This window comes from Pantherophis guttatus, chromosome 4 (assembly GCF_059756535.1).
Source record: "Pantherophis guttatus breed Tessera chromosome 4, ASM5975653v1, whole genome shotgun sequence".
In the NCBI taxonomy this organism is placed as follows: Eukaryota; Metazoa; Chordata; class Lepidosauria; order Squamata; family Colubridae; genus Pantherophis; species Pantherophis guttatus.
In genome coordinates, this window is record NC_142066.1 from 108,675,040 (window position 1) to 108,747,128 (window position 72,089).

Below are 72,089 nucleotides of genomic sequence, written 5' to 3' on the forward strand. Positions count from 1 at the left end.
TATTGAGTATTTAACATAGTCTGGAACTGCTATGAGTTGCTTGATGATCAGCCTTACAAATTCAAAAAATTATTTTTTAAAAAAATTATTACTAAATTATTAATAGTTATTAAATTTAAATTATTAAAATATAAGATTAAATTTAAATAACATTATTAAATGTGACTGGGAAGTAATTATACTTTCTATATTTATATTAAGCAGAACAATAAATATAAAATCAAATTTAGTTTTTCTCCTGGTCTTACCCACTATATTCTGAAGTGTGTGATCACCTGAAAAGTGTGCAAGCCTCAGACCAGGGAAATTTGTGATCTCTTAGTTTATGAGTTATGTTTAAAGCAGGACAGTATGGCTTACTCCGCTATAAATTGGGTCAACACAATCTGTTTACCTAGCCATTTACCCTTTCACACATGGGCAAACAATTTCAAAAGCTGTGGTTTGAAGAAAACACATGCCATGAATAATCCTGCCAATCCTGTTTTATTGCAAGGGAAACATTCCTTCAGCGTACACCTCACATAGTCCTGTATTTTCTATGTATCATCTGTATTCTCTTTCTGCTGACTCAGATTCACAAAGATGGAAAATTGCTGGTATATTATAGTCTGATAGTTGCTTCCATGCATAATAGAAAATACTTCAATGGAAGTCTGATTTTATTATGGTGGACAACATTCTTGTAGTGATGGTCTCTCTTAGATCTTTTTCTTCTTCAAATAATAAGGTAGTGAGGTTGGTTTAAGAAAAAAAAAGATAGGTTACAGGATTCTTTGGCAATTTGAAGGCCACGTTTGATCTTTTAGGCAGGCAGAACATTAATGTTTCTCTCAGGCTGGTTTTTTTTTTTCTTTTCCCTTCTTTTTTTGTTTGTAGATTTAAACCCACCTTAAAGAAGGGAAAGGATTAGCTTTCTAGCGGGTTTTGCTGTAGGTAGGTCGCCTGTTGTATTTCCTTGGCATGACTTGCCTCAGGGCACTTTGCACATCTGAAGAAATGATGGAAGGACGCCGATCTTTTCTTCTCAGGCGTTCAGCTTCCCCAGAGACTTTTCTGTAGATGCCATCCACATAAGAATGCAGCATGCCCCAAGCATCTCTGGTCATTCGGATCTTTCTGGGTTTTAATCTCTTTGGCAATTTGGAAGTCATTCTAGTTGAGCGGATGTTCCTTCGGAACCTTTTCTTATTCCTCATCCTTCTCTTTCGGACAATATGTCTTCTCCGTCTGGCTTTTACTCTGTATCGTGGTCTTCTACGCATTGTTCTCCTTGAAGCCATTGTTTCATATACCAAGATTGCTTGCTTGCTTGCTTACCTGTCTGCCTGTCTGCCTGCAAATGCCTGTGACTTCATCCTAGTTGTACTCTTTTATAAGGGTAAGAATTCAAATGAGTACTTGCTTCTCTGACCAGTGATTGGCTGCTTAGAACAAAGGCCCAGTTCCGTATGTCATACTGCTATACTATGATGTAGCTTGAAATGAAGCTCATAAAAGCTCTTCGCCATATACAAAAATGAGTAGGTCATGAAAGGCATATTTTCCCAGTATATCCTTTAGTTTTTGAAGCCAAATTATATCCTTGTAAAATAATTTTTATTTTAACTGAATATGTTCTGTGTATTTTAATACAACAAACAATTTTCCCCTACACAATTATGTACCAATTTTGGTGGGGAGGGAATATGAGAGTGAAAATTTATTGAAATGGCTTTGAATCAGAAGAGAATAGGAGGTAGTGAAATATGAGTGGTGTTAATTATCTAAATGACTAACCATAATGAAAATAAAATAAAATCATGGTTCAAATATTCATTTAGCCATTGGAGATCATTGTGTAACCTTGCCCATTCACTATTTTATCTAACTTATTTTACAAAGTTACACTGACAATAGGGATTTATATAATTTTTCCATTAATCAACCTCTTGTTTCACCATACTGACTGACCCATATGTGGCTAGATCTTCTCATTGCTTTCCCCACCCCACTTTTTTTTTACTCTGCTTGCTAGTCCCCTTGCTTTGCCTAGTTTCTTTCCCTAGTGTTTGGGTGAATGGATTCCTTCACACCTTTCCCAAATTCTCTCTTCTGACATAAATGCAGACCTTTTTTTCTTCCTTACTATACATTTGTTGCTCTCAACAGTAATTAAAGCAATTAAAGTATACAGGTCTTTCTTTTATTCTTATATTCCAGATTTTCTAGCCAATCAGAGCTGGAGCTGTTACTAAAATGAAAAAGGACTTGAAAATGCTGGCAAACAGTAGTTTTGAAACAGGTAGAGAGAGTGCTTTACAATTGACCAGAGTGAACATTGTCACTTGTTTCTACATTTAAGCAATCAGTTGCCCATAGAAGTACTAGAGCAAGCAGAAAGTGCAAATTTATTTTGAATTTTAGTTATTTATTCAACAACTTGTGTTTAATATCTGCCTCACTTTTCCAGAAAGTAGGGATCAGTAGCTAGCTTGATTGTACAGATAGAAAAAGAAATGAATGAATGATAAAAAACATGTACATATTTAATAGGGAATTGGAAAGAAGGGAGGAATACAGATGTATGGTTAACTTGTTATATCTAGTTTTAGCTATCCAATCCTGAGTCAGGGTTCCAGCTGGAGGCTTTACTTTCAGCTAATATTGTGATATGGGATTTGCCTAAATATTATGTGTGACAGAATGGTTCAAGCTTTTCCTTTGTTATCTCGCTGCAGTCCCCTCAGTCCCAATTCTCTCTCAACAACCGTTCAGAAAAATGTCCTTAGAATGTATTTGTCATATTCTTTACAGCTGCTTCAGTTCCCCCTGGCAGCTCCAAAGATCTAAACATTTCTATAAGGAGAGATTTCACTGAGGGACAATGCTGTACAAAGTTTTATATACAAGGAGAGGGCAATTTTAACTTGTGAAAATAATGAAAATAATGAAATATATAATTAACAGGCTCCAAAGAATTACAACTAGGATTCAGCATTTAATAAACTAAAAATCAATTTCTTTTCTGTAATTCAACAGATGGTGTATTTTTGTTGTATTTTGCTATGTCTGTATATCTAATATTTTAGTAGGGGTGTCAAACTGGCAGCCTACAAGCCGGATGTGTCACATGCAGGCCACACCCACCCCAGTTCCATGAATGGGAAAAACAACACGAAACGTCAAGTGATGGCAATGTGATGTGGTGAGTTTGACACCTGTGCTTTAAAGATTTGAAAGCCATAGCAAAACTTGGTCTTGTAGCATGGTATATAAATATTTAATATATGTAAAAGTGATTATATCTAAGAATTGCTTCACACACCAGGTACCTGAGCTCAAGGTATTTTTTATGTTCCATTTTACTCTGGAAATTGTGACTCAATAGGAAAGACTGGGAAGAATCCCAGGAACAAAAGGGATTTGGATTGCATTAGTTATAAGTATCCATGAATCCTAAATTAAGTTAAGATGCATAGCTCCATTGATTAGATACACAATGTAGAATGTGTATTGCCTAACTAAGTACTATTCCACTTGCCACCAAAAACAATGAAAACTGAACTTTTCAATTGGCTAAATTAAATTCAATTGCTGGGAGGAAGCAATCCCATTATGAATTGTATACCTCTGCCCAAATCACAACAGTTCATGACATCATAAAAGCTAGTATGCAGCACAAGGATGAGAGGCTTACAAGCCTTCAGATGTTGCTGAACCACAACTCTAGCCAACTCTTATTACTGATGATGTTTGCTAGGATTGTTGACTCTGTAGTTCAGCTCTTCCAGAGGTTGCCCACTCTTGTGGATCTCTTTCTTCTTTCTATTTTCCTGTCCTCAGACAAGTGTGCAATCAAACAAGTTATTAAGAATTTCTACTCAACGGCCAAAATTTATATTTGCTGTTTTTTGTTCACCCAATGAACAAAACATTTAGTCCTTTCAATGTCACTGTTTGGAATTCAGTAACTATACTACACTTGAGTCCAGGCATTTGTCCACTTTTGGTCAAACTTGCTGTGTTTATATTGTATTTTCCAGAGAAATTCCAAGACTTCATTTTGAATTTCGTGATTCTTATCTAGCATTGTATCCCATGTTTTTCTTGTCCCTATCTAGATTTCCCAGATAAAAATATTTTTGTGGATTTTTACTTGCCTCACTACCCTAATCCCCCCCCCAATAGCTCTTTCTTTCTGAACAAACAGCTGCTTCATCCACATGGTTACATGCTTGGCACTGTTAACATGTTCTTGACTGTTTAAAGAGGAATTTGATCTGTGATGGCCAATTAATTATAATTATTGGTCATTGACAAATTTGTTTTTAACTCTGATACTTGGATTATATAGAATTTGACTATGTTCAGAAATCTATAATATCGCATATATACAAAAATGTCTTCCAAATGTTCATAAATAGTCTTGAATGCTTTTTGTGTGTCTGGCGTGGTGTTCTAAAACAGATATCTATATCTGTTTTAGATATCTTGACAAACTGCTTCTCTTGACAAACTGTTTCTCTTTAAACTATTTTCTCCTTCAACCTCTCTTTTTCATAGCAATGGAGCTTCCCCTGCTCAATTTTGTATCCTACTTTCCTTACTTCTATGCTGCTACTTTTCTTGCCATATTTGGCAAATGCTGCTTTCTTTCATTAATTCAGATGTTTCAAATTACACCTGCTGAAGTTGAACAAAGTTGGTTTTTTTTCTGTAAGTGCTTGCATATGCTGTCATGTTTGTTGTGTTAACAAACACAACAATAATACTTATTTAAGCAGGAAATAGGAAAAAACAGGGCTTATTGTGTGCATGCCATACTTCAGATGAAGTTTCTCTAGAAAGGCTTCAGATGTTAAGTTTCCTTATACATTTGCTTGTGCAGGGGGATCAAGGACCTTCAGTCATTCCACCCAAGTTCATCTCCCAAATCTTCCCTCTACTCTCTGTCAACTCTTCAGAGAAGATTAGAAGGTATGCAGCAGATACAGAGGAAAATAAGCAGCTTTGTATAAAGATCTCATAATTCTGCTTTTGGAAACTTGTGAATTCTCACTGTACGCTTGAGATTTTTCAAAATCTGTTTCTTGATTTCTTTTTCAGATGGCATGAATCACTTGTTAACTCATTAAGGCAATGTTTCTTCCTCTTACATGTTCCACTTCCCTCTCTTAGTAATTGTGTATGCTGTGACATCTAATACAAGAAAATGACAATTACCAGAAAACAATAATTTGCTGCCAACAGTGAATTGAAAATCAAGCTTTAAAATAGGCTTCCAATTCTGACTTAGAAACAATTTGTGATAGGTAATTTGCTTGATTTTCTTGATTTGATTTGATTTGACCTATAGTCCAAATTATAATTATTGCAAAGCAAGGAAGAGAATTAGATACTAAGGACAAGTTCATAGACCTGATAGATGGGCTATGGATCAGCTGAAATACTAGAATCACATCACTCTTAATTAATCAGGAACTAAATTTACGCAGCCCAGAAGAGAATACAAATAAATAACATGCTAAAATCACTATATGTCAGATGTTGATTCTAAAATGATTGTGGACTGTAAATTGGTTGCAATTATACTCTATTAAAGTAATGCTATCAAATTCTTTTCTAGTTAGCCAGACTTTGTCATTTAACTTGTTGATGATTATGAACAACAGTACTATAATAAGCACAGCCAAGTTTGTATATGTGTTCTTACTTTTTTGGTTTATATTGGATCACATAATCCTATTTATCTATTACAACTTTAAATTTACTTCAGGGTAATAAAAAGTAATTTACAATAAAATACAATAATAAACAATAGTGTTCATTCATAGTTTACTACATCTGTTAATGAATGCAATAGTATAGTGTTTGAAAAAATAGGGGAGGGGTAATTAAAAACCAGGTGCACACCATAGTTACATAGCATGACATATAATTCTACAACTGCTTTTCCCAAATTAATACTGTATGCAATGACGACTCTTATCAGGCTCGGTCGAACTTAACCGCAGAACATCAAGCATCCATTTGAGCGAGGCTGAGCTAGTGATTACTTGAGTTAAGACTTCGTTGAATTAAAAGTAATCAAATAAATAAATAACCAAGAATATATGAACATGAAATAGCTAAGTTAAAATATATTGATTTAAAATAAACTATCAAGCCTATTTGCATTTTAAACTGAAAAGCCAGATTTGTGCAATTAACTTATAATCAAGAAACTGATTTTTGGTTAGTTTGGTAAAAGATTACTGCCAAGCACACCCATCATTTCCAATTATGTCTTTTTAAAACAGCCTCATAGTGGTAACCTTGATGTTGTCATTGCCAAAGTAAATTGAAGAAGAGAAAGCGAAGATTAAGACTATTTGTAGTTTTTTTTTTACATTAAGAAAAAGAAAATGGCCTTAATCCAGTTTTTAAATAATCTTTTGCAAATCATCTTTATGGATAATTGGTATTGGAGCTAAAGCCTATCACCAGTCAAATCTATTTTTCTTGTGCATCCTCTTTATTGCACAAACATGTAAATCTTTTCCAGGATCTTAATCTGTATTCAGATAAGATCCAAAAGACTGATTGAAGTGCGATGAATCAATTCCCATGATAAAAGAGGCATAAGCTTGTGGATGCTGAATTTCACCACTGCCTGGAAATATAACATCAGATTATGGCGTAACATTTAGATATGAACATATACATATTTACAGCAAATAATTTCAGTCCACTATAATGATATTCCTAATAATCTTTTCTGTTACGAAACATTTATTTTTCTTTCTTTCTGTCTGTCTGCCCATTTATCTATCCACATACCTTCTTTTCTTAAATTACCTACCATAATTGTACATCGAAATATAAAAGATGAAAACTAATTTTTTGCTTAGCAAAATATAATAACTGCCTTTGTGAATTGCTTTTATTACTGAAGTTTGACTTTTGTTAAAAAAATGTTTTGCCATGTATGTCTGAGCCTTGCCAGCATTTGTCCTCTGTTCCATTCTTGCCAGTTGATCCAATTTATACAACCAAGGAATTCTGCAAGGTCAGAGAGCTTCTCAGGCATTTAAGAACATAGGAAGAGTCATGGTGGATCAGATAAAACCCACCTAATTCAGTGTCCTCTGTCTCATTGTGGACAAATATGGGCAAGAAAACAGTATGTTTCTTTTCCTTTTTAAATTTTTAAAAATCCATCCTTATTATTTTTATAAATAACTCAAAGCTGTGAACATACCTAATACTTTCTCCTCCTCTTATTTTCCCAACAACCTTACTTATTTTTTTACTTCTTTAGCTGTTGCTTTCCATCAGCTGGCACTTAAGGTTGTTGCATTTGATTTAGACAATATACAAATATCAATACTAATAACTATTGATATTAGTGACTAGTACTCCAAGAATTTGTGGACCCATTTCCATTTCAATGGAGTCCATCCACCTTGTTGCTGGATGTCTTCATCTCTTTCCTTCCACCTTTCTCAGCATTATGGACTTTTCAGAGGACTATAGTCTTTGTCTAATATGTCCAACATATGCTAATTTGAGCCTGGTTATTTGTGCCTCAAGGGGGCATCCTGGATTGATTTGTTTTATGATCCATTTGTTTGCTTTCTGGGCTTTCCATGGTATTCTCAAAGAGTCTTCTTGATCACTAAAATGTAAAAACCTTAAAAAAAATCTGTTCTACTTGTTCAGAAGCCAACTTTAGCTTTTCATGTCACAGGAAAAACTATTGCCTGCATGGGTTCTGATGATGGTTGATATAGACACATCACAATATCTGATTATCTTTTCCAAAGCTTTCATTGGTGCTCATCTGTGCTAGTCTGTTATATAGTTTTTGACTGCTGATTTCTTTACTGGTGGTAGCCAATTCTGAAACACAGAAGCTAGACCCCACTTTGATGATTTATTGGATTGGTTGCTGAACCTGTTGTCATTAGCTTGACTTTCTTTATGTCAGTATCATTTTTACTTGACTTTTATTACTGGAGCTTCCAGATAATTTGCATTTTCAGCTTCCAGATAATTTGCATTTTCCATTTTAAGTAGTATCATCAGGATAGTGCCAATTATTTTTTTATTCCTCCAGTTTTAAATTGCACTCTTCATCTTCCAATGCAACCTCCCTCAGATATTCAGTTTATAGGTTGAATAAATGAAAAAGGTACAGCTTGTTTCCTCTCTTTTGCCAACCTGGAATTTCTGTATGTTCTGTTCAGAGCATGGCTTCCTGCACCATGAATAGATTTTGTGTTTGGACAATGAGATGTTCTGGGATTCCCCTCTCCTCCCCCAGAACCTTCCACAGGTCAACATGGTCAACACAATCAAAAGTCATTTTTTTTATCAATAAGGTACAAAATGAATTATTTTCGGTATTGCTCATGCAAGATTTTTCAGTACTATGTTTCCTGTTCCTTAACATTTCCTAAAATGCTAAGGAACATCTAGAATTTTACTTTCCATATAGGGCTTTATGTTGGATGTTTTTAAAAGTTATTTGGCTAACATGCAAAACTGATATTTTTCATTAGTTTGCACATTCTGTTGGCATTGATATATTAATGTTTCTATCTGTTAGACACTGTGATTCTCCAGATTTGCTCTGGAGCATCTCAGCGCTGACATAGAAGAGGGAGATAAGCCTAAACTTTTGCCTGCTAAATCCCTTTGAAGCTCGGTCTCCTTGGAAATGAAGCGGGGGGGAAACATTCCTGTGAACTGACGAGGGAAGAAGTCAGGAGAGTGACTTGGAAGATAGCCAATGAGAAGCAGAGAATTGGTGATCAGAAAGGGAGGGATTGGGGGGCAAAGGTCAGTCCTGACCGCACAAACCTGATCCGGTTGCTGTACTCGAATAAAGAGAAAATTTCCTTAAAGATTGGCAGTTTGGAAATTCATTTATTTTGAGATAGCATCGAAGTCTGACAGATAAAACATTTACTTATTCTTCTTTTGTTTATATTTTTGAAGATATTCCATTAATTCTTGTAGTCTTCAATTTGGCTATTCTACTGATTTAGCTTCATCTTTAAATACTAGAGATTCTTCTGAGTACAGACTATTAACTACAATACTGTAATTTTAATGTATTCTTTTCTTTAAATCTTAAATCGGTTATTATCTGTCCATTGGTGTCTGTTAGCAAACCAAACCAAACCAATTTCATATTGGAACTTCATTCTGAGTTTGCATATGTTTCTTCCTTCTCTTCAAGCTTGTGACCCTTGGATTATTCTCCAGCAAAGATGCAGCAGCTGCAAGCTGAGTGGGGACTAGAGGCTTCTCGCACAGAAAAAGACACATTTTCTATTATAATTGAGCTCTTCTACATCTTTACACCATAATATAGACAATTGGGTTTCTGGTGATGTCCATAAATGTCTGTTCTGTTTGTTTAAGGATATTTATGGACATCATCAGACAGAGCATAAAGAAGCCCAGTTGTCTATGAAGTAGACAAAGTAAAGTAATTTTATTATTTTCTTTTGATTTCTGTAATACAGTATGTGTCAAGATATTACCTAAGTACCAAGTCCTTTTTTGAAAGTTTATTTTCTTAAGTTACTTAAGAGAAAATAATTAATTTGCAAAATGTAATAAAGGACTGCAATTCCATTTCAAACATTTGTAGCAAAAGCAAAAATACTTGCCCCCACAGACTTCCCCGGGCATAAATGTATTCTCCAGAATCAGAGCTTGAACATTCAGCATTTTCTCCTCATTTTTCTTAAAGGTCTTCCATTAATTAAGAGAAACTGGAGAACATTGGAAAGTGAAAGGTTTTTTGTGTTCACTGAAGTTTTAAAACTATCGGGAATTGTTTGAATGAGATATCTGAGCTGACCTTGGAAAACCAAATACACCCTTGCTGTATATTAATGTCAATGTGTTTTCTCAATACAAAATTATCTCTTAATTTGATACCCAGCTGAAAATCATTTAACATGGCTTGTTTTCAGTTCCACTTGCTCACAATTTATCTTATAAGAATTTTTACTACTAAGATGTTACATGTGACCTTTAATTGAATAATTATGTAATGGGAATATGATGCATTTGAGTTAAGAATGCATTATCTAACAGCATCTTGGCAAATCTTGAATTTACTGAAGACTTTCCTAGAGAACTCAAAGGGGGAATCAAAATAACCGCTGCTCAAAACAGACTGGCGTGAGGTTGTATAAAAAAGGGGAAAAAAGTGACTGACTAATTTTATTCCCTCCTGAACCCAATCCAAATGATTTGAGTGCATCACAAACCTCATCATGCGCCAGAGGTTAAAAATCTCTGGGAATACTAAGATGTCTTATGCCACTCCTGGTGGAACTGAAATTGTATTGAATAGAAAGCTGGAACCATGTTGTATTATCAAAGGACACAAAACCACTTATTCCAACTAAACACTTTGTGCTGTCATGCTGGAGTGACAGTGAATGGCACTAAAGCATAGAAAAATACTATCTAGCATTAGGTAAAAACATTAGTTTGTCAAACCCCTTTTTTTAGATCTGCAAAACTGTTAGTGGAAGTTGCAGATATAACAAGTAAGACAATCATATTTTTCTTAGAGGTCATGTACTTTTAGTAATTTTGTGAGTAGGGAGTGCAAGGTAAGGGAAGCATGTTTCTCAGGAACTAAAACTATGTAGTGTCTCTTGGACATATAATTGGATACATACAGTAAAAACAGATAATCTTTTGGATGGTAAAAATATAATTATTTCAGTCATAATAAGTTTTGAGCCTTTATTACTAAAAAGATGACTTCAGACTATGCATTACTTTAATTTCAGAAATTATACTCTTTCCTGTAATGCATGTTGTTTAAACAACTGTTTAAAACTTAGTGTCTAATATTTTATTATTTCATTCCTCACGTCCATCCTTATATAATACTACATTTTAAAATAAAAAGAGGCTTATAACTTCTCTAAATTATTAGTTTTACATTCCATGAAAAAAGACATTTATAGTAAGCATTATATCAGACAAAATATTAAACTTAGAGATATGAGATCTGAGCTACAAAAAAGCAGATGACCACAAGATGGAAGCAAAGAAACATAGGAAATGATTTTGCTGCCATCTACTGCTATACTGTACCTTATTGCAATTTTCCAAGAATATTTAACTTGAAAGCGTATTTCTAAAGTTGGCTCAGTTAATATAACCAATTCTAGCCTTCTCCACCACAGAAAGAAAGAGGGACTGCATAATTCCAAGAATCACTGAAGCATTTTCTGATTATTCTAATGTGTAATTAGAGGAATAGTATGCAGTATACTTTGTAGAATTTAGATTCAAATGCCATGAAATTTAGCAAGTACAGTTAGACATTCAAAACCTGTATAGGCACTTCTTCTCCTCAGTGTAATGGTTCAGCAACTATAAACCAGTGGTGAAATGCACTTACCTTCGCTACCAGTTCAGGAATATGAGTGTATGTGCTTCTTCTGTGCATGCGCAGAGGGTCAAAAATGGAACGTAATGATGTCCCAGGCGGAGCCTCCCGCTGCCGGCGCTACCAGTTCATGCAAGCCGGATAGATCTGGCCAGATTTCACTGCTGCTATAAACCCATTAGAAATGGGTATGTATGTATGTATGTATGTATGTATGTATGTATGTATGTATGTATTTCCTGCTGTTGGAAAAAATATCCTTTTAGGTTCAGTTCCAAGTGGGGAAAAAGACACCTGAAACATGGAGACTGTTTGGAAAGATGGTTTAATGATGGACAGGATCACATGGCTTGAGCTCCTGAGCAGAATCACATGGCTTGAGTTCCTGAGCAGAAAAGGGTAGAGATGCTGAGACTGCCTTGGTTTTATGCCCTCTCTGGCCCCACCCTAGAGTTTCCTGTTCCTGTGTAAGAAATGCACTCTGATTGGTGGTTTGACTCCCAGGGGGGCGGGGGTCTTAGCTAACTTTGTAGGCTGTCTGTCTCCCAGACTTGGTTGAGACTTGCTGGGGCCTGATGTAATCTCCCCAGGTGCCATGTAGTAAGTTCTGTTGCTAGATGGGTAGAGGGCTAATCCTATCTTTGATATGTAGAATGGACTGGCTCAGGCCTTAATGGCCCATTAACAAAGATGTGGGTGGGGGAGCTGAGTTTCTGCCTCCCTTTTTGGGGAAGTCTGCCCTTTTAATATTTCCCAAAATATCTCTCATTTTCCTAGGAGAGGGGTGGGTGCTAACTTCCTACACTGCCTTTATTATTTTTACAAATAACTCAATGCAGTGAACATATTCAATCCACCTTCCTCCTTCTATTTTCCTCATAACAACAACACTTTGAGAGAGAGCAAGTGGCCTAAGGTCACCCAGTCAATTTTCATGGCTAAAGTGGTACTAGAACTACAGCTCCCTGGTTTCTAGCTTCTTACTTTAACCAGGGGTGAAATCCAGCAGGTTCTGACAGGTTCTGGAGAACTGGTAGCGGAAATTTTGAATAGTTCGGAGAACCGGTAGTGGAAATTTTGAGTAGTTGAAGAATGAGTAAATACCACCTCTGGCTGGCCCCAGAGTGGGGTGAGAATGGAGATTTTGCAGTATCCTTTCCCTGCCATGCCCACCAAACCACACCCACCAAGCCATACCACATCTACCAAGCCACACCCACAGAGTTGATAGTAAAAAAAATTGGATTTCACCACTGACTTTAACCACTAGACCAAACTGACTCACTAAAGAACTAAATAATGGCATTTCTTGAATTTTTAGTTGTCTTATGGAACTTGTTTCTCATGTGAAGAGTTAATGATAAATTGAATGAAATAATATGATTGAATTTATATTATAAGAAAACAATGATTTATTTACTTTATTTGTAATTCTGTTCTTTCCTGCTGATGATCATATTTAGATTTTAGGTAAAGCTTTACAGTATTCAGTATTCAATATACATTTATTATCTTATTTACTTATTTAACCTAATAGTCTTATGCTCACTTAAAAATCATTTTGAATGCTCTGGATTACTCATTGAGCTTCACACTTGCTCTCTACTATTCTTTTTTTTTTTTTTTGCAATTTTTTTTTTTAAAAAAACACACAAATAAACATACAATACATCTTTTCAGAACAGAGCATTGATCCGGTCTTAAATTTCTACCACTTTTTGTTCATCTTTATCAGAATTTAACATATTCTATTTTTGCCATAACACTTATCACATATCTCAACTATTACCCTCTTATAGAAAGCTAACTCATATTAACTTGATCAAAGCAATTACCCTTCTATTAATCCACTTTAAATCTTGATTCAATTAGTACCTAATAATACAGTTCACAATTCCAAATCCACCAGTCAACCAAATACTCACTATTAAAAATACAATTCAAGGACATATTTCTAAATCTTATTTTCATTTCTAGAACTTCCTTACATTTTATTATTACTTCATATAATATTCATTAAGTCTTTAATTATTACTTCATCAAATTTAAATCTTATCTCTAATCTTGAAAATATACCAATTTAACATTTAAACAAAGTTCTTAATTCAAATAACACAACATAATACAATTCATCATTATTTCCCTAAATTCTGTCTATTTAACAATACCATTTATATAAAAGCCAATTTAAATAAGTCTTATTTAGTATAATCCTATATCATTTCAATTTTCTTTTCTTTTTGCTTAAATAAATGTATTATTGAAGATATTCAAATTATTACAATTGTTATAGGTATTTAAACAATATCCCAAATATTATAGCCATCAATTTTCTCAGATAGTACCATCCAACATCTCAATAAAAATTAATTCATTATATCCATTGATTGTTTTCTTTTTACATAATCTAATTTTCATATATTTTAGCTTCAATCCTTATTTCAAGTCTAGGTATCTATAACATATTCTTCTCTCATTTCTATCTTCTTTTTTCTATCCCCTATTTTGCTCACTGTTAATCCCAGTGTAATCATCTTTATTGCTCTCTACTATTCTTTAAAGAAGTCATTTTCCCCAGGTTTTCTCATGGACCTTGGAAACTGATTACTTTAATTACTGTGAAGCTAATGTAGCTCTTGAAAGAGCAACACCTTATTCCAGGCTTTTCTGGAAATCTGGGGGAAAAAACCTTTTCTCCAGATTTGGTTGGCTGTTTCAAAAATAGCTCAGAAATGCTCTGCTCACCCAAGCTTTGATGAATTTCTTTGGAAACAAACATTGCTGAAGTATGCACAATCGTCTTATAGCTCATTTAATAAATACAGGTACTCCTTGACTTATGACTAGTTGTTTAAAGATGGTTTGAAGTTGCAACAGCATGGAAAAAAAGTGACTTATAGTCCATCCTTAAAGTTATGATTATCGCACCACCCCAACCATCTCATGATCACAAGTCAGGGACAGGACAGCTGGCTTGCATTCACAACTGCATCAAATTGTGATATGTGATCTTTCCAGTTAGCTTCCAATAAGCAAAGTCAATGGGGAAAACTGTATTTGTTTAATGAGCATGGTGATTCACTTAGCTATAGTAAAATTATTGTAATTATTGTAAAATCAGGTCTGATCATGTGATCACTTAGCAACTGTATTCCTTAGCCACTGAAATTTCAGTTCTAATTATGGTTGCAAGATGACAACTACATGTAGGCAAGTTTCTTTGCTTCTTTCAGAGCAAGTCCAAAGATTGTGATTAGTCAATCGTACATCACTACAAATATATAAAATACTCTATTCTGCCTTACATTTTATGCAGGTATAAGAGTCCTTTGAGGTAGTCCAGGAAACCAAAACCCCGAGTACTAATGCTACCTTTATTATAAAATTACAGTAACAGAATCTTGGAAGTCTGAAAGCAAGTTTTCCCCTTCCCTACCTTTATTTTCTAGAGAATTAGAAATCTGAGATGCTTCCTCTATCTTTATTCCTTATGTGAACTGAGATACCTCTTATTGATTGATTGATTGATTGATTGATTGATTGATTTACTTATTTACTTATTTACTTATTTACTTATTTACTTATTTATTTACTTACTTACTTACTTATTTATTTATTTATTTATCTATTTATTTATTTATTTATTTATTTATTTATTTATTTATTTATTTATTTATTTATTTATTTATTTATTTGCATTTCTATGCCGCCCAACTCCCAAGGGACTCTGGGCGACTCTTGTCTGACTGTTGCTCTGACTGCTGCTCTTACTTCTCTCTCTTAAATTTATTCTTGCAGGCCATTATATAATCCTAATTAAAATAACTTAGAAAATAAAATCTTACAGCTCGGTTTCTGATTTAGATCAGGGGTGTCAAACTCAAGACCCACGGGCCAGATCCGGTCAACCCAATGTGAAGAGGAAAGATCAGGCCAGCGTGGTTTCGGCTCAGTCTACCCAGGGGGAAGAGGAAAGATCAGGCCAGTGTAGCTTTGGCCCAGTCTACCCAATGCAAAGAAGAAAGATCAGGCCAATGTGGCTTCAACCCGGTCTACCCAGTGCGAAGAGGAAACATGCCAGCAGTTTTGGGAATGGTATCAAGCTGGCCATGCCCACCCAGTTGGCCACATTCACCTGGTTGGCACACCCAGTCAGCCACACACATTCCCCCCCCCAGGTCAACCACAGTCCTGATGAGCCCCTCAATGAAATTGAGTTTGGCACCCCTGATTTAGATGCATGCTAGTGATTTATAGTGTCACTCAGTCATCACAGTGATGATATACTATTAATGTAGATCACCATTGTGATGCAACTAACAGTATGGGAAATTAGCATATATAAATAAAGTTATAAGTTGTAGATTGAATTAGTAACTTCAGGAGAAAGTTTTCACTAAGAGATGATTGGGGCTACTTAGATGAAGGTGTCACCTTGATGTTGACTTGAAGTGAACTGCTGATGATGTCAGAATTAAGGATTCACAGTAACTTCATTGTATCCATAATCAGGGAAATTTTGGTTTCAAGGTAGTTGCTGTCCCAAAAATGGATACACTCCATTACCCCAAGTGTCCTTGGAAACAGTAGAATTATTTTAGAGATAATCTTGTTGTCTTGGCTGTGTGATCAAACAAACATCTTTGTTTTTGTTTAGAAGAAATATCTAAAATAGTGGTATATGAAAATCAGAACCTATCTTGCTCTGTTACTTTCCTGCAGATGATGTGCGGCATTGTATATTTATATCTGGAAAAACTTACTGCTAACAAATATGGTAGTCTATGTGAACATTATTATATTTGGCAGATGTATTTGTAAATGCTAGAAACAAAATTCTGAATACATTTGGAAAGCTGAACTACCACTTGGAGACTGAGGAGGCATTGTTAATTATTATGGTTTTCAATTATTATGCCTTATCAGTACTTTAATGCTTGTTTTTATGCTGTTTCTCATTGTGTAGCTTAAGATACTGTCTTTCAGAATCACATTCCTTCCTCAGAACAAACCCAGAACAAACATAATCTTAATGTATATGATATACGTAGTACATATCAGCAGCTTTTCTACAGGGCATAAACTTTGCAAAATTAGTTCATTCTGACAGAGTGCTGGAATACTAATTTGATGCCAACCTAGTGAATTGACAGTAGGATGTACGTTCAGTTTCCCTTAAATTTTTAATTTTTAAAGAACATTGTTATGTATCTCTCTACTATGGTTGGATAAAGTAAGTTGCAGCAAAGCTGGAGTGCCCTTAAGAAACCTAATAGCACTTTAAAACACATTTTACTCATTGTGGGGAAGGCCAGAAGAGATGTTTCTAGTGTCTGCACTACTATAGTTATAAAATGAGGGAGGCTGGGTAGCTGAAACTGTGATGATTTTATTCCAGACTTTTTACAGAATATTTTTTCTTTTTTTTCCTTTTGAACACAAAGAAATAGTTACATTTTTTATGATTATATCCAATAGCCACTTCAGCTGAATTCAGCTCAAAGAAATATTTGACTTTTTCATGCAATTAGGAACATATATCAAGAATATGATTTAGTTTTTCTATGACTTGCAACTCTTGACCACCAAAAATATTTTATTTAATGGGATGAAATCATATTGCTGTGGTAAAGAGCTGCACCTTCGAAAAAAAGAAGTATACCAGCTTAGAAAGAGAGAATCGCACAACAACAAAAATCCCTAAGAAAATAGCAATGGGTAGCATAATACAGAATATTCTTATTGTTTTCCTATTCTGAAATATAAAGCAGGGTCAGACTTGGTTAGTAATTGGATGGGAGACCATCAGGCAATTGCAGAGATCTAGAAAATCTAAACTTTCCCCCCTTTTTTATTTTTAATTGCTTTATTACCATAGGTACCCCATACTCTGTGAACATATTACTGAAAAATGTTTGGCTGGACACATGCACTTTGTACATAGATGTACTGTACCTAGAATTCACTGTGCATGGCACTGAATATTGTACTAATCTTTTTTATATCAATCTGCAGAACTTTCTTAAACTCATGCTGCTTGTGCTTTGGTATAATTGTATTGGGCTGGCTAAGGATTATAGGAGATATAGTCCCAATGAATCTGACTGGTGGATTTGCATGAGCTATCCAAGATCAGAGCATGATATCCTTTCATTTGGATATATACTCATCTGTAAAATATTTTTGAACTCTGTGCTAGTCTTCCAAACATTGGGGAAATTACTAATAACAATCCATAAGCCTGATGTGCATCATTGCATTAAAAATATTTCACATCACATAGAATTCTGTAGTTCTTGATTAGTTCCTTGATTAGTTCAAGGAAATATATGTTGATTTTATATATTGTGTCTTGAGTAAAAAAAAATAGTTTTATTCATTCCAGTAATTCCTATAAACCAATATTTGTTTGTTTCCGATACCAATTCATCATCTATATCATTGGATCAATGAGCCACTGAAACTGATTTCCACATAAGGACTATTATTATATACCTATAAGCCACACAAGAAAATGCTTAAAAAGTTTGTTTCCTTTATGAAAACCAGGCTAGCAGTTTCCTCTTTCCCCAATAAATGGAAACTCTATAAATTTAATTTTATGGCATAAGATTAAAATTCATTTGTGTGTGCCCCTATTAGCTCTGTTCTAATTTTTTTGTTTGGTGCAATTTATTTAGAATATTTAATATATCAAATTAATTTTGTAGAACCTATATATTCTACAAGCAAAAATTATCCATGCCTCTTTACATCTATGTAGTTTCTATTAAACACAGACTTTAACAGACTAATTTTCAAAACGGAGACATGCTAACCCATTCTGTACACACTTCTCAAAGCATATGAGTCTGCTAAGGAACACTGTCTCTTTTGTTCAATAGTGAGATTTCTTTTTATTATTATTATTACTATTTCATTCTGGTCTTTTCTGGTTTCTGGTCTTCAAATAAAGCTAATTACAAAAAAGAAAAAAAAGTTGGAACTGGTGGAGAGTGATCATTTAAAGCCATTTCCTTTGCAGAAAGGAACAAAAAGAAGTACCAAGGGCATGGATAAGCCTGTAAAAAAGAAAAGAAAGGAAAAGAGAAAAACCATCTAATGAGGATGTTGAGATAAGTGCTTGTGAAGAAAACTGGCAAAAAAAGAGCTTTTAGTCTAAAATCCATAAATAAGTGGGCATCAGATGGGTACTAGAACATTTATAACAAGAGAGGCCACCAAGCTATATCCCTCTATGCAAAAGCTGCAACCTTAGAAATGTTCTTTCTTAACAAGCTATTTTCTTTTCTTTTCAAATATTAATTTAAGGGGGGAGAAATACTTGAAAATTAAGGCGCTTTATTCATGTCTTTGAATCCATTATAGAAGCAAGCAGGCAGGCAGGCAGGCAGTGGGACTGCTTTATCACTACAGTATAATATAATGTTGAAAATGGGCAAAGTCCTTATGCGTGCGCACAAAGAAGCTATTTCAGGATTGGCCCTATGATCCTTTGGTGATCATGATGGTTCTGAAACTGGAATGATATACGTTCTGCAGATGTACACCTTTAGCAGAAAGCATTAAAATGTCTCATCTTGCATGGTGATTCTTTCTGCCTTGTCTTGAATTAACTAGAGATTCATCCCTGTGCAAAGAGAGATGGACACCAGATATTTAAGGTTCTGTCTAATTATCAGAGAAGGACTTGGTCCTTGAACATTGTCTAAATTAGAATTTAATACTTCTTTTGGAGAGTATAAAAGAGAAAGAAAAAAACAATTTGAAAAGGTAACTGGACATAAAAGGAGGAAGAACAGAAAATGTATTTCAAAGTCTTGGGCTGTTTGGATTCCTACACTCCATTTTGAAGCTGGTAAGCAGAGCTGACTGAATCAGCCAAAATAATCTATTCACAGTCTAACCACCAGTAGCCCACCCTTACTGGTTTTAATTATTGTGATTTCTGCTTTTCCTGACCTAGCATCTTTTCAACATATAGGATATCAACATCCATTGCTCACCAAATTAGTTGGTAATTGTAGATTTGATAGTCTATACATAGGAATGACAGTGTGTTGGAGAAGTCTAGATGAAGCGTGTTTGCTCTTTTGTAACTGTTTTATCAACTTAAGCTGAAGATTTGTTATGTTGAAGTCAATAATCAAGAACTGAAATATGTTGACACTAGTTGAATGAAGGCCTCAACATGCTATTTAAATTATCAGAAGGAAGCCTGACCATCTTAAGAAATAGGATGAACTATTTTTGTCCTTTATTTTGCAGCCCTTTCTCCTATAACCCCTATAAACTGTCTCTCTATTCTTTCTCAGAAACATCTATTGAGTTATCAATTATAATTATAACTGTATTTATAACCCACCAATTCAACCTCAGTCTCAATTTGATTGCTAATTATTAATTGCATCAGTAGAGCTTTCTGTATTGAGAAATGCATACAGCAGTTTGTTTTTTGGCTATGTAGTTAACAGTTTATTTAGCTGTTACTTAAACATTTAAAGAAGCCTGAAGTGTAGCATATGAATTTTAGCTGCTTAATAAAGTCTGGATATAAAAATACATAACAAATTAGACAGGAGAACGTTTCAACACTAAAGATTATCTTATTTTCAAAGAAGCTAAGTATCTGTTTTCAGATATTGCAATGTTAGACTATTAAGCATTTTAAAAGTGATCAGCTTAGGAACAAATGTGAAGTCATTATGAACCCTCCAAAATTGGTATAATATACCACTAACGTCAAAATCTTAGTCAGATTTTGGAGTTACTGAAATTAATTTTCAAGAACTGGACAACATATAATGCATTATATTACTCAAACCTGAAAGCTCCTAAAGGAGCATTCGTTTGCCAAAGATCTCATTGCTCAACATGGAAGTTCTTTCATTGGCAACACTGACTTCAACTAAAACTACAGTGTCTCCTTAGCTTTTCCAGCATTCCATCACTCCTCTTTTCCTAAAAGTTGAGATGTGGTTGGTGACAATCTATGAACCATTCATAATGCACATATCCCGAGTTGTTTTATCAGTTATTTGATTTCATGCTTGATTTGTATTAGTAGGAAACTGCATTATTGGATGGTTTGGTTTTTTAAAAATCCATTCAGACATGTTTTTGTTTTCTTTATTTACTTATCTGAATAATTTCAGTGAGGTTGTCTTGGCAATGAAGCATTAGGTTGTACATTACCCAGTCTTCACAAATTCCCATCACATGCTTGGCATTAGCTAACATTGTCTGTTAAATGAGTTATAAATTATAATTATAAGCTGCAGCACTTTAATCGAGCAATCATTAGGGAAAAGCCATGTTCAGACAAGAAATTAAGAGTCAGAATGGGGAAACCAAGTGCTGTGAATTATATTGATATCACCAGATTAATTCTAGTGAGATGTAAATATGATGATATTTTTCATCAGTGGTGATTTTTTTATATTCTAGTGCTTTCTTTCCTTTTAAAAAAGCAACATTATTTTGATAATATAGTTTTAAAAATTGAGAATATGGTGGCTACAGTTTGCAGTAAGATACATGTGGGTATTATAATTTTCCTAATTAGTTGACGACTTAATATCTAAATATATAAAAAATATATTATAAAGCTGGGTTAGAACAAGGGGTCTTGTATCTAATTTTTAATACATGGCTTAACTTTTAATTTTGGATACAGTGCTGTCATGAGATTACTGTTATCCAACAAAGAAAAAGGAAAAAATGTAAATCCATTGGTATTGCATGTAAGTTTCGATTGTACAACTAATGAAGGGAAGAAGATGCTTAGCATATTGTCTGGTGAGACAATGCAAGAAGGATCTGAGCACCTATTCTCTGCAAGGGAAAAGAAGACAAACAAGGTGCTCAGTTGTTTGGTGCCTATTTTTCTTAGTAAAGTGCTAAGCAGCTGCTTCATTCTATCTATAGTGAGAAAAGGAGAATGGAGGAAGTTCTGCCCTATCTCCTCCCCAAAATGAAAATGATTGTTGATCTGTTATGAAGTTAGGGAGGGCAGCAGCAACAAATAGTAAGATCATCTTGTATAAAAAGGAGGCAAGCTGACCATTCCATCTGGGTTCAAATATTGCCATAATATTGTGGTATTGCATCTCTCAGCCTTCAGCCAGAAATTTACTAGGTGATTTTGATCCCATATTTTTCAATCCAATCAACCCCACCGAGTAATATTATTACTGGGGATAAATGGTAGAGGGAATGTTATGTATACTGCTTTGGGCTTCTGAAGGAAAAACAGGATCTAAAGCTAACAATACATTTCCTTGTATGGGGTAAACCAAGTCATTGTCATTTCAAACCATGAGTAATACCATGCAGTGCTGTCCAAATCCAACCATTTCTTAATAACAGTGGTTGAAGAGTAGGAAGATAGGAAGACTGAACAGCAAATTGTTCTCTGGATTTTTTAGCCTAAATCTTTTAGCTCTGAAACTCAGTCAAATGAACATTAAAAATGCACCACAAATACCATTGACTGTTGCTAATGATTGATACGGATTGCTGCCAGCGTCCTAGGTATCAACGAAGTACCTTAAGATGTATGATGTTCCAAGTAGCACAATTTCTTGCAGTTCTGCTGGTGTTATTGCAGGAAGCTGCAATTTGCTGATGTATGTTATAAAATTCTTGGACATGGTACCAAGTGCCCTGATGACAATGGGTATCGAAAGTATTCGAAAGTCCCACTTTATAGTATTTAGAGTATTTAAAGTATATTATTATTATTATTATTATTATTATTATTATTATTATTATTATTATTATTATTATTATTACATTTATGAGGAAAATAAGTATCTACTCTCTTTAACAAATAAATAAATTGCATTTATTTGTTAATACTGTTCTTCCCAAACCTGGTTAAATTACCCAAAACTGAGTAAAAGTAGTTTCTCCAGCATATCGGGAAAGATCATCCAGGAATGGGTAGTGCTCAGCTTCTCTTCTTGGAGACCGAGTCAAACTTTCTTGGCCATGCCTACTCCTGCCCGGGCGACCCCCAGTTCGACTCGGTCTTCTACGAGTTGAGATTGAGAATAGAGCCTCACCTATTTCTCGATTATTTTCTCGACGTAAAAGGACAACGTTTTGGATTCTTTTTTCCGAGCGAGGCTCTGTGATCGCTCATGAGCATTCTGGGGGATCTCCAATCAACTGGTTCCCTCTCCTTCCGGCTTGAATCCCAGCCGAGGTCCCTGCCGTTCCCGCGATTAGTGGAGGGGGCCTTGCCTGCTAACAGGCAGCCCCTGGCATTAGTCTGCTTCTGCAGAGAGGGACTCAGTCCCTGCCTAGATTCTTCTAGGCACACTGTTTGAGTCCAGCGCTTTGGGCGCCTCACGGGCCTTGGCAGGCGTGCTCATGAAGAGCCAGGCTGCCCTACCCACAGTACGCGGCTGGTGCGCTAGGCACCTTTTTCGGCCGCGGCAGGAGTGCTCACTAGGAGCCAGGCTGCATGATTTGCACTGAAGCGGCGGACGCTTTTCGCGCCTTCCTAGCCGCGGCAGGAGAGCTCCCAGCCGAGCTTCCTATCGTGCAATAATGTGGCCGGCGTGTCAAGCGCCCTTATCGCCGCAGTGGGAACACTCCATAAGAGCCTGGTTCCCGCTTCTCGGTTAGCGGCCAGCGCATTCAGCGTTGTCAATGGCCACGGCAGGAGTGCTCATGGCGAGCCGGGCTGCCCGAACTGCGGAGGAAGCGGCTAGCGTGTTAGCGCCTTTGTAGCTGCAGCAGGAGCGCTCATGAGGATCCAGGCTGCCCTATCTCATGATGGAATCGCTGGCGCGCTGGGCGCCTTTACAGCCACAGCAATGCGCTCATGAAGAGCCAGGTGGCACGATCTCTGAATGCCGGCTGGAACGCTAAGCCTCATTACAGCTACAGCATGAGCGCACATAGGCGGACAGCTCAAACTCAGTATGGTTTGGATGAAGGTAAGCCCCGTTTCAGCTGCGATGGGCACGCTCCCGAAGCACAGGCGGTCCAAATCGCAGATTGAGGTCTGCCCTTCCAGGCACCATTTCAGCCGAGGCAAGCTCGCCAATATTGATCCAGGCGGCCCAACCTGCGGAGGAAAGGGCTGGCGTGATTGGCTCCTTTAGGGCTGGGGCAGGAGAGCCTTTAACGGGCTGGGCTGCACAATCTGCTTATAGAGGCTCGTGCGCTTTGCACCATTTTTGCCACGGCTTCAAATGTGAGCGGCTGAGGAATTAGGGACTCCTCATAGCCATGGCAGGAGAGCCCTCCTGCAGCGATGCCTATTGCTGGGGAAACATGAGTCTAGGGCCACTCAGTACTTTCGCTCAATGTCTTCTCCCTTCGGCTTGTGGAGCAGGGAGCATGGGGAGCTCTCACGGCCATGACAGTAGTGCCCTTGGGCCGGTCTGTCAGTTTCATTCCGACAGAAAGAGTCGCCTTGGTCTCTCTTCCCCATCAGAAAGTTAACGGGGCTGCGGCCTTAGACGGCGACGGGATAATCCCTCAGCGCCCAATTGCATCCAATAAATTGGCAGGAAGTGGAACGTCGGCCGCACTAAAAGCCCGAGGCTAGTCTGCTTTATATGTACCAGTTGCCAGTTACTCCAGCTAGGCTTCTGTCAGTTTGTCTAGCTCCCGATTGGCCGCAGTGACAGTGTTCGGGGAGTCCCGCCCTCTGACTGCTCCCAATGGCGGGTAAATTGCTGTCTCAGACATAGCTTTGGTGGCAATGGAGCCGGTTTCCTGTTCCAGTTCCAGATGAGAGGGGGCAGCATTGCTTCTAAATGGCCACTTACAACAGTTGCCTTCAGCATAAGAAGCGAGACTGCTTATCCAAGCAGGTTCAGGCAGTCATCTGTCCTCCTCTGGCCCCATATTTATATATACTTTAACACGTTTTCTATTGTTTTGTAACACAGGCTATCCTGCAGTCCCCTGGTATCATTATGCCTGTTCCAGGAGGCGGTATGCAGAACCTTCACATGAGACCTTGGTTTTCTGCTCATGAAGGTTCAGGGCAACGTCATGGTTCCAGTTACCTCTTCAGAGGTCTCTTCTCCTTCCGTTCCAATGGGACTGTACAGCGCTGGAGTGCAGTGGTTTAGGGCCCTCAGATCCCTGGCTGCCCCATTATCCCCTCTTAATTGGGGACCTGACTTCTCAGACTTCTATGCCTTCGGTTTCCGAAGGGTATGCCTGGGGGGCGGGGGGAATCCTGATCCTGGGGGATCTGGAATTTCTCTCCTCCTCTAGAGGCATATGTTTACCCGGTTCCCAGGGAACTTTCTTGGAATCACATAAGGTTATGCAGACCTCCAGTTTCCCTAGGGACCTCTCTCCTCTCACGAGGGACATAATGGTTCGCTAGATAAGACATTGACTTAAGATAATTGCTGACCGGGGGTCGGCATTTCGGGTCCCTAGTGCCCGGGTTACCGGCCGTTAAGTGAGACATCCGTTAAATGACATTTTGCCCCATTTTACGATCTTTGTTGCCACGTTTTGTTAAGTGAAACACTGCAGTTGATAAATATTAACCTGGTTGTTAAGTGAATCTGGCTTCCCTATTGACTTTGCTTGTCAGAAGGTCACAAAAATGGGATTCATGTGACTCCCGGGATGTTGCAACTGTCATATTTTGATCACATGATCATGGGGATGCTGCAGCAGTCGTACGTGTGAAAAATGGTTATAATTGATAATTTTTTCTTTACTTTTCTTTCAGTGCCATTGTAATTTGAATGGTCTCTAAACAAATTGTTTAAGTTTGAGGGCATGTGGATGGTTGCAGACGGGAAGTTGGGGACCTCCCTTGGTGGAAAGGTGGCTCCGTTCCATGCACCTTTGGTGCTGGCCGTGCTGGCCACATGGCTGTGGCTATATCTTCGGTCACCGTGGGTGATTGGACTTGCAAACGGCGATTACACTACCACCTAGAGTTTGGGGGTGAATCGCACTTGGATGCGAGGAGGACCTTTACACTGGTTCAGGGTCAAGAATCTGTGATCCTCTCCTATGTGGAACCTGTCAACCCAAATTTAAGAAGTGGCCTCAGGTCCATTCGTCTGACAGCCTGTACTGGAGTTGGTTTCCATGGAGGGTGAAGCTAGCCTTGGCTCTTACTCCACCGCTGGGGCCGAGGGTTCTTCCTCAGCCTGAGTTGGACGTTTTCTAGGTTGTGCCTGTCCTCGGTTTTTCTCCGGTAATGCACAGTGCCGGATTGTTTCTTCTGCAAGTCATAGGCAGCTCAGGTATGGATGGTAACACTCTTAGGAAGGCTTTCAGTGGACGCCAAGTTTCCATTTGGTGTTGGTCACATGGGCACACCCATTGGTCGCTGCCCATTCATGCTTTGAGTTGTGAGATCATCTTATGGCCGGTGCAGACGGCCTTTTGAATTCACCTCAGTGCGGGGCTATTTTCCCTGGATTCTGGGCACCTGTCAGTGCGATCGTTCGTTGTTCGGGTAAGGTCAGGTCTGTCATCGGTCTCCTCCTTCGCCTAGTTGACGGTTCTCCCCTTGGATTGTAGACGTCTAGGTGTCTTCCTTTCTCAGCCGATCGGGTTACGGCAGGTGGCCTGGGCTCTGGCCGACAGCAGCGTCATCATAGGCTTTGGCGGCATGCCTGCCATGGTGTCTCAGTAGTTGAGACACCTAGCTTGTTCTTAGGACAGATCGGTGATTTGTCTTCTTCACCCCCCGGTACAGTTTCCAGCTCTGGCAGGGGATTTGGCTGGATGAAGTCCAGATGCTTCTCATCTCTTCGACGGCCAATCTCTCTCAACATGACGAGGTGGGGATGCTGGTCCAGAGCCTTCCAGTCCTTCCTCTCCTCCTCGTTTCCGGGCTGTCGACCTCTCGGGCGCACGCTTTGAGCTCTTCGCTGGATAGGGGTACTTGGGAACCTCCGTTTCCTTGTCGAGAGTGCACTCAGGTGCAGCTCTCCAGCATATCTGGGACAAACGCCTTCATCTCTTTACGGGAGTAAAGTGGTTCCCTTTACTCGCCTCACTATGTATGTGGTTATTGTATATTTGACGGTTGGTAGTGGATACCTGATTAGCTCCCGTCGGACTACCGATTGACAGCGGTCTTCGTCTTCCTCTTCACGTTTAGTCTTCCCTTGTTATCTCGATCAGTCAATAACCATTCTGGTGCCATGTGAAGTGAGTAGACTGATTTCTTCGTCGCCATTTTGATTGTGGCACAAGTTTAGCGGTACAGAACTTCAGTCCTTCCTGGGTACAGGCCTCGTTGGTCTCCTGCCAATGTCGCTGTTGGTTCCCTTTGCCCTTGTTGATCCACGGGTCTTCCACATTCCAACCTTCTGTGGCTACCTTCTATTCTTTGTCAACAGGGGTCCATTTGGGCTCCTTCAGGGACCGCTCTTTGGGGTCCATGCATTACCATCTCCCTGACAGGGGAACAGCCGCCCATACTACCCTTTCTGAAGGCGACCACCAGGTTCATTAGGATCCTCGAGCCGGTCATGGGGGGCAGTGTTCCTTCTCTGAGTTGGCTCGGTTGCCCCTCTGACTGTCCAGGAGGGGTTCTGATTGTTGTTGTTGTCCACCGTGTTGGCTAGACTGTTCATCCCGATAGCCTACTATTGGTATTTATTGTACTACCTTGGACCGGGAAGCGTCTACAGCTAGCGTTCAGCCCAATGATCCTTGCTCAAGGGCTGGTCACTTACAAATTGGTGGACGTCCACATATCCTGTGTCCTTTCAGGGTTGTATCCATGTTCCTCAGCCTACCGGGAATGGGTCCCAGTTCATCACCTCTCCCGTCTGGAGTATCTTCATCATCCCATACCCTTGGGGGATTTTGGTCATGTTGTGTCCTTGTTCCTTCCAACCCTGTCTCTGGGCCGGCTGGTCTTGCCAGCTGGAACTGTGGCGACAATGGGTTGGGGTCCTTTCCCCGTGGGGGATGGCATTCCTCTCATTGCAGGTCTCCTTGGAAGCCCCATGGAGAGTCAGTGGCCAGGGATGGTTGGTCCTCGAGGGAAGGGGTCTTTGCTCGTTGACAGAATTCCTGTTTCCTGTGCCCCCGGCCTTCCAGATTTCCTTGGGAGATAAAGTGGCTAGTGGCCCTGCTGTGCCGATTGCTTCTCCGCTGCTGCCATCGGTCCTGAAGGTTGGTACAGCGGTTTGGTCACTCCTTCCGACATTCCACTGTTATGTGTGGGCTGCCTTTCGCTGGCCCAACGTCGGTAGCGAGTAGTAGAGTTTGGACCAGACTTCTTCCCTCCCGTATGACTGACCAGCTTTGGTAAGTCCCACTCCTGGATGATCTTTCCCGATATGCTGGAGAATGGGCATTGGTCCTACCTGATATGCCCTTTCTCAGCATGAGGGGAAGATCATCCAGCCCCACCCTGATTGACCGTCTGGTCCTTAGTCTGGGGGAGAGGCTTCTGTTTTTTGCAGGTGGTGAGTCTCAACCTTGCTACGCCTTCGTCGAACTGGGGAGCACCCGGGCAGGAGTAGGCGTGGCCAAGAAAGTTTGACTCGGTCTCCAAGAAGAGAAGTTGAGCACTACCCACTCCTGGATGATCTTCCCCTCATGCTGAGAAAGGGCGTATCAGATAGGACCAACGCCCATTTTCTTTGGGAATTATATATATAGCTATGATGAATAGAAAATATAGAATAGAAAATAGAATGAATATATGAAAAATAAAATTGTCATTTAATCTTAAAAATTAATAAAAAGAATAATGTTAATCTAAAAGCCTAGTGGATTTATTGCAGCATAAGATATGGTTGGTCACATTGGCAGGCATAATTTTGATTGGATTTGTGTTTTTATTCAACTATTAAGTCTTTCTCAAGAACTTGGGATAGACAGATGTTTTTGAAGGTATTTAAGGTACTGTGGTGGAATGTAAAGATGTAATTTTTTCATGTTGCTTTTAATATCAACTGTACAGGCCCATATATTTGTTTCTAATTTTGAAAAATAGGTTCTTTAGCTATCGCTTTATAAAGAATCAATTCTGTTTGTCCAGGCTTTAATTTCCATGCAATAAAAATATACAGTTTTTTGTTACTTGAAAATTGAAAGTAATTAATAGGTATTTATAAAAATATATTTATTTTCAAAATTATAGTTAGAATCAATACATCATACATTGTGGAAAAGAAAGTAGAAATATTTTGTAGTTACTGACTGTGAAGAGTCTCTGTTATGTAACTTTCTATATTTTAATTATTTACATTTTAGACACTGATTTCTTTATAGCTCATGGCAATACAGATTTCTGAGATTAAGTTTAGCTGAAGTGTAAAGTGAAAAGATGTGTGTTGGTATGAAGAAATAGGATTGCCTAATTTTTTCTCAAAAAAATCAGATTTGTGCAAACTACTTGTTGGATATAATGTCATTAAAACAAACATTATTTTGTTGACCACTAATACTATACTCCTATTAATACAGAGGTAAACCTCTGTCCAAGTGCATGTAGATTTAATTTTCTTAGTCTATAGATCTATTGAGATCAATGGGACATGGGAATTCTGGTGAAGAAAAGACAAATTGAAGATGGCTCCACTAAAAGTGGATCTAGTGAACATAGCAAAATGAAGAGCCAGAGCAGAGATCACCATTTACGACTTTCCCAGTTGGCTTTCAACAAGCAAAATCAACGGGAGAAGCTGGATTTACTTAATAATTGTATTTCACTTAACAAAGGCAGTGTTTCACTTAACAAGCATGGCAAGAATTGTCATGAAATTGGGCATAATTCACTTAACAACTGTCTTATTTAGCAGTGGAAATTCTAGACCCAATTGTCGTCATAATTCAAAGACAATTTATTTGTGGGAGATAGTGAAATGGTTAAATCCTATTCATCACATAAAGACATAAATATAATTTATTTGGTTTTTGGTAAATCTAGTTATTGTATAAACCATGGTTTTGTTTGATGTTGCAACATGATAGTCATATCTGGTCACAAAGGCTCTGTAATTAGAGAATTGCTATTTTTGAAGGAATTGATTGGAAAAGAATTTCTAAAGTATAGAGAGAAGGTAGAGATTGAGGGGAGTGAGAAACAATTGCTGTCAATAAAAGTAAAGAGGCAGAAAGATGATAAAGAGAAAGAGAAAGAGCATAGTGAAAGTTGAGTATAGGAGAAAACGGGGTGAGAGAAAGAGGCATAAAGCAAGAATTTAGACAGAAAGCCAAATGAGCCATGATAAGCGAAAAAGCTATAGTAGTTTGGGCTCAACTCCAGCAATAGTGGTTTGTAACCATGGTTTATGTATGAACTTGTGTTAGCATTGGAATTACAGTTAAAACCAACCATCAGCATGATATTTGAATTCAGTCATAATGATCCTGGGCCAAAAATAGCAACAGCAATAGCACTTAGACTTACCATGTTTTCCCGAAAATAAGACCCTGTGTTATATTTTTTTGAACCCTGAAATAAACGCTTGGCCTTATTGCCATGTGCGCAAAAGTCCAATTGGGCTTATTATCAGGGAATGTCTTATTTTGGGGGAAACAGGGTATATACCACTTTACAGTGTTTACAGCTCTTTCTCTAAGCATATTGCCCTCAACAATTTGAGTCCTCATTTTACCTACCTCGGAAGGATGGAAGGCTGAGTCAACCTTGAGCCTGGTGAGATTTGAACTGCCAAATTGCAGGCAGCCTGCAGGCAGCAGAAGTAGCCTGCAGTACTGCACTCTGTGCAGCCTGCAGTACTGCACAGTGTGCCACCGTGGCTCAAAATATTCAAATTGGAAATTCATATTGGAAAAATATTCACATTGGAATATCTGTCTCTCCAACTGGTATATTTAAAATATGGCTAAAGGTTGTAGGTATATAGTACTCCACCAAGATACAACTTGAAATAGGAGACCATTTGTCTATTTAGATTTAAAATGATAATCCCTATCAAATATATACGGTTAAAATCTATTCTTTGTAGAACGTTTTACACTAATAATCACATTTAACCATCATCATGTAATACTGTAGTGTAGCAAAATTAATGAATCATTGAATTGTCATACAAATATATAAGGAGATGCTGGCACAGAATGGCCTTATTTTTTCATTCTTTTAATATTAATAGCAGTCAGGTAGAAATGTTTATTCCTAGAATAAGTGTTGCATTGTATAGGGACAAATTATACCAAATCCTAGTGACTGGAACTTTGTCCATGAAGACCCATAGCTGATATTAAATTTCTGAGGGTATGTCTTTGCCTTCCATTACATATCAATGGAGATTAAGAAATACCGTATTTTCTGGCGTATAAGACAACTGGGTGTATAAGACGACCCCCGACTTTTCCTGTTAAAATATAGGGTTTGGGCTATACTCGCCATATAAGACTACCCCTCTTCCAACGCACACCAAATAAAAATTAAAAAACATCAGCTGGCTCACCCACAATGTAAAAGCAGCTGTGCTAGACCCAAAATGGCCCCTGCAACAAGCAGGAACCTCACACAGCCACAAAAAGCCCAAAAACCCAACTTTCACACTTTACACACACAAAATTCCACATACAGCTTTGTGAGATTTTGTGTGTTTGTGTAGTTAGAGTGAAACACTACAGAAACACACTAAATCTCAGAAAGCTGCACAAATATTATTTGTGCTTAAGAAGAAATTTTTAAATGTTTTAATTGGTAGTGAGTTTTAATTGGGCCAAATTTATATATCTTTTAATTGTTTTTTTAATATTTGTACTGCATGTTTTTTAATTTTGGCTGTACACCGCCCTGAGTCCTCAGGGAGAAGGGCGGTATAGAAATTTAATAATAAATAAATAAATAAATTTTATTTTTATTTTTATATGAAAGCTAAATTTAAAACTTCCTAAACTTTAAATGGCTAGGTCTAAAAAAGAACAACTAAAAAAACCCCAATTAACTATTTTTTTTAAAGCTCCCAAAAGGGAAAAAAACTTACCCAATAGAACAGGGGTCTCCAACCTTAGCAACTTTAAAACTTGTAGACTTCAATTCCCAGAATTCCTCAGCCAGCTTTGCTTTGCTGGCTGAGGAATTCTGGGAGTTGAAGTCCACAACTCCCTGCCTGCTTGATTGCAGGCAGGGAGTTGCTTGCTGATGGAATGGATTCAGGCAAGCGAAGCAAGGCAAGCATTGCGACTAGCAGCTAAGGTAAGCAAGCTGGAGGGGGAAAACTTTTTCCCTTTTACATGGCTCTGGCGATCTAAGCTGAGTTGCCTGATTAGCAGGCAACTCAGCTGGGATCGTCAGCACTTGGATCGCCAGAGCCATGTAAAAGAAAAAAAAGTTTTTTCCTTTTAAATGGCTCTGGCGATCCCAGCTGAGTTGCCTGATTAGCAGGCAACTCAGCTGGGATGGTCAGAGCTTGGCTCATCAAAGCCATTTAAGGCTCGTCAGAGCCTTTCAGGCTGGTCTGCCTGGTTACAGGAGAACAACACCTGGCGTATAAGATGACCTCCAACTTTTGAGAAGATTTTCATGTGTTAAAAAGTCGTCTTATACGCCGGAAAATACGGTCGTTAAAATGTGTGCTTCTAGAATTGGATGAATATTGTAGGAATAGTAGGCCCAAGGAGAAATACCTTATATGAAAATACGTTTTGCTTATTTTGTACTCTCTTTATTTTAAAAAGTGCTACTGATTATTTTAAAACTATTAGCATATTTGATTGAAACTATGAATGAACTGAGGTGATCATTGCTGTCCAATTTCAAGGAAAGGAATATTAATAAAAATGTTATATAGAAAATGTACTATTTACCAAGAAAACAAGATAATAACAAGACACTTATCCCAAGGCGGGGTGGGTGGGGAAGCTTAGTGGAGAAATACAGGTAGTCCTTGACTTATGACTGCAATTGAGTCCAACGCTTCTGTTGCTAAGTGAGTTTTGCCCCATTTTACAACCTTTCTTGCCATAGTTGTCAAATGAATCATGCAGTTGTTTAGTTAGTAACATAGATTGTTAAGGGTTGTTAATGGGTTGACTTCCCCATTGACTTTGCTTGTCAGAAAGTCGCAAAAGGTGATTATATGACCGTAGAACACTGCAATCATCATAAATACAACCCAGTTGCCAAGCATCCAAATTTTGAGCACATGACCACGTGGATGCTACAACAGTCGCAAATCTGAAAAATGGTCATAAGTCACTTTTTTCAGTGTCATTATAACTTTGAACATTCACTAAATGAACTGTTGTAAGTCAAGAACCAGCTGTAGTTGAATATTCAGTAAAAAAGAGCCCTGGTGAAATATTTGAAATGTATTTAACAAAGATATATTTTTAAAAAATTTGAACCAAATAATGGACAGAACTTTAAAAAGATTTTGAAAAGGGGGGGAAACCCTCTCCATCTTAAAATCAGTTGCAACAATTTAAATGAATATATTAACTAAAATAATATTAAATGATAATATATTAAATGTATATGTCACCCAACTCCTGACAATTTCATATTGATTTATTTAGTCTTCTAGATCAGATAGAACTCTTTACCATACAGGACCCACAACAAACCCTTCCTGCTGGATCTGTTGGACAGGTATGTAATCAGAAAGAGGTGGTTTCTTTTGGTGCCAATTTCAATCTCAGAATTCCCAACCCCCCAAGATTGGCAAAAGAACAGTTAATAAATTTATCTGGAAAAGAAAAACAACCTAGAATAAAATAAACATTTTTACAAGATTCCAAAGCTAGAATAGGTTTGGTCTCCCAAATTTTAAAACTCTTACTGTGCATATTGCTTGCCATGGTTGATCGAATGGATAAAATCCCCAAATAGCAGAATGTCAATATTAGAAGGTGTTGGCTTAGCTAATAGACTTCACAGATATACAGTAAAAAGACACAAAAGAAAACAAAAACTTAAAAGGACATTTTATAAGATAGAGCTTGATAAAAACATAGAATACCACAAACAAAATATAACATACTTTGTTAAGATTTATTTTATGCTAATAATCACAAATAACTCAACTCTAGAAAAGAGACACTTTATTAACGATATTTGGACTGTGAAACCAAACTTAAGGAATGTGCAGCATTGGCAAAATCTGGGTGTGTACATCCAGAGTAAAAGTTTGATTAAATTTAAGCAAGAATTATATGTCCTAAAACAAAGCAAATTCAGACATTTTTTGCATGATTTTTAAGGGAAAAATAATTTATATAATTATAGTAATTGGAAGCCATTTCAGTATTTAGAAATATTTTAATAGAGTCCCCAGTTTAATACAATGGGAGCGAATTTAGTTTTTTATTTATTTTTCTCCTTTTTAACAACAATGTCTTATTGATTGATTAATTAATTGATTTTTTTCCCAAGTTGTCTTCGTTTGTGATTATGTGTGTGTACTTTGGAAAGATGATAGGTAGTGGTATTAATATTAATATCATGTATAGAGTTATATAGAGATGTCTAGTTGTTTCTTAAGATATATAATGAATCTAATATATGAATGAAGAATGAAAACATTAATTTTAAATTTTGTAATAATCCTAAATCCATCATTTATGTTCTGATATTTTATTTTTTATTCATTGTATCCCTATTTTTTTCTTATTTTATGTAGATATTTATTTTGTTCTTAGATATTTTAACAAATATTTTTATTAATTTTTTAAAAGTTTGTCCAATTTTGAATGAATAGATACAGGAGGATTTCAAATCCATCTTTGTCAGTTGGTGCCTTTGTTTGCTTGTTTCAATTAAATACTTGTATCACAGTTTTGTGAGCACTTGTTTTGAAAATGGCAGCTGAGAAATTTGTAAAATTTCAGAAGACTAGAAAAATCTTTATATTCCAAAGGCTGTGATATTTTTTATTCTCTGACCCCTTTCAACATGGTGGTGGTAGTATGGTATATTTTATTTTTTATTATAACTGAAAGAAATGACAGCATAATAATTATATAAGAAACAAACACATTTCAGCATAGGTTAGGATTTATGAAAAACATGCATACCATGTCTCTTTTTGTGTGCCAATACTGCTCTGGTTTATACCATGTGCATATATCAAAAACTTTCATAATAATTGTTAGAGCATCAGCATAAATAAAACATTTTCAAAAAAGAATTCATATATTTATATGTAATATATTTATTCCTAAATACTTAAAAATACATGCCTTATTTTAATTGTTCATTTATGTTATTTTTAATTGGTATGTTCAGATCTAGAAATCTGATTTAGCAGATCCAATCCAAAGCATTTTTGGAAGAACACAAGTAAGAAGAAATAACCAAGATACTACTATAAGAGTGTGCAAAAGACTCTGAAGTCAGGCTAAACTGCTAGACTAATTTACACAACTCTCACCTGGGGGGGAAATTAGATGGATAAAAACTAATGGAACAACTGTGTACAAGTGTACATCCATGGCTCAGTATAGGTCAGTGATGGCAAACCTTTTTGGCATTGCATGCCAAAAGTCCGAGCGTGCTTGCGCTATTGCGCTCGCGTGTGTTGGCACCCATAATGCAATGCACGCCCCATTTGCACATGCGCACATGACCCTCCCCCTATACTATAGGTAAACAAAAAAGTATAAGTGGTACACTACAAGTACAGGGCATTTTTAGTCTTTGTATTATGCAACACATAAATGGTTGGATGTAGGATTAGAAAATATAATTATCAAAGCTGCAAACAACACAAAGAGGGGATAACAAATGCATTAGAGGACAGCATCAAGATTTGGAAAGAACATGACAAGCTGGAACATTGGCAAAAAAACAGCAAAAAAACTTTCAACAGGAACAAATGCAAATCTTAAATATAGGTCAGAAAAATCAAAGGCATGAGTACAGAAAAGAACTGGGGAGAACTATATTTGGCTGTAGTGCATATAAAAAGAATCTAGAAGTTTTGATGGATCACAAGCTGAATTAAGCCAAAAGTGTGATGCAGCTGTAAAAAAAAAAAAGCATAGACAATCTTAGGCTTCCATTAACAGAATATAAAGTCAAGATTAATTTTTCCTTTCTATTCAGCATTGGTGAGAGTGCATCTAGAATATTGATTCCATTTTGGGACACTATGTTTCATACAGGACATAGACAAATCAAAGTGTCTGAAGGAGAGCAATCAAGAGGGTAAATGTACAGGAAGGAGAGAAAATTAGGATCATTTGAAGGCTTTAGTATATTTACCCAGATAATATGAGACTATAGGAGACATAACTATTTTAAGTATCTGAAGGCTATGCTGTAGAAGGTGGCACATAAGAGTTTTAAATGACAAGGAAATAGATTTTAGTTGGAACATCAAGAAACATTTTCTAACTGTTAAGAGCTATTCAGCAATAGCTGGGGCTTTTTTTAGTGGAGATAGTGAAAGAGAAGCTGGATAGTCATCTGAGAAGTTGTACAGTATTAATGGATTTCTGCTCTGAACTGGAGTCTGGATTGTATGATCTCTACAGTCCTTTCCAACCCTTCCATTCTATGATTCTATGAAAAGATAAGTAGGGAGAAGGCAATACAATGCTGCTGATAATTTTAACCTCTTGTAAAATCCATTCTTAATTAGTTAACTATAATAGAACCAAAAGGCTCTCAGGATAAAATAAACATGGAGGAAAGGTAGTGGTGATTTGCATAGTATTACTTAAAAGAGCTATTTATACTTTGGAAACCAGTATGGCCTTGTACCTTATCTTTTAGTTTTGGTGCCTTGAAGTAAAATTGTCTCATTTGAGATGACTAGATAACATTTGGACGCTTAGATTTTGTTATTACTGTTCTTTTGTTTTCAGCTGGCAAACCAAGTTTTGGAAATCAAACTAATATCTCAGTAGTGCCCAAAACAGTATGAACACCTCTGTCAGCTCCTCCGGTTTCTCTGTCTTTCTTATATAATTAGACAACTCTGAATACTTAATCAGTCCCTTCTTCTTCCCTTTTGAATTGTTGTAACATTGATGCTCTTTAATGGTGCGAAAGAAAAATTATGTGAGGAACAAAGAATTGGCCTTTCAACTATCCTGTTTGGAATGGGTATGATGGGAGTTTTACTTGCAAGCCTACTTTACTATACTAAGAAAAACTGACAAGATAAACAAAATAGTTTTCCTTACATGCAATTATATGTGCAAGTAGAAATGTCATCCTAAAGATTGCTAGTTGACCAAGTAATTATCTGAGAGGAAGTATTATCCAGTTTTGAAATAATTTTTGAAAGAGTTTGAAATAGTTTTGAAATCAAGTATAAAAAATACCATCAGGAAAGTCACTAAATACAATGATCAAGTATTTCAACAGATAAGGCTGGTAGCACTGACTCTTGTATGGACACTGGTGAGGAAGTACAGTGATAACTTTGAGCTTTGAAAACTTTCAGGAGGTTTTGAAATGTTAAATATAATTTTTTTGAAGACAGAACAATAGCTGTTTGAAACACTAACATTTTGTAGCTTTATAGCAATTTTGTTAAAAAAAATACTTCTGAGTAGCAATTTACCTTCTATAAGTTTCATTCTATAAGCTTCTATTGTTTTCTTATTTGGAGTTCAATTTAAACTACTTTAAATCTACTGCTTTGGGTTTACTGATTTTCAAGGAATCTGGAATACTTATACAGCTTTAGCTAACATTTATGAATATAGATGAAGTTCAACAGCCTAACCTTGTATTGATAATTCAGTTAGAGATTAATTAGTGAAATACTTCCATACTTTTAAAGCACCAATCATCTAAAGCAGGGGTGTCAAACTCAAGGGCTTAAATCTGGCCCATGGGGCCAGCCTGAAAATAGCAAAGGACTGGTCCATAGTGCCTCTGGCAGGCAAAACGAGGCACAGGGGTGCATGGGGGGCCCTGTGCCCCATTTTCAGCCTGAGTGGCCTCCTGCAGCACTCTGCCAGCCAAAACGGGGCATGGGAGGTGCAGGGAGGGCCCATGCCCCATTTTTGGCCTTGATAGCCTCTTGTAGGACTCTGCCAGCCAAAATGGGGTATACCCCCCATGCCCATTTTGGCTGGCAGGGTGCTGCAGGAGGCATCCGTCCCATCTCTACCCCCACCCCTCTTGGCTGGCCCATGGAGGAGAACTACAATGCTGATCTGGCCCTCGAAGAAATTCAGTTTAACACCCCTGATCTTAAGAATCTCTTGCTCAGGAACTGAAATTTCAGGAAGCAAAGAAAAATGGAACAAAAGCTATAAGAAGGACTATAAGGCTTTGAAAACTCCAGCTCATGACATTATTTATAAGCTAACCAACACTCCCAAGCTACTCAAAAGATCATGTAGGAATCCTGAATATATGCATAAGCAAAACATACTGATACACAAACAACAGACCTAGTTCCTAAAAAGACACCATTGGAATCTAAATAGTTTTAATTCAGCCATGGCCATAAAATAGCATCACCCATTTTCAAAAGTCTATCCAACCAGCCAGATCTCAAAAAACTGATACTGTACACCCATGGCCAAGTATTACCAATTATTTCTGTCTATCTCTGCACACATTCATATACTGTACCAACTCAACAAAAATTATAGAGGTTATTGGCTTGCATCCTTGATAAAGGCATGTAGGCAAGGTATATGCTTCCCATGTAATATTTGACCCTCCCACACTATATTTCAATACCAGAAAACAGAATATTGCCACAATCAGTCTATAGAAAAACAGGAGAGCAGGCAATTTGTTAATAGAGTTGAGTCAATATCTGTATTTAAAATTTAAGATACCCAATCTGAAATTTGGTCTAGCAGTCATAGAATGACTCTTTAGTGATCTTGAAAATCTTATCTTCAGTCTGCAGATGATTATCCTTTAATCTGATCCCACTACACTTTCGTAGATGGTGGCTGATAGAGCTGATTTTGCAGCAACTTTTTATAGCTAAGCAATATCCAAAAGAAGGAAGAATTTTTATCAGAAAATGCATTTTAGAAAGTTCATACTCAATCATACCTCCATCCCAATCCTTTCCAATTTATATCTTTGAGAAAGGCCCTAACATTTTGACTCACAGTCTATACTGGCTGGAATATCTGGGAAATGTCAGTGGTGGGTTCCTCCCGGTTTAGTCCGGTTTGGCCGAGCCGGTAGCGGTGACGATATGACGTCACCAAACCGGTTCTCCCCCCCACCCCCCTCCCACCCACGTTATTCTTACCTTTTATTTGGTCCCACCCCCAATCTATTGCTGCCTCCTGAGTCCCAGCTGATGACTAGAGGGAAAAAAACTGTTTAAACTCTTGCCATGGGGCTTCAAAGGGCCATCCTACAGCTGATCAGTGTTAAAAGCAAACAAATGAGTCGGGTCGTAAGTGCGAGGACTGGTCGTAAGTGCGAGGACCTTCCAGAAATGACTCTGACCAGCTAGCCATGCCCACCTAGTCACATGACCTCCAAGCCACACTCACAAAATAAGCCACGTCCACCGAACCGGCAGTAAAAAAATTTAGAACCCACCCCTGGGAAATGTTACGCCTTAAGAGGGGCTAATAACTCTAGAAAATATTGCATTAATATCTTGTTTTGATCCTGGATTAAACAAACTATAGCCTGCTGCTATCCGTGGAAATTTTATTTCCAACTCTGCTTTGCGGGACAAACCAAAATTTACTAGTTCAGGAAAAGTGGCAAATCATGAGTTGTTCTCAAATTAGATCTGGAAAAAATAACTGTCACACTCAAAGGAAAAGGAAATGAGGTAAACTTGAGGCTATTCCATTCTTACCCAAATAATACCAAATTATGATATGGTGCTATGTCTGAACAACTTTCTGCTCTCTGAAATTTCTGAATTTCAGTAGTTTGCTTTACAACCTAACCCTGAGTATCTTTACTTAGAAACATGTATAATGAGATCAGTCAGGCACAAATGTTTAGAGTTAGGGAATATAGAATATAGAAATCAATCTAAATATATTATGGGTTTGCATGTAATTTGTCACAGTCTCACTTTAAATAACCCAATTTTTCTGTATTAAAAAAGTCATACTTAAGATGAGAATTATCCTACAAAATTCAGAGATCTTTAGAAGCTACTGTAAATGAAAACTGACCTCCAATTTACATAGTTCCCTGGAACATACAAATGAGCTAATTTTTAAAAAGTGCCCCACAGAAAAGTATCCAACATCCCTATTTAGCATTGGAGATATGAAAAAATGTAATCACTTTTTTTCTGAATATCTGTCTACCCTGTGATCGTAACATATGATTTGAGGATGTTAAACAAAATAAACAGAATATTTAAAATGGATTAAATGGAATAAAGCATATTAATATTTCTTAAGTCAAAAGAAACATGCCATGAAATTGATCCTTGGTTACTCTTGTGTAGCACAATTGACATCCCTTGCACTAGTTGCAGGACATTGCTTTGAAAACATAAAACAGACATGACCTCTTTCAACAACTCAGCTACTATCATTGGACTCGCACAAACAGCTTGGCATCTGCCGGCACATCTTTAGCAAGTTGGCAGCCTCAGTGCCTTTTGCAGGTTGCAATCAAACTTGCCTTCTACAGAAGCCTCTTTCTGGCTGATTAACTTTAATGTAATTTTAATTAAAAACCACAGTGTCAAAGGGTTTAGCTGCTCGAGAAATAAGCACAGATTGTAGCACAGTGGCAGCAGTCACTTGGAAAATGGAAATGCATCCTGACAATATTGGGAGGGAGCAGATAAACAAAGCTGCAATGCTCTTACCTGACAGGATCTAGGGCACGTCATGAGAGTAAGAATCACAAACAATTGACATCTTCCCATACAAATCTAATACTTTTGGTTTCACAGGCCTCCTGCTGCTTTTTCATTTTGAGCATTTAAATCTATTGTTAAAAAGAAAAGAAATCTTGCAGCTTCTTCTTATTCTGTAAATCTTTAAAGTAAGACCATGTACTGTATTAAGTGCATGGTTTCTACTTTGTTTTTTACATTACAATTTCACTCCAGAATCTAATCTGCAGTTTCCTTCATCACCAACATTAAGACTATGAACAAGAATAAATAAAATAAAAATGAGATTACCATCTTTCTCTCTTGAGTCTAAAAATACATTCTGCATGCAAATATTTTAATTTATCTTTATTATTGTCTTGCTATTCTCTCCAAGCCAAACATTACTTTTCATTCTATCCCTGTTCTTTCTCAGAAAAATCTCTTTTTTCCTTTTTAAAGAAAAAGTTGTAATTCTTCCTCCCACAAAACCCCTTTTTCCATTTAAACATATGATAAAATATCTCTGCATTCTAGGGATCTATGGGTATATGCAGAAATATACAAATTTATTGTTGTACCTAGTAGCAGGTTAATTCCAGCTGGCTGTCTTTGATTTCAGTTTTAATTTTGTGCTCATCAAAGTGTGTTAGTTTCACATTGATTTCCTAACATTTGTTGTTTGTTCTTTTCTATTTTGAAAGTATTTTACTCACTGCAGAAAGCTTTCCAGTGAACAAGTGGCATTCTGTAAGGACACAAACTTGGCAACAGTCAATAAGCTCATCACACAATAACAGAATAAGTATTGGATTTGCACACCTTAAAAATAAGATGGTTGTTGGTGTAGCAAGATATTCGCTGCCTTGCTTTTTTTAACATTATTGACTACTGGTTGAGGCTGGTTATCATTTATAACATGTGCATGTATGAAATTGGAAAAGTATTTATAATAAAATGTTAACAACAACCAAAAAAAAATCTAAGCTGCAGAAATATAACAAGTATGACAGTTTGGAGATACATTAAATTTAAGCTCTCAATGTAGAAAAACAAAGGTGGGGGAAGAAATGACTTGGTAAGTGCTCCAAATGATTTTATTTATAACAGACATTATGCAGCAAGCAAAAGTGTTGGATTTCTTAGAAGAGCTACTTTACATTTCCAAAACTCGGGAGAGTTCCAGTCAGTAATTTTTGTTTCTCCATCTTCCTTTTGATGATTTGGGCATTTTGGAACAGATGGTGCCTATACAGGTGGGATAGTTTCCATCTGAACAGAAGGGTCACAAATGTACCTACTGAGAGGATAGACAGAGCGATGTGAAAGAGTTTTGAGTGGTAGGCAAGGGCATGGAAAACCTATACCAAATCCAGCAGTGAGGAAGAAGCTGATAAAGTAAGCAGATGGAGAGCCTTAACCATTGCTGAAATGCACCATTCATAATCAGTGGTGCATAATCTTAGTGTCAAAAGTCTTGATGAAATTGAATATTAAAGTGATATATATAATATTTACAAAAAATCAGATTTAAGTTATATGGCTAAGTGACAAACATAAATATCAGGTCCTCATCGTGTCTTGCCATTTTTTTGGAAGGGTGGGGGAGGCCGGCTGCTGGCATTTTTTGCATGCTTTTGCCGTAACTGCCTGGGAATTAGGGAGGGGGATTGTCTTCGAAGATAGAGCAGACTCTCTCATAGCTGGTTCCAGCCTGGATTCAAGGCCATCATGCCCTGAAAGTGAACTACTATTTGCCTAGCACCACAGAGTTCTCAAAACAATCTTGCAGCATCACATTGGTTGCTGGTGGATTGGTCAGGGGAGTTGGGTTTGGGGACAAAAGAATTGCTTAGTACTTTTCACAAGCTTTCTCAGATTTCATCTGACTTTACTGCAACCACAGTCTCTCACTAAAAATTCTTTTGATTCAACTCAATGTAGTCAAGAGTCTTGCTTTTCTGAGGGATTAATTGGGGCAGGTCCTTACATTAGGCAAAATCTGCAAAGTTGATCAACCCAGAGAGGCATACTGCCCTACCATGGGACCGTGCACACCATGTCAACCCAAGGCAGTGACCAGGAGGAAGCTGAGTGCTGGGGGAAGCATCGGGAGCCTGGGTGATTCATCGAGACCCAGATGGTCCATTGGAGTCGGAAAGAAGGAAGACTGGAGTAACTGAGGCGAGAAAGGCAACAGGAGCTGGAAGAGCTTGAGGGCAAGGAGGAAGAAGGTGGTGAATTTGGTCACACTGACCTACCGATAAAGCAAGCCATGCAGTTCATGATGCATGTCTTCCAAACCGTGAAGGCATGTGAGCCACGTGCCACGGCTGCCACCAGTGAGGCCCAGCAAACCCAAGAGGAGAAAGATGGGGGACGAACGTCAGCACTAGAACAATGGCAGGGGTTTTGGTGAGTCTGCTAAAAATTCAAACGAGTCACCTTCCCCAAGAGCAAGAGGAAAGCCGGAAGGCAACCTTCCTACAGCAGGAAATCAAGGCACTGGTGCAGGGATGGTAAAAGGACCTCCCCACTATCCCAAAGAGTATTGGGACTTAAGAGAGGTGCTCAGTGAGAAGGGTTTAGATGAACTCCCCCCTCACCAATCATAGAGATCCTACCTGGGGATAAATTGCCTAAGCTACATTCAGTGACTCCAAGAGAGTTAGATGAACTGTGGGTGTTAATTGACAAAAATTTGGTCCGTGGGTTCATTTAACCAGCCCAACAATGCATAGCAACCCCATTCTGTTTCATGAAAAGAAGGATGGGATGCTTCATCTATGCATGGATTATAGATGGCTAAATGATGTTTATATGGAGAGTGTCTATCCCCAGCCCCGATGAAGGACATGGGCAAAATTTGACCAAAGGCAAAATATTCACTAAACTGGATTTGCAAATAGCCTACTACCGGGTGAGAATCAGGGAGGGAGATGAATGGAAAACTGCATTTAACTGCCCTTTGCAATGCTTCCAGGTCCTTATATGTAATTTTAGGTACTCCACATTATGGTACAGTTGTCAATAACCCAAAGCCAACCTATAGCAAAGTGGAGATAGGAAAGATAAATGTACAATAAAAAGGACTAAAAGCTGGATCCTATGTTAATATTTTGAGCTTAGGAAATAACTGTCACATAGATTAGATAATAAAATAAACCTATTTAATTTAAAGGGGGCTGTAACCAGGGGTGAAATGCTCCCGGTTCGGACCGGATCACTCGATCTGGTAGCGATGGCAGCAGGTGGTTCGGAGAACTGGTAGCAAAAATCCCTGCCCCCCCCCATGCCCTGCTGAGCCTTGCAATCATCAGAGGCTTTTTTTTTATTTTTAAAAGCATTTTTTCTACAATCTCTTCAGTCGAAAAAATGCTTTTAAAAGTAAAAAAAAAAGCCTCTGATGATCGCACGGCTCAGCTGGGATTCAGAGGAAGAGGTTGTAGAAAAAAATGTTTTTAAAAGAAAAAAAGCCTCTGCCGATCAGGCAACTCAGCTGAGATCTTCAGAGGCTTAAAAAATAGAAAAAGCCTCTGCTGATCAGCAAGTCAGCTGGGATCATCAGAGGCTTTAAAAAAAAGAAAAAGCCTCTTCCAATCAGACAAGTCAGCTGTGAACTTCAGAGGCTTTAAAAAAAAAGAAAAAACCTCTGCCGATCAGGCAAGTCAGCTGGGATCGTCAGAGGCTTAAAAAAAGAAAGAAAAAGCCTCTGCCAATCAGGCAAGTCAGCTGTGAACTTCAGAGGCTTTAAAAAAAAGAAAAAGCCTCTGCTGATCAGGCAAGTCAGCTGGGATCGTCAGAGGCTTTTTAAAGCATTCGGCCGAAGAGGTTGTAGAAAAATGGTTTTAAAAGTAAAAAAAAAAGTTGGCCACGCCCACCCAATCATATTAACCCCCCCACCAAGCCACGCCCAAAGAACCAGTAGTAACAAATTTTACATTTCACCCCTGGCTGTAAGTCTTTTTCACCAATGCTTGGAACATCACGCTGAAATTTGTAGACTTGATTTGAGATCATAAACAGAGGTAAACTTAGTACAATATCTAATGGAGAACTAAGCATTTAAAACCCAATGATGAGCACAGTCCACTTGTCTAAAGAATTTCTATGACCCCACTATTGCTGATGTGTCTTTACTGTCCTGTCAGAAAGTCATTGGCACAAATGAGACACATATAGAAGGCTACACATATGAAATATTAGAAAATAGAAATATGAAATAGAGAAAATGTATAAATATGAATATAGACTACTGATGTGACATTTTGAAAAGAAGATGTAAAGATGGGTTTTTGTTTATTTGTTTGTGTGTTTTGTTGTTTGTTTGTATCAAAAAAAATGTTTAATAAAAACATTAAAAAAAAGAAAATAGAAATATGGTATTTGACAACTAATTTAATATAGTAGAAACCTTGTTCTTAATGCTTCCAGGGGTATGTGTATACAATACGATAACAAGGTTTTTAGCTTTCATGTCCTTAGTTGTTGGGATACCTTTTACTACAAAATTACAGATTGCTGAGATTCTGCAGGCAGGAAATTTTGCTTTAAATGAAGCAAAATTTAGTTTTGCTTTAAATGAACCTTTCTCTTGTTCTTTAATCACTTGAGAAGATTGCTATTACGTTGCCTGATAGGAATTTCTTTAAAAGAATGAGGTGGAGGAAGAAGCACTGTTTCATTTCTATGTTTTTAAAGAATTGAAGAATTGCTCTATGTCCATTATGTATAAATTTCATAATAGTTATCATGCTTATAAAACATGCAAAAGAGTTACTTGCAGTTCATTTTCTTTTTAAAAATATTCATGGTCTAGGCTAGTACCAATACTTTAAGGTTACGGGGCAACTTTATTTTTGACTTGAAGGCCTTTCCACACATCCTTGGGTTGACCCCTTGATTCCACCTCCAGCTGGTCAATGAGGGAGTCAAAAATGGCAGCCAGTTAATACCCTATTTTCACTTTTCCCATTATATTTGCTTCTTGGCAAGAAAAGAAAAATATAAAAATAAAAAACCCACTAGTGTATTGGAAAATTGCAAACAGAAGAATCAGGAGTAGTAAGGAAATGGTGCCAAGAAAAATTTTTTACCTTGACTTTAGCTGGAGGGAGGGAGTTACAACTTCCAGAAGCCAAGAGGATGGATAAGATAGGAATTCTCGGCAATAGAAAATTACTTATCCTGAAGTTCCAAAGGAAATGTTGAATAATTTTCTTTGCTATGTTTTCTCTGCAACAACTGCTAAGCCAGAAGTCAGCTTGTTCTGTTATAGAACATCACTGCATACCCTGTGGCATTGTTGGGGAAAAGGGACGTGCTCCTGATCTGAGATTGATGCAGCTCTTGTTTATAGATCGTGTAGATCGTGTAGCTATAGCTCCATGCCAGAGGCTGCACTCCAAAACTGACTGCTGGTAATTTGATGTCATTAAATTTAAACTGAATTAATGAAATACAATTAATAGAATTACTGTCCCGACTTTTAAAAAGAAGTCCCAGTCACATTATAATGTATATAATCCGGTGACAGCTTTAATTAGAAGCTCTCAAGAACCTCTGCAATTTGCAGGGCTGCATGTGGCTTTGAGATCATAGATCAGAGAGTCCTTGAGAGGTGTGCAGGCAGTGTTGCTCTGGTCAGTAGAAAACCCACCTCACTGACCTGATTCTCAATCTGGTAGTCTGGCAGATTTGAGCATTTTCTCTTATGTGAAGTTGTCCAAATGTCCAATCAAGTATAGCTCAGGATTTCATATCTTCCAGGAAGATAATGAACCAAACTCAATTGTTAATCTGCATATTGGATTTGGTGTTCTGTTTGGTCAGTTTTAGTGATCTAACAATGAAGGAATTCTAAGAAACACTGCAGTTATGGTTAAATTATATTTTGGTTATTTTTGGAATTGCAGCTGCTAAAGACCTCTGTAGGATTTGTTAAAATGGATCTACCCAAGGACCAGATTATGGCAATGGGTTTTTTTTTATTATTATTTGTTTGTTTTGACTATGCTAAGCAAATTTCTTGACTTATCTTTCAGTAATACTATTTATATAACATGCTAAGCCAAAAGATGGCTTGCTGCCCTTGGCTTAGTGTGTTGTGTAAACCAAGCCACTATAGATTATTCAGTTAATAATGATTAAGCACTACATCATCATCATCATCATCATCGTTGTCGTCGTCATTATTATTATATACACAAAAATGACAGTATACATAGCAAACGAGATAACCATGCTGGATTTCGTATCACAAATCACTAGTCGAACATTTCCCAAGCGTTTAGGACTGCGTGATGTATCGGTGGATTATGTGAGCAGATCCCAGTAAGGTGGCTTTCTGCAGCTGACCAATGGTGATGTTGTCAGCGCCAATTGTTTTTAAGTGTTTGTCTAGGTCTTTAGGCACAGCACCCAGTGTGCCAAGTACCACTGAGACCACCTGCACTGGTTTATGCCAGAGTCTCTGCAGTTCTATTCTCCAGTCCTGATATCTGGTGACTTTTTCAAGTTGTTTCTCGTTGATTCTGCTGTCACCAGGTATGGCAATGTTGACGATCCACACTTTTTTCTTCTCCACAATTGTGATATCTGGGGTATTGTGTTCTAAAATTTTGTCAGTCTGTATTCGGAAGTCCCACAGCAGTTTTGCATGCTCATTTTCGACCACTTTTTCAGGCTTATGATCCCACCAGTTCTTTGCTACAGGCAGGTGGTAGTTGTGACACAAGTTCCAGTGGATCATCTGAGCGACTGTGTTGTGATATTGTTTGTAGTCAGTCTGAGCTATTGTCTTGCAACAGCTCAGTATGTGGTCAATGGTTTCATCTGCTTCTTTGCAGAGTCTGCATTTGGGGTCATCAGCAGATTTTTCTATTCTGACTTTGATTACATTTGTTCTGATGGCTTGTTCTTGGGATGCAAGAATCAGACCTTCTGTCTCTTTCTTCAATGTTCCGTTGGTCAGCCATAACCAGGTCTTTTCCTTATCTACTTTTCCTTGGATCTTTTCAAGGAGCTGTCCATGCAGTGCTTTATTACACCAGCTGTCAGCCCAAGTTTGCATCGCTGTTTTCCTATATTGATTCTTGGTTTGCTGCACTTCGAACAGCTTCCTCTTGTTGACCTCCATCAAAGCTGGTTCAACACTGTCTTTCACATAATCTGCCAGAGCATACTTCTCTTCTTCGACTGTCTGCTTCACTTGCAAAAGTCCTCTGCCTCCTGCTTTTCTGGGCAAATATAGCCTGTCAATATCACTATGCGGGTGCAGTGCATTGTGTATGGTCATCAGTTTTCTTGTTTTCCTATCCAGGCTGTCCAGCTCTGCCTGGGTCCAGTTCACGATCCCAGCAGTATATCTGATGATGGGTATGGCCCAAATATTTATAGCCTTGATGGTGTTACCGCCATTCCGTTTGCTTTTTAGAAGTTTCCTGACCCTTTGTGTGTATTCTTTGCTGACCACATTTTTCACTTGCCTGTGCTTGATGTTGTCCAGCTGCAGTATGCCCAGGTATTTGTAGGCTTTGGGTTGCTGGCTCTTGATGGTTTGTCCATTGGGCATTTCAATTCCATCACTGTCTACGATCTTCCCTTTCTTCAGTGCCACTGTGGCGCATTTGTTCAGGCCGAACTCCATGCTGATGTCAATGCTGAAAATTCGAACTGTATTGGTCAGTGACTGGATCTCAATTTCTGATTTTCCATATAGCTTCAGGTCATCTATGTACAGCAGGTGAGAGATTTTCTGTGAGTTTTTAGCAGTTTGATAACCCAGATTAGTTTTCTGTAAAATTGTTGACAGGGGGGCCATAGTGATGATGAACAACAGAGGTGACAAAGAATCACTCTGGAAAATCCCTCTTTTGATGTTGACCAGTCTGTAGCTTTCGCTTCCAATAAACAGTTCTGTTTTCCAGGACTTCCTGGATTTGCAATCGCATTTGCAATGAAAGTACCAATGCACTTGCATATTCCAATGACGTCCAGGCACTTGATGATCCAGCTGTGCAGTAGTGAATCAAATGCTTTCTTGTAATCAATCCAAGTTGTATGCAGATTTGTTTTTCGGCTTTTGCAGTTCTCTAGAATCAGTTTGTCAATCAGGAGCTGATCCTTTGTGCCTCTGCTTCCTCGTTTGTTTCCTTTCTGCTCTACTGGCAAGATGTTATTCGCTTCTAGGTAGTCCTGGATCCTGTCAGCTATAATGCCGGTCAGCAGCTTGAACATGGTTGGCAGACACATTATTGGCCTGTAGTTTGCAGGTGTTGCCCCTTTTGCTGGATCCTTCTGTATCAAATAAGTTTTTCCAGCTGTTAACCATTCACTGATGTTTCCTGTCTGCAGCATCTCATTGAATTGTTCAGCCATTTTTCCATGCAGGCTGGTCAAGTATTTGAGCCAAAAGCCATGCATTTGATCATTGCCAGGCGATGTCCAGTTCTTAACATCATCATCATCATCATCATCATCATCATCATCATCATCATTATTATTATTATCTTTTATTCATTAAACATGAAATTCAGTCAACTGGACATTTAAAAATGTATCACAAATACAAATTGATTATTCAATTAATAATGATTAACCATTCCATTATTGTTGTTGTTGTTGTTGTTGTTGTTGTTGTTATTATTATTATTATTATTATTATTATTATTATTTACTTTATTCATTAAACATGAAACTCAGTCAACTGAACATTCAAAAATGCATCACAAATACCATTGACTGTTACTACTGGTTGATACGGGTTGCTGCCAGCATCCTAGGTATCAACTAAATACCTTCTTAAGATGTATGATGTTCCAAGTAGCACAGTTTTTTGCAGTTCCGCTGGTGTTATTGCAGGAAACTACAATTAGTTGATGTATTTTATAAAATTTTTGGACATAGTACCAAGTGCCCTGATGACAATAGGTATCACTGTTACATGTTTCATCCATAGCTGTGTAGTTTTGATGGCCAGGTTGCAATATTTCATGATTGTTTCCAGTTCTTTTTCTTCGACTCTGACATCTCCTGGTACCGTGATATCAATAAATTGTACGTTTCAGTTTTCGACAACTGTGATATCTGGCATGTTGTGTTCCAAGTGATGATCCATCTGTATTTGAAAGTCCCACAAGATCTTCACCGTCTCATTTTGGCAACTTTTTCCACTTCATGTTCCCATGACTTTTCGGATAAAGGTAGGGTGTATTTTTTACATAATGACCAGTGGACTAATTTAGCAACTCAATCATGTCTAGCTTTGTAATCAGTTCGCATGATTTTGCTGCACTCAGATATTAAGTGCGAAACAGTTTCAATGTTGTTATTGCAAAATTGGCAGTTTGGATTGTCAGTGGATTTTTGTATCTTCGCTTTCATGGCATTAGTTTGTAGTGCTTGTTCTTGAGCAGCAAGTATTAAACCTTCTATTTCTTTCTTGATGCCCATGCCCATTTCTTTCTCTTAAGCCATGCCCACGTCAAGTTGTTATCATATTTTCCTTCAGTGTTTTTCCAAGTGCTGTCCATGCAAAGCTTTGGTTTTCCATCCATTTAATCTCTCATCCAGCTATTTTTCCTTATATTCTGACTTTGTTTCTGTTGTTTTTTGCCCCTTCTATAAGGGGCGTGCATAAGTGCACCAGCGTGCCTACTCTCCCTGTTCTAATATTCCTTTTTACTTACTCTTTTCATGTATTCAACTTATGTTTATACTTTTACCTGTTATCTTATATATGCTTGACAAAATAAACTTATGACTTATGACTTATGTTCTCTGTTTTCACAGCCTCCGGCAATTTTTCTGTATTTTGGTTCACATAATCATTCAAACTTCGTTTTTCTTCTTCTACAGTTTGATGGATTTGCAATAGTCCTCTGGCCCCTATTTTTCTTGGCAGGTACAACCTGCAATGTCACTTTGTGGATGTAAAGCATGGTACATACTCAAAAGTTTGCGCTTTTTCTCATCCAAGTTTTCCAGTTCAGCCAAAGTCCAGTTGAGGCCTCTTTCCTCCCCCCCCATTCCTGATTCTGCCACCCAACAGGCAGGTAGGCCTCTTTCCTCCCCCCTATTCCTTCTCCTGCCTTTCTGCCACTAAGCAACAAGTTAGGTTGCCATGGCTGGGCCTGGACAGCTATTTGGTGCAGTTCCTACGGTTATGGGATTATCATTTTTGGATTAGTAGTGGTTTAGCCACCATGAACCAACCTAGGCACCTACCATCACTAATGATGAGAAGGAATCAACAAAATTCCACACCGGATCAGTTGTCACCCGGGTCAATAAGAACCCCGTCAGATGCTATGGCTCCTGGACATCTGTCGAAAAAGGGGCTACAGGGCTCAGTTGTTACTGCTAGAGAACCAGGGCGTGTAACTACAAAGCGACTAAAACAAAAGCGCAAAACTTGGACAACTGAAGAAAATTGAGAAATCATCAAATATTATTACCAGGCAGAATAATAATCCTGTTGTTGTTGTTGTTGTTGTTATTGTGATGGTGGTGGTATATGTATATAACCAGAAACTGAAAGAGAATACCAGGTGCTATAGGTAGGCCAGAAATCTTAGTAAGGTTACGTTAGAAAGAGAGAACAAAGAAGAACAATTAAGAACCAAACTACAAATCAGGATCAAAGATTCACCAGAAAGAATGATACACATTAAATCTCAGGAAAATTTAATTAATCAAGATTTCTATGGAACTGAAAAGCCATTTTGTGGTATTTCAGCCTACCTGAGTGGCAGTCAGTTTAACACAACAGTTAAAAACTTCATCACATTGGGGAACAGTTGGTTTAATCTGCCCAAAGGTTGTCAGCTATGAAGAGATTTAAGTCTTCTGATCTTGCCTGATCACATTTCTAGTGCAAATTTCCAGTGGGAATTGGGTTGCAGTAAGGTGCACAGGAGCAAAACCTCAGCTATCACCAAACCCAGGTTGCACTCAAAACCAGGTCTTTTAGCCCAATCTCATGCAGGAGATCATCCATTGCATTTTGTTCTGCCTTCAAGTGCTTTGGGAAATAGGTTGACCACCTCTTATTTCTGGAAGCCTCTTAGATATTGGAAGACTGATATCATGTCACTCCTAATTCTTTCCATTAAACTAGACAGTCCCTAGCCTCTAGTCCCCTGATCATCTTTGTTGCTCTTCTCTGCAGTCTTTCTAGAGTCTCCCAAGTTATTTGACCCTAAAAAATTTCTAAAACAAAATAATAATAAATGGCTATCTTAAACAAAAAGCCCACTTAGATTTCTGTGTAAAATCTGTGATTGAAGAATATGAGCACTCAATCTCTGAAATTCAATCAGTTCTGTTATGAATCTGAAGTAAAATTGAATTATTAATTTGAATGCATCCACAGCGTCAACATTTGTGGATGACCATTTTTCATATAGGATATCTTGCAAAGCCATTTCCCATGATTTCAGTGGGAGGTGAACTGTAGTCAAAGTGGATTGCTCAGCAACCCTGAATCTGGCCTTTGCTGGCCCCTGGGGAATGTGATTATGAGTCTTGCATTTACACCCAATTTTTTTCTACCCAGACTGTTTGGATTTCATGTTCAGCATCTCTTCCTCTGAAATCCTTTGGGTACCGCAACCACTCAGTGTTGCCTCTCAATGCTTTTGGAGCTTTTGAACAAGGTTCTTACAATATTGCATATGGAAACATGCAAGTGGTGCTTTTATGATCGCTCAGGGATGATGTTTCCCTGAAGCCTTTTTATGTTTCCCAGATAAAGCTGAGCTGCTGCCTCAAGCCTGTTCAACTCCCCAATGCAGTTCTGTTCCAGATCAAAGTTTCTTCCTTCCCAAAATGCCCAAGACTCTATGCATAAAACAATATGGTATATACAGCATTTCTGTGCATACAGTACATGTAAACTTTTTTTGTTGAACAAAGCCTGAGGTGGTGATCCAATAACAAGGGATATATCTAATTGTGTGAAATCAAGTTCAGGGCTAGAGCAATGGTAAAAATAACAGTTAAGCCTATGAAAGAAGGGCCGCATTAAAGGGGTTCAATGAGTTTGAAATAGAAAATATATCAAAGTGCACTCACATACAAGTGCTACCTATGGTGGAGCCCTTGTGTGGTTCTCCTATGTGACACACAATTTGCACACCAAGCTGTGGTGGCCCTGTCCATAAACACAGATGAGGAGTGTTGGAAGATCATAAAAATTAAACTGATCCAAATAATGTACAAGAATTTATCATATCTTTCTCACTCCATTATGCCATAAAAATATTTGTTTCCTGCCACAGTATACAACTTTCATCATTTTGAAGCTTCCCTGTCTGCCTACAATTCCCAGTCTGAGGAGTCTCCAGGGAGAATTTCTTTGATGGTGTCTTCCCTTGGGAGATAATTGAAACATGAATAGCCTGGGAGGTTGCTACGTATTTGAGAAATTATTATACAGTGCAAGACAGAATATTCACATCCACTTCATGGCAACCTTGTCTAACTTATGTAAATTCCAGAACACCTCACTCAAGATGAGTTCACAGACACTTTCTTCCCCCTTTGGAAGAAATTTGGAAGGGAAACTTTCATGAATAAGAAGTGCCTAGAAAACATGCAAAATTTCTCTGTATGACTCTAATTTTAAATATAATTTTCTCCTTTCCTATTGTCTCAACTTTCTAGATGAAGGTCCACTTTGAAGAACAGCTAAATTCCATACTCTTCTAGAATAAATGGATGTGATCCACTATGTTGGCAAATGTGTTATCTTTCTTTTTTTTATTCCTTTCTGTTTTTGATGTTAGTACATGTGTTATGGATATTGCATTTAAATGTATACAGTAATGTAATCTATTTTACTGTGTATCTGTTTATCTTTACAGTATTGGCAATTCAGTCTTCCCTCCAAAAAGGATAGTAGTTAATCCCAGTGCTACATTTTGAAATGGAATAGCATAGAATTTAATAGATTGTAAAGAAAAGAGGAAAAAGGAAGTTAAGATCCCAATGTTTAGAATTTAAATGCTTATCCTCAGTAAAAACTAGATACAGATCAGAGTGAAAACAAGCAAAAACAGGGGAGACATCTTATAGAACTGGCTGTCAGCAAGGTTAATGCAACTGTTTCCATGTAGATTCATCCAGATGTGCTGTCCCAGACATGGAACATTTCTGGAGAGGCATTTCATTTATTGTTTGGGATCCATCCATATGGTGCTCTCATCTCTTCTGTTCGAGTTGCTCTTTGGATTGATGGAATATTCTTATTCCTATCTTCTCTACCTTTTTCTCTCTGCTTTAAAAGTACAAATAAAAAACAGTTTACAGATAATTTAAAAAACCATGTCTTTAGAACTGAATTAAGGTACAGCCAAGTGGTTTCATTCAGATTAAATCCACCAGTCTTTAAGCCAGCAGGAAAGTGTGCCATCATGAATTGTGTGACCTAGGTAGCTGCCTCAATAATGAGAGTGGTGAGTGGTGCTATGTTTAAAGAATGAATTCGGGATGAGTTAAAGCAGGGGTGAAATGCTCCCGGTTCGGACCGCTCAGGCAAGTAGGTAGCGATGGCAGCGGGCAGTTTGGAGAACCAGTAGCAAAAATCCCTGCCCCCGCCCCCCATGCCCAGCTGAGCCCCGCGATCATCAGAGCCTTTTTTTCCTTTTAAATGGCTCTGACCAGCCAAGCTCTGACATCCCAACTGTGTTGCCTGCTAATCAGGCAACTCAGCTTGGATCGCCAGAGCCATGTAAAAGAAAAAAAAGTTTCTTTTTTTCTCCCCCCCCCAGCCTCCAGCTTGCTTACCTTAGCTGCTGATCGCATGATGATCGCAATGATCAGCAAGCAACTGAATCTCCCTGCCTACAATCAAGCTCATCGGTGAGCAGCTCTTTCTGCCTGCCTGCCTTCCTGCCTAGACTTGTGGACTTCAACTCCCAGCAAAGCTGGCTGAGGAATTATGGGAGTTGAAGTCCCTAAGTCTTAAAGTTGCCAAGGTTGGAGACCCCTGTTCTATTGGGTAAGTTTTTTTCCCCTTTGGGAGCTTTAAAAAAAATAGTTAATTGGGGATTTTTTTAGTTGTTCTTTTTTTAGACCTAGCCATTTAAAGTTTAGGAAGTTTTAAATTTAGCTGCTTTTATATAAAAATAAAAATAAAATAAAATAATATTTGTGCAGCTTTCTGAGATTTAGTGTGTTTCTGTAGTGTTTCACTCTAACTACACAAACACACAAAATCTCACAAAGCTGTATGTGGAATTTTGTGTGTGTAAAGTGTGAAAGTTGGTTTTTTGGGCTTTTTGTGGCTATATGAGGTTCTTGCTTGTTGCAGGGGCCATTTTGAGTCTAGCACAGCTGCTTTTACATTGTGGGTGAGCCAGTTGTGTTGTGTCATGTTGTGTGTGTGTAAAGTGTGAAAGTTGTTTTTTTGGGCTTTTTGTGGCTGTGTGAGGTTCCTGCTTGTTGCGGGGCCATTTTGAGTCTAGCACAGCTGCTTTTACATTGTGGGTGAGCCAGTTGTGTTGTGTTGTGTTATGTTTTGTAGGTTAAAAAGGGGCGAAGAAGTGACATTGACTTAGCCACGCACACCCAGTCACATTACCACCAAGCCCTGCCCACTAATTAAGCCACGCCCACAGAACCAGTAGCAAAAATATTTGGATTTCACCCCTGAGTTAAAGGAAATGATTGGTGAATTCCCTGGCTTTGTTTCTGTGGCTGCCAAGTGCCACCTAATAGATAGATAGATAGATAGATAGATAGATAGATAGATAGATAGATAGATAGAGATAGAGATAGAGATAGAGATAGAGATAGAGATAGAGATAGAGATAGAGATAGAGATAGAGATAGAGATAGAGATATATATGCATATTCTTTCTAGCCAGGTTTTACCTACGTAAGCTAAGATGTTATACAGCCCTGGTTCTGTGAAATCTCATTCACAAGTTTCTGGGCTTTTTGTTTCTTGCTGACAGACAGCAGACTCTGTCAGCAAGAAACAAAAAGCCCAGAAACTTGTGAATGAGATTTCACAGAACCAGGGCTAAGACACTTCCAATTTTACGTAGGAGAAGACCCGAATAAGCAAAGACCTACACACACACACACACACACACACACACACACACACACACACACATATATATATATATATATATATATACATACATACATACATACATACATACATACATACATACAGTGGTGGGATTCAATTTTTTTAACAACAGGTTCTATGGCGTGGCTTAGTTGGGGGTGTGGCTTGGCAATCGTGACTGGGTGGGCGTGGCTAGCTGGTCACGTGACTGTGTAGGCATGGCTAGCTGGTCATGTGACTGTGTAGGCTTGGCTAGCTGGTCATGTGACTGGGTGGGCATGGCTATGTGCATAGGGACTACTCAGAGGGCTGAAAAAAAGTCATTTCTGACTGGGCCTCGCACTTTTGACCGGTCCTCACACTTATGACCATCCTCACATTTATGCCCGTGCAGCTTTCTTAACAACCATGTCACTCATTTCACAACTGCTTCTCTTCACCATGGTGACAAGATAGGGCAAAAACGTAAAATGTGAGGACAGTTGTAAGTTCGAGGACTGGCCAAAAGTGCGAGGACCAGTCAAAATAACTTTTTCAGCCCTCTGAGTAGTCCATATGCACAAAAGGACTACCCAGAGGGCTGAAAAAAGTGATTTCTGACAGGTCCTCGCACTTTTGACCGGTCTTCGCACTTATGACTGGTCATCATTTATGCCCTGCAGCATTCTTAACAACCATGTCACTCATTTCACAACTGCTTCTCTTCACCATGGTGACAAGATAGGGGACCAGAAGCCAGACTGCAGCTGCATCATTAGCCACTTTAAACCCCTCCAACCCATACATGAAGCAGACTGACACCCACCACGAAGAGCTCGCACGGCCACAAACACGAAGCCAAACAACAACAATGCAGCTTACCAGCTCAAATCCCACTGCAACTCAGACTAAGCTGAGCACAACCAAGCCCCCACCCAAACAGAACACACCCCCAGCCAATCAGAGCACAACCAACCCCCCATCCAATCAGAGCACAGCCAAACCCCTAACAATCAGAACACACCTCCACCCAATCAGAACACAGCCAAGTTCCCACCCAATCAGCTCACCCCCCCACTAGCAGTTAAAAGGAAGAGACAGCTGCGATCTCACATTGCTCCTGGAAGCACGAAGCCGAGAATACCAGCCTGAAGATGACGAATGAGACTTCATCGAAACGTCGCCAAGACACTTCCAATTTTATGTGGGAGAAGACCTGAATAACCAAAGACCTACATATATATACATACATACATACATACATACATACATACATACATAAAACAATCACCAGTCACTCTTCTCAACATGGGAGAGAATAGGGCAAGAGAAATGGGTGCTTTGAATGGTAGATTTAGCCACCTGCAAAATTGTATAAATTATACGTTACAGGTATGAAATGCTCTCTTTCTGTGACTTGTCAATCAGCAACTTCCGAGCACTGATCTAATGATCTTCTGAAAGAGCACTAAACTCATGTTATAGGCATGGAGGAAAAACTAACCAGGAGCGATCAGTAAGAGGTGAAGTCTCTTGTCTAGCGCTACAAGGAAATAGCTGGGCAGGCAATGAAATTTGTGGCAGACCCTACAATGCCGCACCAACTAAACGAAATGGCATTCTCCTTTTATAAATAAAAAAAAGCAATAAAAAGTGCAACCATACCAAATCAGCAATTAGAACTTGCAAATTTCAGTTCTACATTTTATATAAATAAATGACTTTTTCACTTCCCCACTTATATTTCAATATGCACCTCCTGCTCAAATTTGAAACTCAGCCATTTTAATACTATAATAAGATCTTTCTCTTGAAAAATATTCCACTGTAAATTCTCCCTTAGAAGAAATTACTCAGATTATTCTCATTGTTTGAAAATGTTTTAAAAAGTTGAGTGAGAAGATCTATTCATTCTTAGCTTTCTATGCAAGATTGAGAGATACATTTTTGGCAGGAAATAGAAATTATTAGCACATTTCTGAACATTGTGTCTTAAGTAAAACTACATATCATTTGAGGGTTAGGGTTACAAGCTTCATTTTTACAAGTAATATCCCTATTTTGAGAATATGTAGAATCGAAAATGTCCTCATTTTTAAAGCGCATGTGGCCATTTTAGATTGTTGAAGACACATCAAATAAATATTTTAGTTTGTGAGCACCATATGGCTAACACTTCTCATTGCTGTGCCAGCTGCCAATTTGTTTGTTGGTGTTTCAGTTTCAAATCACTGTCTCATTGACAATGAAAGCACACATATTTCATTTTTGCTAGATGTGTGTCTCTGAATTCAGTAGCACTATCAATAGAATTAAGACTTATATACTACTTCATAATGCTTTACAGCATTTTCTAAGCTGCTTACTGAATCAACATATGGTCCCCAACAATCTGAGTCCTCATTTTACCAATCTCGGAAGGATGGAAGGCTGGGTCAACCTTGAGCTGGTCAGGATCAACCTCCTAGTGTGTGGGCAGAGTAAGCCTACAATAGCGTTCTAACCACTGCATTCCAACCCAACACCACTAAAGCTCCTGAGTGCAATTTAAAGAGCTGGTTTTAACTATAAAGCCCTCAATGGCATGGCACCAGGTTATCTGAAACTATTTGCTCTAACATAGGAAGGGGACAATATGAGAAGGCTTATATAGATAATTCAGTTCATATATTATAATAATCTTTCATTCTGCATATTTCAGAAATGATGTATCAATCCCTTTGATGACTATGTTGCGAGAAACTCGGGGGGCTGTAATTCAACACATTTGGAGAACATTATAGCGGCAGGTGATTGCACTCACCTGCCATTCACGCAAATGGAGCTTCAGATGCACAACCTTGCCCATTGACCCTCTGCTTGTGCAAGTGGAGCTGCATGTATGCTTGCCCACCACTTCCGTGGCCCAGTTCCAAACAGACTACGGCCTAGTACAAAGCTGCAACCTGGGGGTTGGCTCCCATCTGGCTCCCCTCCTGCGCGAGCTGCACTGGCTCCCAGTGGTCTTCCGGGTGCGCTTCAAGGTCTTAGTTACCATCTTTAGAGCGCCCCATGGCTTAGGACCGGGGTACTTACAAGACCGCCTTCTGCCACCAATAGCCTCTCACTGCCCAGTACGCTCCCATAGAGAGGGGCTTCTCAGGGTGCCGTCAGCCAAACAGTGTCGACTGACGGCCCCCAGGGGGAGAGGCTTTTCTGTGGGGGCACCCACCATCTGGAACGAGCTCCCCCCAGAGATACAGAAGATTCCGGATCTGCGCACTTTCCGCCGTGCCCTCAAAACATTCCTGTTTCAGCAGGCCAGCCTGGCCTAACTTTCCCTTTATATTGCTTTTGATTTTATTTTAAACTGGGATGTCTTGAATTATCTAGGACCAGAGTGTTTAGTATATTTTAATTGGTTTTTTTAAAATTAACGTTTGTATTACATGTATTTTTTATCGTTCGCTGTTCACCACCCTGAGTCCCTCAGGAATAGGGATTTAATAAATAAATTTAATTATATATATATATATATATATATATATATATGTATGTATGTATGTATGTATGTATGTATGTATGTATGTATGTATATGTATATATGTATATATATATATATATGGGAAAGGCTGCACCAAATTCTCCATAAAGTTTCCTAAGAGCCTTTTATTTCACTGTTGATTGGTAGATTATAAGAAATATCCAATAAAACCATGGTTTCTAACAAATGCCTTGAAACAAAAAGTTTCTTTGTTTTATTTCTATTTCTATCTGAACATGTGAATAAAGCAGCTAATAGATCAATGAGTTAGGCCAGAGGTCTGCAACCTTAAACACTCAAAGAGCCACTTGGGCCCATTTCCCATAGAAAACAAGACACCGGGAGCCACAAAACCTGGGTGGGTGTGGCCAACTCAACATCACTCACTCCCACCCATTCAAATGACCTCCCCCCAGCCACATCTACCCAGGTTTTGTGGCTCCCCATGTTTTCTTTTCTATGGGAAATAGGTATCTCCCTCTATCTTTCTCTCATCTCTTTAGCCCTCTCTGTCTATCTCCCTCTCTTTCTCTCTCTCTCTCTCTCTCTCTCATCTCTCTCTTTTTCTCTATCTCCCTCCCTCCCGCTCTCTCATCTTTCTCGTCCTCTCATCTCTGTCTTTCTCTTTCTCTCTTTCTCAATCTCTATCTCCCTCTCTATCTCCCTCTCACTCTTATCTTCCTCTCATCCCCCTCTCTCCCTTATCTCTCTCTTTCTCTTTCTTCCTTTCTCTCTGTCCCTCCCTCCCTCCCACTCCTCATCCCCACTCCCCAACCCCTACACCCAGGGAATAACTGTAAGGAAATTCGGCCACGTTATCTCTGTCTCTGGAAAGATACAAAATTAAACCTTGAGTTGCAAAAGAAGTGACTGTCAGGCTGTTACATCACAATGCCATGAGGTTGCTGCCTTAGATCACTGCACGTACCTCAGAGAAGTATCATCCCAAGCAGCAGCACACTCACACAGGCACTCATATGCATCCTGTAACTCAGTTCAAAGTGGCTGGAAAATATAGTCCCTGGGTGCCCCCAAAGATGCTTGGCAGGCAAAGTATGGGACAAAACTCCCCCCCCCCCATCACCAAGGCAGCATCTGCTAAATCCCTGCAAAACTGGGCAAAGGCCAGAGAGAGGAGAGCAGACAGAGCCGAATTGAGCCGAATCTGTCTCCCTCTCTCTGTCTCTCTCTTGCTGCCTGACTGGTGGGAAACGGCAGGCAGCTACTTCTGGCTTTGTTGGTGCTGGACACGTGACCTGCTCTCCACCCCAAGAGAGAGAGAGTTGCCACGTGTGTGGGGGGCAGGGAATGGGTTCCAGTAGGAGGAGAGGATCCAGTCTCCCCAATTGTGAAGCATGCTTTCGCAAGGCGCTGCTAGAGCCGCGGGCAGACCATGGAGGGGGTGTTGGGTCTTCTTCCCACCCCATGCCAAAGGAAAGCCAGCCAGGCTTCTCCTTCCCTCCTACCCTTCCCCCTATTCCCTTCCCCCACTCAATCCTACTTTGGGACAAAGGAGTGCATGCTGAAAACACGTGTTAGGGTGACATCGGAGCACATCTTCTGACCCTCCAGCACTTGCCAGCAACTCTCTGTGGTCCTCCAGACCCGGCTTGCTAAGGGAGGGAGAGAGAAGCCATGACACCTTTGCTTCTCCCCACCCCACGACCCCAGCCATTGCTGCCCGGGGAAGACACAGGAAAAGAAAGCGACCAGAAACATAGCTCTTGCTGAAGCAAAAGACCTGAGAACAGGGCAAGCAACAGAAAGTGGCATATTTCAAAGGTGGCAGCTCGCATCTGGAGGTACCAAAAGCGTCCAGCTGTGAGAGCTGGGCCATGCCTCTCCGCTGTCCAACTCGCTAATGGGGGCACTTCTGCCGGGCCATTTCCTACTCCTACTGGACTTTTATGCTTGACGCTCAGTGGAAGAAGGGAGCGCTTCCCCATGCTGCCCCCTTCTTTCTCTTGCTCCCACTGACAAGGGAGGAGGAAGGCAAGGCTTGGGGGATGGCCCCTACCCCACAAGATCCGCCCCCGCCATTCTCTCCAAGACCTCTTTGCTGGCAACAACAGCAAATGTACCGCGGCGAAGGTGGAAGCTGTTGCTGTGCAAAGGCAAGTCCAGGTGTGCTTCGCTCCCGCACCCAGGCTCCAGCCATCCCTCTGCCATGACAGAATGACAGGGAGCTGCAGCAGAGGGCCCAAAGAACTGTATGCGGCTCCAGAGCTGCAGGTTGCCAATTCCTGAGTTAGGCTGAGATAGGACTGTTGCAAGAAATTTAGGTCTGTCAAAATCTGAATGTCACAACCACTAGCTATAGGCTAATTTCAATTGTTTTTGGTAGCAGCTAGTACTGAGTAACAAATGGATCAAATGTACTGGTTAGTCAAGTATAATAGACCAGGTGATATATTGGTTTCAGTTTCCAATATTCCTGTCTATCAATTAGATTGCTTGAACTGATGGAACTTCATCACTGAAAACTTCATTTCTGAAAAACCACAGGTTTTCTATTGTTGCAAAAAAAAAAAAAAGTGATTAAGAGCGCCGGAACCCAGAAGAGTAACGGATGATGGCTCACGTACCCGGAGGGATTGCTCTGTGTGCCACTTCAGCAAGCATGCCATAGGTTCGCCATCACGGTTTTAGGTTATTTATTCCAACCCCCTATTGAAGCAGGAGACCCTACACCATTTCTGACAGATGGCAGTCCAGTATCTTCTTGAAAGATCTTGGGAAGGGATGATCTTGGGGAGGGATGAAGTGCACATTAATGGAGTGAGCAAATGCATATATAAATGGATAAATGTGGATATATATTTGTAAACTTCAGGACTAGAGTTGCTTACCTATGATAAGAGGAGTTAATTTTTTAGAGTTTCAATATGTTCTCCTCCACCTCTACTCTTTGGAATACCACTTACTTTGGAAAGAATGCAGGACATGGAAAGGGAAATTTGCAAACATTCCTAACTCTTTCAGCAATACAATGCATCTCCATTCCAGAAAAGAGCAGGATACATTTGCATCAACACTTCAATTGGCATCGCAGCCATTTCCTTTTGTCTCACTCAATTGCCCAGTACCAAATGTGTTACTATAGAAAGGAGTGTGTAGTCCATGGCCCTGTGCTTGTATAGCCCATTTTGTGAGCTGCTGTTTGGCTTTGTTTTTTCTTCATCTCGTCCTCCTTCAAGCATGGTGTAATAGGTTTTAAGTTTGTTAAGCTGTTCTGCCAGCCCCCCTCCCAGTGCCCTGCTGTTCTATTATATTGAACCTGGATGCAGGAGACTCTGCCAGCTTCACCCAGATTGCTGCTCCAATAAGAGCCCCGCTGCGCGACTAGTGTCATGATAAGTGCTAGGGAGGGAGCTCACCATCTTGGCATACTGTTCTCATCTTATTAAATTCAGCTTTGTGAAGCAGGGAGTCTGCCTCTCAGTCTGGCTGGCTCTATCTCCATCCAACTGCTACTGTCTGACAATATGAAAATTAGAAACCGCCACAGCTGAGGAGTTTGGGAGGGGAAATGAGTAAGGAATGAAAGGGGAATTGTGATGTATATGTGTGTGTTTATGTGTGCATTTTAGTGGCACTTTAAATGTAGATTCTACAGTTTCAGAGCAGGTCTGTGTAAAATGGTACAATCCACCTACAATCCACCTGGTCAGAGTCATTTCTGGAAGGTCCTCGCACTTACGACCAGTCCTCGCACTTACAACCCAACTCATTTGTTTGCTTTTAATACTGATCAGCTGTAGGACGGCCCTTTGAAGCCCTGTGGCAAGAGTTTAAACAGTTTTTTTCCCTCTACTCATCAGCTGGGACTCAGGAGGCAGCAATAGATTGGGGGTGGGACCAAATAAAAGGTAAGAATAACGTGTGGGGGGTGGGAGGGCGGGGGGGGAGAACCGGTTCGGTGATGTCATATCGTCACTGCTACCGGCTCGGCCGAACCGGACCGAACTGGGAGGAACCCACCACTGCTGTACACTGAGAAAGACAAGCACAAGGAAAGTGACTGACTCTGTACAGGCTGGTTCCCTCCACTTTTACACTTTTGTTTTATTATAATAGTAAAAAACCAACTCACCCCTCAGTATTATAATGAGGGAAACATGTTACATGCTTTAAAAAAATGAATAGACAAAGGTTTGTGCAAGTGCTAGATTTGTGAGGTTGCATTAACCAATTCATAATTTTTGTATACTTTTTCTTGTTTTAAGAAGGTATGAAAGTTTCCTATAAACAATGGTCAACTGTCCTCACTTCTGCTAATATGACGGAGTGGCCCAAGAGATTTGGCTTCCTAAGCAAAGTACATGAAGGCATCATGTATCATTCGGTGTATAATGGTGAAAGGATTGACAATTGAAACCTCACTATCACCAGGACAAAAAATCTTTGGCAGGGAGGCTGTTTAGGGAAGAAAGAAGTTTCTGTGGCATATACTGTACATCTCTCTTCTCCAAAGAAAGAATGATTTGGAGACTCTGGAGAACTTGGCATCTGCTGACTGAGCTAGTTGTTGTTGTTGTTATTATTATTATTTTATTTATTTGTCAACAAATAAGAAAACAAGTAACAAAGTAGACACAGACATAGACATATGAAAAATTTTTGGCACAAAAAAAAGGATATAAATTGGCAAAACATAGCCATAAACACATAGAATGATTACATATAATTGGGAACAGTAGGACAGGGATGATAGGCACGCTGGTGCGTTTATGCACACCCCCTTAGGGACTTCTTAAGAAACATGAAAGGTCCACGGTAGACAGTTTATGGTAAAAGGTATGGGGATTAGAGAGACTAACAACAGGATAACAACAGGTTGATTGTTCCAGACATTCACTACTCTATTGCAAAAGTCATGTTTCCTACAATTAAGATTAGAGCAAATTACATTGAGTTTAAATCTATTGATGGCCCTTGTATTATTGTGGTTAAAATTAAAGAATTAAAGAATTCATTTACAGGTAGAACGTTTTGGTAAATAATCTTATGAACTAAGCATAGGTTGAAACGTAGATGATATAGTTTGTAGGCTTTCTAGACCTAAGATTTCAAGCCTGGTGGTATAGGGAATTTTATTTCAAGCAGAAGATTTGAGAACTTAGTAAAATATCTCTGGATCCTCTCTAATATCCTAGTAAAATATCTCTGGACCCTCTCTAATGTAATGATGTCTGAAATACAGTGAGGGTTCCAGGCAGGTGAACAATGATCAAGTATAGGTCTGGCAAAGGTTTTATATGCCCTAGTTTGGAGTACAGCGTTACCAGAGAGAAAACTTTGTAAAATAAGATTTACAACTCTTAAAGCCTTTTTTGCAATGGTGTTACAGTGAGCTCTGGGACTTAGATCTTTAGAAATGAGTACTCCAAGGTCCTTGACAGAATGTGGGTCAACTTTTAGATCATTACCAGCCAGCAAATATTTGAAGTTCTTATTTCTACTGCCAATGTGCAGGACTGAACATTTGTTAGCAAAGATTTGGAGTTGCCATTTGTTAGACCATTCAGATAGTTCAGTTATTCAGATAGTTGCCTCTATAGGAGGGATGGCCGAGACTATATTCTGTGTGGCCAATATCTATCTTCTGGAACACTCCCCCCTCCCCCCCTTTGATGATCTGGCAGTCCCTCCCTCCACATGCACACATTTTAGCCTTGGAGCCTTGGAGAAGGCTATCCAGACCTGAATTTTTACCCAGGCACTGGGGTCAAGTGAGGATATCTTGGGGCATCCCAAGGGTATCAGGTTGTATGGTTTTATGTTTATAGGGTTTTTAGGATTTGGACTTTTACTGTGTTTGTGAGCTCACAGAGTTGTATTTTAAGATGGGCAGCCATACAAATGTTTTAAATGAATAAAAATAAATAAATGAAGTACTTATTATCTAGCTTATGTTTTCCACCATTTTGATTCACCTGGGATTTTTCCAATCTAGGAATTTTCCAATCACTTTCTCCTCATTTAACAACCACAATTATGACAGGCAATTCAGTCATTAAGCGGAATGATTACACAGTGAAACTCCGAGTTTGTGATCTTATTTCAACTTTTCCTTGCTTTATAGGTCTTTGAAGGTCATAAATGTGAGGATTGGTTATAAAGTTATTTTCATCACTGTCATATCCATAATCACTAAATGAGGACTACCTATAGTTGTATACATTCCTTACTGACCTTTTTCTAAGTAAAAATGCCATGAATGCTTTAATTTTTATCATTTAGTTCCTGTGTTCTGTACTTTTCCACCTCTACAATAACTTTTTGTTAGTGGAATTCTGATTATTCCTTTATTTTTAGGGATAAAGACAGTGACTTGAACAAATATGTGGTTTTATATAAATTATTCATAAAGGTTAGAAACTGATTGTTTATTTATTTCTATTGAAATTCATTTGGGTTACTTTTTTATTTTTTCAGATAACATCTATTCCCCCACCCAGTTGTTCAGTGGATCATCAGCACTTGGAATGGGATGAAGGAGGATCATCATGACTTCTGGAACAATATACTGTATGCCAAATATTGTAGATCTTCCATTATTTTCCTATGCAGGAGTAGCTCAGGCAGGAGATGCTGGGAGGCAATATATGTCCTCAGCTGTTCTCCCCCCCCCCCAAGAATATCTTGGAAGCTCTCTCTATTTCAGAAAAGAGCTAGGTCTGTTACATACAGTAGTACAGATTATCTTGCATTCTGCTACTCTTCAAATTCAAATTTTAAATAGTATTAAATCAATGCACGTCCAGCTAACATCCACAGGTAGAAATGGGCACTCCATGGGTCCGTAGTCCTTTTTATGACTCCTGGAATTTCCTATTCCCAGATTGTGTTTACAACATTCAAATTGCCAAGCAACAACAATATGATTTTCTGCCACGTTATGTTGCTGAATGAAAAAAAGTTGTTGAAATCTCTGACAGATTTAATATATATTTAAAATTTTAACATACGTCCAATATCCAGAAATGCACATAAACCAGGATGAAAATTCCAATTCAGTTGTCATTATTAATAATAATATTGATTTGCTCATTACAGTTTTTGATAAAACAATAGTTCTATTTAAAAAGTGCAGGTCCAGGTTAAAGGCTTGTCCAATGTAAATTAAGGAGGTACTTATCATCCTGAAAAAGAGGTCTGAAAGACAAGATGGTGTCCATGACCACCATGAGACAGGGCTTCCATTGCACAGTTGTAAATAATTATTTTATTTTTTTATTCCTTCCTCCCACATTTTTGAGAGCAAAATATTTTGCATCACTCTTGCACTCTTGTTTCCTAAATGAAATAATGTACATAAAAACTATAAATTCATTCTATGAATTTAGCATCATTGAAATCTATAAACATAATTGATTAATGTTTAAAAACTATATGTGCTTATAGATTCTAAAGATATAAATACATAAACATTTTCATTTTGTATTTCCTTGGTGGAGGACATGATAATTGCTCTGATTAAAGTATTTATGTAGAGCCCAATTCAACAGGCCAAATGCCAAAACTGGGATAATCAGATTTACAGATGCAGCATTGTATGACAGAAATACAATAACCTTGCAGGTTAGAATTTGGTAGGCTGCTTTACACCCCTGTCTGTATTTGTAATTTCTGGAACACCAGTGAGGTACATCATTTGAATAGCAAACTATTTTTTTTTTAAATCAAGTTTTATTGGTTCCCCCCCCCCACATTCTCCCACATCTTTTTTGAACAGAGTATTGGCCATATCTTAACTTATACAGTTTATCAAATTCGAATACATTTTACTCAATTACAATTTTTGCCACAATTTTCTTTTTTCCTTTTTTTTAAATCATATCTTAATATTTCTTTGCTTAAACAACATCTTCATTCGCCCTCAAATTCTAATTTTCCTGCTTATTCATATTTATTCTCTTTTATTTTTTAACCATTCATTCTTTATCTTAGTATATTTATATATGTTCAGGGTTGCCTTTCTTCCATTTCATCTTTTTTGTTGTACAGCAATCTTTCTTCTCAACCCTGCCATCTCCCTTTCTTCTTTCCTTCTTACTTTCTCTTCCCTCCTCTTCTTCTCTTATCTACTTCCCCTCCCCTTCTCCTTCTCCTCCTCTCTTCCCCCCATCTTATCCTCTCTCCTACTCTAATTTCCCTTCCCTTCCTTCCTCCCTACTCTTCCTTCCCTCTCTCTCCTTCCTCTTCCCTTCCACCTCTCTTCTCCTCCTTCATCTCTCTCTATTGCTGTATTCATCTTCAATTTAATATTTTCCACTATGGAGTCCAGGCAAGCCCGATCTTTCATTTATCAAGTATATTTCACAAAATTCCTCTTATCTTTTTAATTATAAACAGTATATTTCATCTTATTCCATTTTTACCTTTAAATTTTTACCCAAACAATCTTCCAATCCTTTATCTTCTTTACTTTTAACAATATGTTTTTTCTTCTTTACTGCTTGCAAGTATAACACTTAAATCATTTTTTTAACATTTCAATTTCATTCAATTTTACATTCAATTTCAATTTTCCATCATAATTTCAATTAATGCTTATGTTACTTATTTCACTCCGTTTAATGCTTTTTCTAAAATCATTCTTTCTTTCACATTGCACCTACTGGTCTATTTCATTTAACAACATTATCACATATAATTTCTACCACTAACATCAATCTCTTTATTAACAAATTAATATTTTCACTGACTCTTAACCATTTTCCCTTAATCTCTCCACAACTCCATTTCTTCGTATTTTCCTCCCTTTCTCCCATTCCCTTATCTTCCTCTTTTTCCTTTTCTTGTATCTCCCCTTCAGCCTCTTTTTTTAAATTTTAACTCTATTAATTTTCTTTCTCAATCTTTTCCCATTTATTTCTCTTCTTTTCTTATTTGAGATGTATTTTCCCTTATCCATTCTTATTCTGTCACTGCTAAACTCAGTGTAATCATCTTTATCTTTATTTTCAATTATTTCTTCTCCAATATTATCTCTTTGTTTCTTTTATTATTCATTCTTCTGTTCTCTTTCTCTTTTTTTGCATTCTAACCAATCCTCTACTTCTTTGTTTCCCTTAAATGCTTCTCTTGTTTTTTGAAACATCTCCCTCAATGTCTCATATTCCTCCTCCCAATTCTCCATATTTTCAATTTAAAAGGCTACATTCCCTCTTTCTGATTGTGGCCATTCTGGCTTGTGACAGCTCCTTAATGGCTGCCTTCCTTCACCGATGGGTCAAAGATTAATGCCGGCATTTCAGGGAACTTGCTCATTCCCTATCCATGTCAGCCAGCATCTTCTTTCTTTGCTGTCTCCACAAGACAGCTATGATCCCTGGGGATCTCCAAAATCATCTAGGATATCGGTGTTCTTCTGGAGCTCCAGAATCCACACCGTATCGCCCGCTGCCGGCCACGCCCCTCTCAGCAAACTGAATTTGAAGAGCAAACTGAAACATGCCTTTTTTCATGAAGAGAAACTCCCACCTTCACAAATGAAACTCTATCCAAAGATATATACAAAATAGTATAGGGAAAAACTAATAACTAGAATAACAGTAGGATGAAGAGTATAAAAAACAGTGGCATTTTTATGAAACTTTGCAAACATGAGTCAAACATATGTAGGAAGTTAACACCCACCCTTTCTCCTAGGAAAATGAAATATTCTAGGAAATATTAAAAAGGCAGAATATTATATTTTTACTAAAGGAGAAACATGTTTCTAAAGACAAACTCAGAGCCTCAGCTCCCTGCCCCCCAGCAGATATTTTGGTGCCAACCTATCTACAAGACAAAGGCTGGGCCAGCTTATCTACAACTCAAAAGACATGGCAGTGTCCATGTTTTCAGTGTCTTTCTTCCCACTTGGAACTGAACCCAGATGGACATTTCTTCCAACACAAACCAATTATATTTGACTTTAGAAATAACATTTTTATTTCATTTTCTTTATTAAATTGTATTATTTATTAAATTTTCATGCCACCCATCTCCTCAACAAGGTGACTCTTGCAAAGACACTGTCTGTTAAAATTAAAGCTAGTCTTACATTTTATGTATGTATATTCAGAAATCACCTCACTGAATTCAAGTTGACCCCAGACCATTTTTTCTAGCAAACTTCTTCAACCTCTCCAGATGGCTGGAGTACAGTTATTAAACTAAGTTCATAGAACACTCTTAACTAGCCCCGCTAATAATCTGCTGTCTTTCCCCGAAAATAAAGCTACCCCCAAAATAAATCCAGGGGGATGGGTCTGACCAGCACAAGAGGTGGCAAATGTGTGTCTACAAATGCAACTATTGAGTAATCCTATAATCAAGTTAAGTGTACAGTCCGGCCTCTCCTCCTCGTTCAAGAAAGTAAAGACTCTTGAAACTTTGGCATATCAAAAGGAACCTTTTATTGAACTGGAGTGATAGCAAGACGAAAGAAAAGCAGACTCTGAATTCCCTCAGGCAATACAGTTAGGATAAAGGAATTATAAACCCCTCCCTTCAGTCCAATGCGGATTCAGCCACTCCACAAATGTGGAGATGTTATTGTAAAGGCCATCCTGAGAACTTGATAAGGGAACTTTCTCAGGGTCATCCTCTGCTGGCTTTCAAAGTAATTCAACCTACATGGCCCTCCCTCCCCTTACATTCCCCAAAAGGTGAGAACATCTCAGGGCACCTAGGAGCCAGGATAAAAGTTATAAATCAATAGGTTACAGGTTGTGAGGGATATAAGGAAGAAAGTAATAACCTATACAATATATCCAGGGGTCCCCCTCCCCTGAAGAATGGCAGCATCCCGATAGGGATCTGACATTAAGCTTGTTATCTGAATTCAGCCGAACACTACAAAAAACATAATTTTGTTTTATCCAAATGTCACATCTCAATGCAAGAGCATTTAGGAATGTGGGGAATAAAGTTGGTAGCTATAACTGCATGCTCAAATCTCAGATTGTTGAGATGGATCCTGCCTAACCCAATGCCTTCCAGATTTGATAACTTTCAATTCCTATAATCCCATGGCTCATACTAGTTAGGAACTATTGGAGCTGGTGCAAGCTATCTGAAAGATGACATAATATTGGGGAGAACAAATTTAGATTTCTCATACCTATTCTCCAAATCAATCAAATACTATACAGAATGTTGAGAGATCTACTGAATGGGAGCAAATATATCTGTGTGCTGGGCAAGAGGGAAGAGAATCCTTGGATATTGGGAAGAGATGCTATCCGAAATCGGATGATCTCTATAAAGGAAATCAAATTTCAGAAGGTCTTCAAGCCAGGGAACTAACAACACATGGTAGTTTCCCTAACAGTTTGGTTTCTAAGTATTAATGGTAGGTGCTTTGTCCAATTTGGCATTCTGCCAGGACTGATTTTCAGCTTTGCACCATACATACAAATTACAGCAATGGGCATGTAACAGGCAATCCAATCCCAGTGGTGGGATTCAGCTGGTTCACACCACTTCGGCTCAACCAGTTGTTAAATTGCTGGCTGCCCTGCCCCTTCCAGAAGTCCCCCCGCATCCTATTTTTGTTGCTAGGGGGATGCAGGGTGGCCTATTAGGCTCAAAACTGGGTGCAGAGAGTTATAGAGCAGCCCCACCCCTGGCCTGTTTTTGCTCCCAGAAGGCTGCAGGAGGCCGAGTGCTGCCTGTCACATCCCTGGCCACACCGACCATGGCCACGCCCATCTAGCCAGTCATTAGAGCAGAGAACCAGTTATTAAGTTATTTGAATCCCACCACTGGCAATACCCACTTTCTTTGTCCAATAATAGTTCCTGCTTCTAAGGTGCTCTATATACTAAATTGCAAAACTAACACTGCATTATTTCTCAGTACAGCTTGAAAATCCTGATAAACATTATGCAATAGTATTAATTAGATGCAAAGAGAATGACAGAACAAATATGTTCACTAGCTCTTCAGAACATCCTTGGTGATAATGGTAGAGGTTAGAATTATTGCACTCCCTTCCAAGAAATAGTATAGAAAGCAATAGTTTCAGCATTCATTTTCTAGACATATTACTTGAAAAAAACTTGCAAGGGATTACTATTGTAGAAACTCAAGAATGCTGTTTGGGTATGAAGAATAATTATGAAAGATTAGACATTGCAGGGATGGCTTCTAAGATTAAGTAATATGCTAAATTGACAGGGCCAGTTTAGGACATGCCGGTCCCTAAACTAGAGATAAGCTGTGCTTGAAGTGACAGGGACTATAACTCAGCCACTCAGGTTCAGAAGACTGCCCGCTGACTCTGGGATGCCACTAAAGAGGGTTGGTTTCAGGAGCTTGTTTTTTAAAAAATAAATATTAAGGAGGAAGAAGGTTAGGATAAAAATAGGATATTAGAACAACTGATCCTTATCCAAATTGCATTCCTAAATTGGCTATTTTACAATGGAATTCCACTGTCATGCAAATGAGGTACTGAGTAGGTCAGACTCTGCCCTAAGCCAGTGTCTCTCAACTGTACTGAGATTCAGAGGCTGTATTTTATAAAAGAGAAGGAAGTCATTTCCAATTATAACAAAAAAGGAAATGAAAAGATAAATAATAAATTATTGTGTTTCATATAAAAAAGGGCATATACAAAGGACAAATAAAAAAGAAAACAGGAAAATAAAATGTACTTGCAAAAAATCTTATTTGCAGAATCAAATATCTTACAGTTTCCCTATCATGAAACTTATAGAACAAGAACAATTACAAAGATTGTTTGTTACAAAGAAAACAATTCTATCTTGGTCAATAGAAGTAACAGCATATTTTGTGAAGAAAAAAGTAATGCTAGAATTCTGAACAAAACTTTCAGTCATCTCACTATCTTATTATCTACATTTAAATAGAAATCCTTAGCAAGCATCAAATGTAAGAATGCAAGACCATTACATAAATTATCATTTAGTAAGTGGGGGAAAGTAACTAAGTTGCACTGTTGTTTATTTCAATCATACAGCATTTAAAAGATATTATTTTGTGACTTTAAAAGCTAAGGTCATGAATGTCCACGACCGAATGGCTGTGGTTTCCGGCGTCCCGATATAGTCAATTGGTGCCATCACTGACTATTGGGGGCGAGTCATTGGCCCCCACGGTGAGGGCGCGCAACTTGGGTGCCCTCCTGGATACACAGCTGTCTCTGGAAGAACATCTGACGGCTGTGGCCAGAGGGACTTTTTATCAGGTCCGCCTGATTCGCCAGTTGCGTCCCTTTCTGGATCGGGACTCCTTATGCACAGTCACTCATGCCCTCATCACTTCTCGCCTGGACTACTGTAATGCTCTCTACATGGGGCTCCCCTTGAAGAGCACCCGGAGGCTTCAACTGGTCCAGAATGCAGCCGCATGGGTAGTTATGGGAGAGTCATGGCGCTCCCATGTAACACCTCTCCTGCGCGA

The 72,089-nt window shown here is 38.5% G+C and overlaps 2 long non-coding RNA genes and 1 pseudogene across 2 annotated transcripts; 1 reads left to right on the forward strand and 2 right to left on the reverse strand.

The window, feature by feature from the left end:
* The first annotated feature begins 1,677 nt into the window (after nt 1-1,677).
* Nucleotides 1,678-52,814, forward strand: LOC117656012 (uncharacterized). The gene is made up of 6 exons (XR_004588846.2): nt 1,678-1,738; nt 2,203-2,284; nt 3,072-3,187; nt 4,871-4,959; nt 32,867-32,939; nt 52,750-52,814. It is a non-coding gene; the product is annotated as an uncharacterized LOC117656012 (long non-coding RNA).
* Nucleotides 46,373-48,321, reverse strand: LOC148114291 (uncharacterized; annotated as a pseudogene).
* A 190-nt stretch (nt 52,815-53,004) lies between the features above and the next one.
* On the reverse strand, nt 53,005-56,073 carry LOC148114292 (uncharacterized). The gene is made up of 2 exons (XR_015733954.1): nt 55,971-56,073; nt 53,005-53,362 (listed from the first exon to the last, which is right to left on the reverse strand). It is a non-coding gene; the product is annotated as an uncharacterized LOC148114292 (long non-coding RNA).
* Between the last annotated feature and the right edge of the window lie 16,016 nt (nt 56,074-72,089).